The following is a 68852-nucleotide window of genomic DNA, read 5'->3' on the forward strand; positions in this document are numbered from 1 at the left end:
TTACAAGAAACAGTGTTAATAAGATATTTGATAGAACAGCAATATTTTATGTGGTGAAATGTAAAATTACTGAGCATGCAATTCTGTCATTATAACGTTACTAGGCTAAGCTGGATGTTGGAGTCGCCTTGTTGAGCACCCATCAGTTGATCTGGAGGGATGTAAAAAGTCATGTAAGAGAGCAGTTACTTATCATATACTTCTATTTACACCTGACCTGCCCCAATTGTTTTAAATGTTCTGTGCTAAGTGTCATGATGACTTCTTCTGTATTTTTCTTGTCATCTGTAGGAGTGCTGCATTGCCATGCCCCTGTCTCAGATCATCTTCTTTGAGGAGCAAGCTGCAGGAATAGGAAAGAGGTGGGGTTCTGTACATAGATCTTGTATTGTGGACAGGGAGTTTATCAATACCAGTGATTATTTATTTTCAGAGCTGGGAAGGTTACTTTGGAAATGTAATAGGTTACACATGACTAGTTACCCTATTTAAAATGTAATAAGTAATCTACCTATTTCAATTATTTAATCAAATTGACGTAGCTTATTGCATTTGATTACTTTTGATTACTTTTCCAATTTTCTAACAAATGTTTTCAACTGTAAGGATAAGTGTACCAATTAAGCCAACCAGAATATGTATTCAGTAACATGATAAATATTAACAAGTGAGGAAAAAACCCTTGTGAGCAAAATCTTAAGGTCTGACTTCAGATGTAACCCTGTTTTGTATCAACATTTTCATAAGTAATTGTAATTTAATTAAATATTTTTTCTCAGTAACTGTAACAGATTATAGTTACATTTATTTTGTAATTAAATTGCGTTGCACCATTACATGTAAGTAGTTGACCCCGACACTGTTTATGTTATATTTATTTATTTATTTTATTTAGACTATGGCATGTGGTTGAAAACTCCATGAACTGTCACTCCTCTCAACTGTAAACACCTATGACAGCAATCATTTTATTTTACAAGAAGAGTGGTAAATTCACTATATGTGTCTTATTCTGTAGTGCAAAAATAGTTATTCACCTGCACCCAGTACCTGCCAACAAGGAGCCAGGTCCCTACCAACACAGCAAATACTCGTACATCAAGCTCTCCTTCAAAGAACATGGGCAGATTGAGGTAATCCCACTCACACATGCATCTGAAAGAGTTTTTTGTTTTAACTTTTTGTACTCATTGCTCACCCTAGACTGAGATTTCTTTACACAGACTCTTGTTCGATGCTTTATTTCCTGGAAATTACATGGTGTTATTTGCTCGCAGTTTCACAGGAGGCTAACAGAGGAGATGACCAAGAAGAGATGGGAGAATACACCAGTTTCACAACCGATCCCCACAGGAACTGGCCCTCAGGTTAGAAGTTGAACAGACATTCCACCTCATTACATGTACATGGGAATGACACAACTATCAATTCAAAGTATCATCCACAGGGTGGCAGTGTTGTCACTATTTTCTTGGACCTAACAATTGAATCAGAACTTTTTTCAGTTTTTTAGGGCTTTTCAAAGAGATGCAGTATCAGTATGGATGTTGCTGATATATGGTCAATACATGTATCGCTCAATTGGTAGAAATTAGCATAAACATTAAATTAGGTATAGTACACATCAGTTGAACTCTACTTCACAGAGCTCAGTAAAACTAACCCTGAACACTAGTTACTACAATGTTTAATACTATTTTTTTTTTTTTTAAATAATACTGACTAAAATGTTCACAAACACAATTTGTTCTCTCCTCACTGTTTTTCTTCGCTTTTCCTTCGAGGCTTTGTGCCAACTTTTAAATTCCTTGTATCTTTCACGAGGTGTGTTTTTCTTTCCTTTGTGGTCATGTAGGCAGGAAGGACACGTGCAGTGGGGATTGTCGGCATTGAAAGGAAGATAGAGGAGAAGAGGAAAGAAACAGACAAAAACATTTCGGAGGTAGTGTAAAGCAAAAATACTGAAGTACTGAAAAATGTGTCAGAATGGGAATTGCAGGTGCTGTCACTGTAATTGTCATTGAGTTATTTTGACAAAAATGGTTGTGAACACATTGAAAATTCAGAGTGATTTGAGACATTTCTCGGGAAGGTTTGGTCTCTTTTTTTTCTGCCATAAAAATCTTGTCACAATCGGAATTTATAATAACTGATGTGAGTTCAAGCTGGCCACAGCCACTATGACACTGATTAGGTAACTATACACTGAACTATGATGTGTTTATACAACTGTGGTTGCATGTCTTGAATATAAGTTAAATTGACATCAGCCAGAGGGGTGGGGGTGTTGTGGAATGACATTTAAATAGTATCTGTAGCCATGAGGTTTTGTGGTTTATTGAATTGTGAACATGTTTTAGCTCTATTACCCATTTGGTCCCTTTTTGCCAGGCCTTTGAGGACCTCAGTAAGCTGATGGTGAAGGTAAAGAATGCTTCTCTTTGTCTTTTGACATTTTCCCTTTTGTTGATGATTCCTATAAGAATGATTTTCTTTCTTGAGGTCTGATTGTTTACACATCATAACTGACTTGTTTTAAGCCCATACACTGCTATGCTGTGGACTCTGTTGCTGTAAGTGATTATTCACTCTAACTTAACAGGCCAAAGAGATGGTGGAGGTGTCCAGATCTATAGCTAACAAGATCAAAGACAAGCAAGGGGACATAACAGAGGATGAGGTAAGGAGGACGATGAGCAAAGTTTAAATTAAATGGAATGTTTACTCTTAATGATAAAATCCTTCAACATCAGTGGACCATTATATACACAACTTGTCTAATCTGAGGCCTGATTCACATATGAAACATAACAATTATGTTCAGTTGCCATGATGCTGCTGCAGTACACCATGAAGTCTTTACTCATGAACATCTACAGTTTGGTTTTCCTTTGGTTTTGCTGTTTATTAACAGTTTTTTTTTCTGCTTTACAGACAATCCGCTTTAAGTCCTACCTTCTGAGCATGGGTATTGCTGACCCTGTCACCAGAGAAACACACGGCTCAGGTACACATTACCATTTGCAGCTGGCTAAACAACTGGGAGATATGCTACAGGCCCCTCTAGAGGTAAGTGTTTTGTCTGCGTTAATGTGTTTGACAGCAAAATTATGTGTACTATGACTGTTGTGTTGATCTATTCAGTCTATGATATATATACACTCATTTCAATAATCTCCATAACTTGCACTCCCTTTTTGCCACACGCTACTTTCTCAGGAGCGTGGGGGTATGATGGCTCTCACTGAGGTCTACTGTCTCGTCAACCGAGCTAGAGGGATGGAGGTAATGTTCGTATAAATGCACATACAAACACATACGTCAATGGAGAGAGTAGACAGGAGTCCAGGATGTCTTGCATTGAAAAGGTTTATTTACTTGGCCAAGGAAAAGTGAATGAATGATCAGTACACGTTATGTTCTGATGCTCCCTTCAATTCTGAAGTTTCTCTCCTCCGGGGACAGACTTTAAACCACACAGATAATGCCACAGGTTGAGCCATGCCCAAATATGGGCAGATCCAACACATCTACAATATACAGAATTTAGTCTACTGGTCTATAACCAAAACATTGCTTAGACGACACTCAGGACCTTTGTCCTCCATCCAACACTATCAAACCTCTGACTCCAGTTACCTTTACCCCGTTCGGGAAAACAGTCAAACACATATCTGACCTATATTGACCCAGTGCATATTAATGATGGAAAATTCCCTAACAATAACAACAGAAAATTGTAATAGCTCGTATTTGTGCAGGCATGTTCCTGCATGTTCATTCATGCTAAAGTGATATTATGTTGCAACTTTGCTATCTATGCATTCACATTCCACATGAATGTCTTTAGTGGCCTGTCAGATATCGTTATTTTTTTCTTTTTCTTCCTTAGCTTTTATCTCCAGAAGATTTGGTAAACGCATGCAGGATGTTTGAGTCATTGAAACTCCCACTGAGGTGAGTTTGAGTTGAGTTTGTCATTGTGTTGTTTAATTTATCTGTGCACGCTTGCATACATTCATTTGTGTACAGACCAGGCTATGTGTATATTAAAGGAATATAGGGCAGGGTTGGCGCCTGCTTCACAATCGGTCAGGCTTTTCCTGGCTGGCTTCCTGTTGTTGGAAGTGCTGACCAGCCCTGTGCGGTTGTCATTTCCTGCCACTTCCCAGGATTTAAAAAAAAACACCAGCCTGTTTCCCTGGTTAGCTTGCCATGCTGGTCCTTTTACCCCCATATCAGATACTGTCCTTTAGCTAGCACTCCACGACTAATAAGAGTCGAATTCAGTTTAACAATAAACTGAAGCGCGCGCACTCTTTCCCTCATTTGTCTTGTCCTCTGTGTAGGCTGCGAGTGTTTGACAGCGGTGTGATGGTGGTCCAGCTGCAGTCTCACAGTGAAGAGGAAATGATAGCCTCCGCACTGGACAATGTAAGCTTTACCGTTACAAACACTATACTGGCAATGACGTAATGGGCCTTACACTGATCAAACAGAATGTTCCACTATCCTGGATTTGTATCTCAAAAAAAAAAAATCTAGAGATCAAACTTCATAGGATGTATGTTTTTTATCATATTTCTTATCTTACCTTTGTAGCTTTCTTTCTGATTAATCTTCTCATCTACAGGTGTCAGATAAAGGCTCTTTAACAGCAGAGGAGTTTGCAAAGCTCTTGGGTCTCTCTGTTCTTCTGTCTAAAGAGCGGTAAGTTATCTCATAGAAAGAACAGTAAAACACCCCATACTGTAGATGAGAATTCACCAAGTAGTATATTTGTAGTTTCTGATTTTGTGTTCTGTACTTGTCTTCTCTCCTAAATCTAGGTTGTTGCTTGCTGAGAAGATGGGTCACCTGTGTAGAGATGACTCTGTTGAGGGTTTGAGATTCTACCCAAACCTCTTTTGACCTGTTGACATAATGTATTAAAACAATCTTCTGTCCTTACGTACAAGCAGAGTGCCTGCTGTACTTTTTTTGTAATGTATTTATCCACTATCATATCCAGTCCGGTTATGATTATTGAACAGTTGGTGATCTAGTGCTGGTAGACCTCTGCAGATAATTTCTTGGAAACTGCTCAACAACCTGCAAATACTGTACATAAAGCAAAGTGTTCCTAGATTTACTCTGCTTGGTAGAGTGATCATCATGTGTGTTTATTAATAAATGGGTTTGGGGAATGTACAGCTTATTTTTTTCTGCGCTGCTCTGATTTTTAATTTAATTGATAACACATTCCTATGTTACACAGGTTATATCTTTCTCACTATGTGTTCTGTTATGAAAAGGCACTGAGACACAGGCAGATCAGGTGGATATCAAATTAAATATACATTTATGTAGTAAATGAGTTTGGAATAAAACGTTCTTATCTTCTGAGGATGGAGATAAAATGCCCAGATGTCCACGTTTCAATGGATCTAAACACCTTACTTCACCAGTCATCTCAATTTGGTCTCTCAGTCTTGTCCAACTTTCCCTTTCCTTCCAATAAAACAGTCTAAACATATAAGACTTGTCTAGGATACATACAAGACAAGACTAAGATAGGAATAAAATACCTGATCTGCTGCCAATCCTTTTCAAAGTTTATAAAATATGGATGACATTGCCAAATGTTGTTCTTAAAGCAATCAATCCCATCAGTGCAGAGGTTGCATTTGACTGTTTTGAAGCCAAATTGAAAGATAAGTGCCTTTATCAATTGGCACAGTAAAGCTTTTAAAACAGACGCTTCAATCAGAAAAGTGCTATCAGATTGCCATATCTACTCTTTCTACAGTATAGAAAGTAACAGAAGTTGTAAGAAACTTCCACCCGGTCTATGTGGCTTGCTTTCTAAATGTTATACTTGCTGCTGGGAGTTTTGCCCTTGGACTTTTTAAATATCGGTGTGTCCCCATAGTGCTTTTCAAACACAGAATAGCAAATCCTTTGTTCCCATTGTGAAGTGAGCTGAGCAGTGAGTGGTGTTTCATCTCCAGAGAAGCTTCCTGTTTTCCGCTGGTTCTCTCTGGAGAAAAAAAATGAAGGTCTGCAGAACTGTACAGCTGATTAGATTACTCTACCATGTGGTTCACTTATTGATGGTAAATAAATTCAATTGGTTTAGGAAATCTTGAGAACTGAAATGAGGCAGATCAGATCTTAATAATTAGGTATCCATGCATGACCATGAACTTTTGGTGAACATTTTTCCATACAGAATGGGTCCTGTTCTTGCTTGCTGAGATGAATTGATTTATACAGTGGTTCATTTTAAGTTAATCCATATCCCGTTCAAATAACAGTAATGTTTGCTTTCATCAGTGGATTATAGAATAATGAATTGTCAGTCATTTAATGTGGAGGAAAGGTACTCTGTTAGTGTGGGATAAATAGCTCTGCAGTTTACTGGTGTGAAAGCATTGGAGGAAATTATTTATTTTGTTACCATGCCTCCTTGTGTGTGCCAGTTAGGATAAAAAGAAAAAAAGGAGGACTGGAAAAACAACACAAACAACCCACATTAGTTTCTGTTTAATTGTAATCTTTCAACAGCTGATGTATGTGCAACTGGCACTTGAAGTGTCATATTATAGGGCCATCTGCATCTCACATTTTTCTCCATGTAGTCACTTCCCTCAGGCACCTGTGCTGAAGTCCTGTGCTGAAGTCCTGTGATGAGTCAGGTGCTTGTTGCTTAATCTGATAACAATCTCCAAAATGATTCAATATATTCTGTATAATGCTATACTTCAAGTGACAGGAGGGGAGTAAGTCTGTAATTTGTACTATGACTTTCTATAATTCTCTGTAAAATTAGACTATATCTTGCAAAAATGAACTTGCCTGTAAAGGCATTCCTATATCAAATATTTTGGAAGTTAATTGGAATGGAAACTCGGTTCTATTAGCATCGTAATACAGTTATAGGCTATGGGTTACTTCCTATTAATCGTTTTGCTTTATTTACGGGCAGATAAACCCATCATACATAATGAAGTTTGACTTTTAAAACTCGAACTACATTTCTTTCTGAATAACTTATGTGTTCATGCATAACCAATAAGCCCACATAAACATGAAATATGCAGCTTGACATCTACTACATTACCACCATTTTTCTATACGGGAATTTTTCATAAAGGGTATATCTAAAGGAGATTTAAAATATATATATATATATATATATATATATATATATATATATATATATATATATATTATTATTATTATTATTATTATTATTATTAGTAGTAGTAGTAGTAGTAGTAGTATTACACAGAGCACACGTTTTAGGGACTTGTAATTGACCTTTCCCCCAAAAAGATATTCGATTTTTTTACTGAAAGAAATGGCCCGGTCCCCCATTAGTTTTTCTCAAAGCACCATACTGTGAGAAACACTAATGAATTACATAGAAATACAGCTGATTGGCTCAGTGCAGCTGCAGTGCTGCTGACCGCGGGGTGAGCGTCTCCCACGCGCTCTCACGGAACACAACACCGGCGCGCGCCTCCGGGAAACTTCACTAGCTCTGTCACGCTCGTGACAGTCACTGAAATGTATTAGTAGTTTATGGGTCAGAACATGGAGCGGCTGGTGCTGCAGTCTGCCGTGTTGGAACAGTGGAGAGGAAGAACGATGTGCTGAGATGTGAGTACAATAGCTTTATTTTACATGTAGTCTAGGAAAGACTATGAAGGTTATGAACATCACCACAAGTTATTTTTTAGTTTAGGTAGCCTACTACATTTGGGCGAAAAGTCCAGGTTTACAGTCAATATTCGTTTCATATTCGCGCACACTTAAGAGGTGAAGTTTATAATAATAACCGATTTTCAGTGATGTGCCAAATGAGTAAGCACAAATACACTTAAATTGACGAAAATAGGTTATTAAGACTACACTAACCATTTAGTTGGAGTTTTCTCAGTATTAATCTCAAATATAGGCTACATGATTCATTTCATATATGAGTAAGGAGAACTTTGTATAGATGTCCTGCCACTTTATTGGATTAATCCATTAAAAACTATCAGCAGTCTGGTGCTCCAAAATCTAATGTTTCTAATGCATGTGTGATTCTCTTTCATTTGTTTCTGGGACAGAAAGTCAGTAACATACAGCATTGTGTTTGTAAAGAAACAATATGAAACTGAGGAATTAGGAACGCTCAATAGAGAAAAACAGTGAAAACCAATATATGCAATCAAATAGCAAACATTTTGCTCTACCTCACTGGACAAAGCCCTCCTTTTGCTGCACATTGTGCAATGACGACAGCTCTACATACCCATTGTGAAGATGGAAGGAAGAGGAAGACGCCACTGTAAATCCAGAATGCTCATGGTCACAGCTTCTTGTGCTGGCTTTCCTGTTTTTCATACCTTTGACAAGTGCACTACTTCGTCCATGCCTCCTTCTGTCTGATGGCAATATACAAGCACTGTTTGTTGTTGTGTGCTGCCTTCTTTTGGATTAATGTTATTTATCTTGTAATTTGCCCCTGATTTGTATAGAGGCAGGGATGGTGGAAGGGGACGGTCATGTGGAGTAGGAGAAAACAGAGGCACAGACATCGGAATGCCAGAAGCTGTCTCACTGCTGACTTTTCTGCTGGCGCTCATGGGATACGGTGAGTGTCACCAAACCGTTCACCTAAACGACATAGCCTAACTGCGTTTAAAAATGCTGGCAGGACCATTGATTTTAATGCAACTAATGAAGCAAGCACATGTTCACTCATAGTGCAGTACTCTATCTGTATTCTACTGTGTGTACTTTCATTTAAACTGGTTTTTACACTTATACTGCACTAATGGTTTAACTTATCTTGTCTATAAAATATGTAACTTACTTACTGATGCACAGTCCATGTTTTTTTGTTTTTTGTGGATCCACAGTGTCTGGCTTGAAAACTGAGTTGTTTATTTAGTTGTACTGAGAGCAAATTCCACCATTTGTGGTTGTGTGGTCATTAAAATTGAACTTGGTGTCACTTTTTTGTATCATGAATTATGATATGTAATTATGCGGTCAAAAGTAACATAGCAAGTAAATCACATTTCTCAGAGTTATTTCACAAATTTATGAGAAAATGAGAATTCCCGTTTGACTTCGTCCTCCCACACAGTCCAAAGTGATGGATATCAACTAGATATGTTAACATATAATTTAGCACACCTACACAGTTTTAAGGATAGAATCGATTCTGGAAAGCTTCCCCTCTTTTAGTGTAATGCCATATTTAAAATACAATGCAATAGTGAAAGTGACCAACAATATATGTATTGTTTGTCTGTCTTATGGAATTGCTGCAGTAAATAGAGGCAGAAACCCTGCCAAAGAGATCCAAATGCTAGCTTGCCAAGTCACACAAGAAGAAAATTGAAAAATCACGGGTACCGGAAGCATTTTGAAAGAAAAAAAGGAATTAAAAATTAAGGACAAAATCTGTGAGATAACACTTCATGGATAGTGGACCTGTTCAGAATTTCTTGCACAAGGTGCATGACTTCTAACTTATGTGTATCCTTTTCTGCAGCTTTGGCAGGGCTCAATATCTGGCCCTCCTTCCACGTTGCCCTTAGCAACGCCAGCGTATTTGTGGACTTCAGCACAAAATCCAATCACAGTTCCAATTGCAACACGAGTCTGTCTCTGATCAACACAGAAACCAACACCACCCTCTTCACCAGGACTCTCCCTAACGACCACACTGCGGGTCGGGTGGAGTTCAACTGTTCATGCTTCCTGTATGCGGGAACTTTCCGGTTCCTGCTGAGGCAGACCAGCATCATTGCTGTTTCTCATAGAAATGGGACAAACGGCGGTAGCAGGGAGAGCACAACCTGGTTGTGGAGTTCAGAACTGCAGGTTCAGTGGCCCACCTTTCACATCGCTGTAGAGAGGGCTGGAAACAACTCGGGATCTTTTCAGGCAAGACAAACAAGATCTCAAACTTCACAATCTAAGTGTGCAGCACAGTGAATTATTTCCCAACATTTCCTCTTCTGTCTCTCTCCAGGTCAGGATATCCACCAATGAGTACTTTCAGGCTTGTTCCAGCGGCCTCGACTCTGCTCTCTTCCTAGAAGTCAATTACATGGAGTACAACCAGATTGGGCGAAACAACATCAACAAGGTCCGAGCCCGCACACGACATCCAATTAAACCTGTCCGTTCCCAGAGCATCGAGCTGCCATGTGCCTTCCCCTTCACAGAAAGGGACTTCATACAAGTGGCTCTACGGTCTCCTCATACAACACATGAAGTGAAGAGCTCTGGGCCTCTCTATCTGTCCCGTATCTTTTCCTATAAGCTACTGGTAGAAAATGCCAACAAATATAAGAGTGGTTGCGAAGGGACTATGACTGTGAAGCTTGTAACCCCACCTTGTGCACACATCGATGGGAAAGTTTTGCTGTATAAGGATGCAGGTGCTGGAAGAGCGGTTGCGATTTCAACTGGGATGGGAGCAGGAGGAACAGCACTGATGGGGTTCGGACCAGAGGAACCGTCTTCTCCTCAGTTGGCCTTTAACTGGCTGACTCGGGGGGAGAATGAGACAGAATTCAACTGCTCTGTGTTTTACCCAGGGAGGAATAAATACTGCTTCCGTTTTGTTTTCAACTACAGTAGCTCCCCTAGTCCAGCACAGACCTGTTTGGTGGTTCATAGGAGTGCAGGTAAGATTTGATATATAGACACATCCCCATTTGGAGGGAAGGAGAGCTGCTTAACTTAATTTTAATCAAATATTCTCAAATTGATTAAAATATGTGGTGTCATTACCATGTAGGCAGTGTTCAATATTCTAAAGAGTAAAGTTTAGTATGTGTTTTTACCTTTGCTAATGTGTTTGGCTGCAGTTATGATTTTATTGCTTTTGAAATTCAATTTAGTTATATTAGTGACATTATTTAAATGTGATGTTTCATGGTCGACACATTTAACATCGTTATAATTATTCACACATGGGAGTAAATCGGCCACAACTGTCCCATTCTCATTATAGAAAGATTCCTCCAGCTGTGTCCTTGCTTTGTCTATTTTGGGGATAAAGCATTAACTGGTTGATGTCATATGATGTGATGGTAGTGTATTTTTCAGCTGTATGTAGAAGAGTTTGATTAGTTATACTTCCGATGGCTTTTTATTGTCTTAAAATATTCTCAGCATTTGCATAAAATTCATAGTGGAAACCTTACAGTTTTGTGATAATATGGATGAGGACAGCGTATGGGGCTCTTTAGCGTGTGAACATGTGGATGAATTAGGAAAATATTATTGTTTACTAGCTTACTCACTTACCTGCTGTTTAACATGCTTTTGATCTGTTTCTTTGCAGACTCATGGGGCCCCTGGCAGCCATGGAGTGTATGTAGTGTGAGCTGTGGAGAGGGGATGAGGGAACGGGTGCGGGAGTGTTTGCTGCCATCAGGTGTGGGAGAGATGCACTGCACTGTCATGGAGAAGGAACAGTCCCTCTGCTCACTGGAGGAGTGTATCGGTCAGTCTCCCTTTTTTTCTCTTTCCCTTTCCTGGATTTTTTCCCCCACTTTTTCTTATTCCCTCACCTTAGACTATAAAATGAAACACATCTCCAAGAATCACTTTGCAGCACAATACTTATGAACATTATTGTCTTCCATTCTTCCCTAGTGTTGCCTGCTCCTTCTCCATCCCTCCCTCCTGTTCTTGTTGGAGTTGCACCCCTGGGTGGTAACATGGTTGTGGTGGTTGGTATATCACTTTGTCTGGCTGCGATTCTGGCCACTATTGTGGTAACTGTGTGGAGAAAGCTTTGCCAGACCCCTCAGTGCAGCTCTGTCCGCAGAGGGTCCATGCATTCCCCTGGTGGACGCAAACTTTCTGATGAGGCCTCCATTTGTGGGCACAGCCTCCAAAGACCTAGCCTGTCTGACAGCCATAGCCCACCAGGGGGCATGAGTGTGGGTGTGGCCCAGAATGACGGGCCTTCCCTAGGCAGTCAGCCTCCCCCACAGACCCTGGTGATACCTCTCTCACATGACCCAGAAAGGCTGTCTCCCACAGGTCTGAAGATGTTGCCACCCATATTTGGGTATGTATAGAATATTATTTTCTTTTATCAGACATAGACTGTAACTGTCAAACTTATTCTATCAGTTCACAGTCATGGAAAACAAAATCTGTCTCCCCAGGTACCGGTTAGCTCAGCAGCAGTTAAAAGAAATGAAGAAGAAGGGGTTAAAGGAGGCCACACAGATGTACCATGTCTCTTCAAGCCCAGTCCATGACACCTTGGTAGAGACATCCGCTTCACCCACCAGCTCCCCCGTTCCCACACCAACTGAATTTGCTCAATCAGCGCTACCCTTGGGCCTCCAAGGCGACACCGATCACAGCCATTTACACGTTGCAGTTTCCTTTTCAGAGTTGCCAACACAGACCTCTAGGATCACGCCAGATAGACTGAGTCCAAGAGTGGAGCTGGTCTTAGGTCCTCCCATTTCTGGACATGCAAGTCGGGGCAGCTCAAAATGGCTTGACCGCACTGCTGACTGGGTGGAGATGGTAGAGAGGAGTGGGTTAGCAGGAATGGGAAATTCAAATCATAAGAATCCAAATTTCCGCCGGACCTCCAGTTTTAATGACCCTAAACCCCATTTTCCATCTTCTGCACACTCCAGACACTTCAGAGAAAGGAGCATGACTCAGGTCTATAGATCTATACAGATATAATTATGCATTTCCTATCTAAGCTACAGTATATGTGTAGATCTGTTTAAGCATTTTGTCAAAATGAAGAATACTCATATCTTTTTCAGGTGGGATCTCGGACCCTTCCTGAAGGAAGCTGTTGGACCAAAGGAGTGAGGGAGAGGCAGCCGTACTGCTCTTACCCCATTCCAGAGCATGGGGCCTCAGAGTGGGCTAAATCCAGACCCCAGAGAAATGACCAGAGGAGGCCCTGGATAGAGACAGCTGTTCCTTCTCTCAACACTGGACTCAAACACACAGGAACCAACACAAACATCACCTTTGAAAAAGATGCTAAAGCCAACCTCAATGGCACTGGGGAAAGGCAAAGGGGTGGTGAGACAGGAGGTAGAGGTGGAGAGGGAATCTCAGGGATTGGGGGTCCAGCCACGGTGACTTCCAGTTCTCGTGGAATGAACAAGCTGAGTGTGGATCGGGCTGAGCAGAACTGGAACCGCCGCGGCCCATCACCTATACAGAGGAACATCCTGGCCCGGAAATTAAAGGAGGCTCAGTCCTTTTCCGCAGTCAAAGGGCGTCAGCGCAGCTCCACTTTCAGTACAACATCCTCGGAGCAGAGGAAAGATCGCTGTCACTCTCTGCCAATGTCTGGAGACTACAACAACAGTGACGGCTCTCCATACAGGCTGAGTGAGGCAGAACAGAGGATGTTGGACCTAGATCTGACCTCAGCATAGAAGAGGAGGATTAGATGAGACAGGTTTGTAATACCACACTATGGAGGAACTGTTATTGCCATATGCATACAGTATATTCCTAACTTAAACCCTCTCCACTACAGCTCTGACATTAAACAATACCCCAACCCAGACACAGGTATCAGGGAGGATGTTATGTATGTTAGAGATTTAGGGAGTTTGCGCATCCATGGGAAGTAGAGTAAAAAAAAAAAAGATTTTCAAGTTAATACAATTTATAAAAAAAAAATTTTCTATTGCATTTTTAATTGTAATTGTTTTAATATTCAATATAATATTTCAATATAGGCATTATAATTGAACATACTTTTGTCCAGTTTGTCAGAATTTCGCTTTTGGAATATGTTTCACTGTATACAACCTAGTATACAGTAACTAGTGTACAGTATTTGCTCTATTAACTCATATTTAACATGTCTGTAAGCACTGTAAAACACAGGATCTATCGAGGTCATTATTCAAAACACTACAAAAAGAGGTTAATCTTATTATTGTACACTGCTAAATGTGCTGTTTTTACCATGCTGTGAAATCATACTGTGCTGTAGTGAGACATGGTTTACTGTTAAGGGACAATTTGAATGTGTCATTCAGACAAAAATCCCTCCTTTGAGAACGAGTGTGATCAAAGCAATGTTGAGCATTTTCATGTGTTTCATGTTTTGCATTGTGTCTGGTTGCGATGCTTGAGGGCAGTAACATATGAACAACGAGACACTGTGGCTGATATGCAATTTGTTTTATTGTTTGAGTAATATCATACATTTTAATGATATCAAGTGCCTACTGGAAAACCGGAATCACTGTTTTGATAACTGTCCCAGATAATGAAGTAAAGGGAGACATTAAAATATAAAGAATTGAAACATGCCATCAGTCTAAGTTGCACTTATTCTTAATGTTCATTCAGGAATCTGAAGTGTCTAAAGTATTTTTAAATTTCCCCTGCTCCACTGCCCATGGTGTCCAAGAAAACCAGAGGCCGCACCTTCATGGTGGTGTGTCGAAGGGAATACCAGAGGCCCTTCCAGGTCCCCCACACCACACCATTGTCATATTGGCCCTTGTAGTTCCCTCTGTAGTAGAACTTTCCATTTAGGTTAGCTGCATGACACCTGTAGATAGAAAATGTACATTTCATAATATGAAATATGTAACATTTTGCAGAACAAGTATTTTTGTGTAATAAATTGGGGGGAAAAAGAGTTCATGGTTCAACAGGCAAAACAAATAAAAAAGTCCAGTACAGCAACTAAAACTTTTAAGAAAAGAAAGTCAAGTGGCAATGCTTGCACAGTAATCAAACAAAGGGAATATCACAGATAGAGAAATGGTAATACACATTTGGCTTTATTTGAAAAGTCTCACCTGTTGAACCACCAACCTGCCTGATTCTCCTGGGCACAGCTGCCCTGAAGGTAGCGGTCATTGTCCTGTCAGTGAGCATCAACATCATCAGTATACTAAGATCAGTAATACCATAGAAGCACCATCTTAGAATGGTAAAAAAAGGGACATATGACTAACCTGATCCCTGGTGCTGAACTGCATGCCACTGAGGCTGGCAGACCACTGCTCCACCATCCCTCCACCACCTGCCAGAGCATCTCCAGCTTGCCCACTGTAGAGCTCATAGTGAAGACGATACTTATCCTGGAGTGGGTATTAAAGTAAGTTAATGTTTGTTGAGAGGATTACAGTTTCTTCTATGACCAAGAAAGAATCTTGTAAAAATTATTTTTCTTACAGCTTCATCTGTGATCCTGAAGTTTTCATAAAATGCATAACTTCTGTGTCCATCCCAGTCCATTAGGTCTATCTTCACCAGGTTCTTTCCTTTAGGACAGACACATACATGCAATAAACAAGACAATCAACGAGGCAGACCTTTGAGATAAAACAAGACTGTTCCAAAATAAAATGCAGTATATAAAAGAAGTACAATTTATAGTTTAAGTAATTTGGGATTTTATTAATTGCTGACCTTCTGAGAGCAGAGAATAAATGTGCTCATTTCCCAGCCAAAACTCATCATTCCACAGTTTGAAGTCACCAAAACCGTCTCTGTAGTCCACCCAGTCTCTAAAAAGAGAATTAGGTAGACCTGTTACCTCACATGAAACAGTTGTGTAAACTCTATCAACACCTAAATTGTAATCTGATGCCGGGCTTTGCAAGGATTGTGGGGCTTGTAATTTTCCCAAATAATGTACTGTACATGGGGACATTCTATTGTTACAAACCTGTTGAAGTCAACTTTTCCATGCCTGCGTCTCTGAAATACTGTCCATCCTCCTCCGTCCTCCATATCACAATAGGTCAAAAATGGCTCCTGGTGTGACTTGGGTCTGATACGGTAGAAACCACTGGGTGCCTTCAGCCTGTCAAACAGCTCAGAGCAGTCTAGGAAGACGACATTGAAAAGACCCTAAAGATTTCTGCTTACCATCTTTACTGTTATACAGTGTACTTCGCAATGCATATTAAAGACCTATAAACTCACTGAACATGTAGGCTCTTTAGGTTACACATCCCAAACTTAAATTTTACAACCTGACACTGAGAGGACAAGAAAGGATGAGAGCTTTTCTTACCTTTGTCATAGACAATTAAATTGCCTGCAGATGGGAGTGGGTTCATCAGTGTCCCATTAGAGCTGTCTAATGTCCCACTGCTGTTGTTTTTTACATCAGCATCTGTTTCTGGAGCAAGGTCCGTATCAGACTCCGTAGATTGTAATGGACGGAAGTATTTGTGTGTCTGCAAGTGCTCAACTTGCCAAGCCACGATGAAGAGTTTGTTTTCCAGTTTCCTTATGCTGTGCTTGAGAGCTGCAACCTCTGGCCCGCATGAGTCCACTGCCTTAAATGAAGACAATCAAATTAATATACTAACATCCAGAGAGCCAGGGTTGCCTCCGCAGGCGTCTGTGAAATATGTTTTATTTATGATGACTGGCCAGTAAGTCATCATTACATGCCTTTTAGGAATGAAAGTTCAAAAATATCACCACCTTTCATTTATGTTTTTTGCTCAGGTATTTGCCTCTTTTCAATGTGAATATACACATAAAGTTCTTAGAGAGTGGGATCACCTACTGAGAACTGTGTAGACGAAGCCATGGTTGGGAACACCAGAGCCAACAGCATGAACACTAGCATGCCTTTCACGAAGAAGTCCCTTGTTGCAGTATCGGACTGAAATGATAAAACACATAACATATATATTTAGAATAATATAGAGGTAGATGGACAAGACAATGTACAATTCATCCTACTTTAAAAATCTCTACCTTCATTTCACGATCCCTCCACTTGTTTTGTCCAGGTTGAATGTTCTTTTCCTCTAAAAATTTGTCAGCATTATTTATAGGTGGGGCCGGTTCTGCATGGTCCACATTAGAGGATCCAGAGTGGACCAACCATGCCAGACACTGAACTCCAGCCAGTTTGTCTTTTTTTTCTTCCCTTTATCAAGAATGATATCATTTGAATGAGTAGTTGATCCCAGAACTGCAAATTTCCTCATGGACAGAAAGTGTTGACAGGACTCCATTCCTTACATACCACAGGTGCTGTTGATAAGATGCCTCCCCTCTTTTTTTTGTTTTTTTGTACATCATAATGCTTGGGTAAATCATTGTATGTTCATTTTTCATATCAATTATTGATTTGTGTTACATTATAATTTGTTAGTTGTGGCTTCATTAATATTAGATCAATTTGATCCTTAATAGAACAGCATTAACTAAGACTACACTGAACATTATACAAAACTACATGAGTATACAAAACTCAGAGTACCTCAAATAACAGTTAGTTCCAAAAACATGAAAGTAAAAAAACACAAGCTATTCAATCCAAGAACAGCAGACTCATAACAGATGCTTCTTTTGGATGTCAATATGCACTGTAGAAAGGCTCCCTCCAGTGGTGGCTGTGGGTTATTGCTCATTCAAAAAGTTCATAATAGAAGTTTATATTGTTTATTGATATGCTTTTACTGGCTATTTTATTATGCTATATGTTCAATATTTTTAAAAGTAAAAGTACCAATATTTACTAACGAATTGAAGTTATGCAAATAAACGTAATCTGACGTTTATAATGCTATATCGTAGTCACAGTTATTGTTTGTAATGTTATACCCCTTTAAACTTTAATTCACCCTTTCCCTACAGGAAAAAAAAAGGTAAAACGTAAAAAAATATAATTTCCAAATGTAGCTACCAAATTCACAATAACAACCAAAACTCAAACACGTCTGTTTATCGCTATCTTTGCAGATTATATTTTACAGACTATAGCACCATTTGTTTGAGAATGTGCTTTTAATTAGAACCAGATGTTTGAAAGAGGAGGGAGATGTGAGAGAGCAGCAGCAGCAGCAGCCTGTTGGCCTACTTTTTATCAACTAATACTGACGTTTGAACGTCTCTGCACAGGAGGGCTCGGTCAGTTATCGTGAGAGAGAGAGAGAGAGACAGAGAAAGAGACAGAGAGACAGAGAAAGAGAGAGAGGGTGGGCTGAAGAGGAAAGATGAGTGAAGACTAAACGACGAAAACCCAGAGCGCGTTTTTTTACGCCTGTCCAGGAAGTCCGAAACCGCTACGTTTGCAGAAACGATGAGTGGATGGATAGGGGAAAAAATCACCCGGTTAACCTTTGAACCGTCTTCCTTTGCCTTCACAAGAAGTCACAAGACAAACTCTCGTATAATTTCACGAGTGACAGTCGTAACAGTGAGCAGGCGGTGCGGATTAAACTAGTTTTTTGGGGGTCTACTGGGTAAACAAACCCCTCCAGGAGTGTAGAGGACTGCGGCTGGACTGTGTTGTTTTGGCCCAGAGGAGCTAGAGTTCGGATGGTTTGTGTTATTACATTTTTTTGGTCGCTTTTCATTCTTTTTTCCTGATAATGGATCCAGCTACCCTTCATTTGATCTATTAAGCTGCTCATTTCTTGCTTGTAGCTTAACATTTACTGCAGACGAGAGCACTGATTGCTGCGCTGGGGTAATTAGCACTAATGGGCTCATGTTGATTAGAAGTTTGTTTAGTTTAAAGAAAGAGGATGCACGTGACAAACTGATGACCAGCAAGACCCAAAGTTGTCCTCTTTGGGTTTTTTTCTTTTCTTTTCAACATTGTAACCATGGAACAGCATGCTGAACTTTAATCTTTTTACACTCTTTTGCTTTCAAATCTAGAGACTACACATTCAGAACAAAGCAAGAAGTGCAAAATACACACATCATGTCCTCTGTCTATTTCAGTCCAGGGTCGGATTCAGGTGTAAATGGGTGAGGAAACTTAGTGTCCATATGTTAACTGCAGCATTTAGTGTTTGACATGTAAATGCTTTATGTGTGCATGTGCTGTTTGTTTTGCCATCTGTTTTTTGTCAAGATGTGTTTCTATCTTGTTCATGTTATCTTTCTGTTAGAAACATTGCAAAGATGGAGGATGCAAAAGTGGAGATTGATGATGGAAAAGATGAGAGTGACGAACCAGACACGATGTACCAGTAAGTTCACACAGCTTGGACTTCAAATTTGTTTACAACATCCAATTCAGAAGCATTCATTTCTTTCTACATTTGCAGCAATATCCGGAAGAAGATAACACCGTATGTTATGTCCTTTGGATTTCGGTGAGTGTATTTTGAGAGATCTTTTGGAGTGTTTGATGTGTGATTGTTCTGTTCCTTCTTTGCCTGGTGTTTTGATTATGCTTAAGTGTATCTATCTGTTTCTTCAGTATTTTTGGAGTGATACTAATCCTAGTGGACTTCGTGCTGGTGATTGTGGACCTTTCCCTACCAGCCAGCAACAGGGATGTTGGAAATGCATTAGAGGCCGTGTCCCTCACCATCTCCTTCTTCTTTCTCATTGACGTTCTCCTGCGGGTCTATGTTGAAGGGTGAGTGCCATTCATGACACACAGGCAACACCCTGTAATTAAAAAATCATGCACTTAAGCTGTCTTTTATACACTTTTGTAAAAACAACAAACACTTTTTTTGTTTGCTGTTTTTGCAACAAACGGTTGTCTCAAGTTGTCATTGTGCAACCACTTGCATGTGAAAGTGAGTGACGCAAACATTCCCAGTGTCCTGTGTCAGCAGAAACAAAGTGTAAAGTTCTGATTAACTGTTAAACAGGAAGTAACGAAGAGGAAGCTCGGCAGGAAATTTATGGCATGTATCAGGCTGCTCCATGGCAAATATAATGATGTAATGTAATGAATACTGTAGTTTATGTTGAACTCTCTTGTGACAGTGGTAAGCTTCAGGCAGACTGCAATAAGTTGCATGATCTGGCCAGTTTTGTCTGCAGCATGTTGCTTGTTTCATGCAATAGTTAACTTCTCTTGGTCATTTTTTAGGTTCAAAGTGTACTTCAGATCCAGGCTGAACATTGTAGATGCCTGTGTTGTGGTAATCACACTCGTGGTCAACATGGTCTACACCTTCACTGAACTGTCAGGAACCAGCCTCATCCCCAGGTACCTGCTCTCCCTTGCATTCCCTGCTAAAGGTCGCTTAATGTTAGTCTGGAGATAGATTTTAATTGGGGAATAATATGATATGACTTTTTTTTTTTTTTATCTTTAAACTGATGTGCTGATTGAGGCTAAGCCTAAAGCGTGAGCCCTGCTGTAGGGGAACCTTTAAATACTGCAAGACACTACAATAACAGCTTTGTTTATCATAAAGCAATCAAACTTTATTTCCCTTTATATGGGTTTGTGCAATTCAAAGTGCTGCATCAATGATTGACAATCCAATATTAATACAGGAAAAATGTAAACAGTAAAAGTATTTGAGAAAAATAAAATTGATTTATAAATTAAAATACAGAGGGGATAATAATATTAATAATAATTAATGTATTGCAATGGTCTTGAAAATAATAATAATAATAATGCTACAGCTGCAGTGGATGTTTTAAATCTAGGTATGATGCAGAATATCAGACTGAACAATCAGTTCAGTGAACATCTTAAACAGACATGTTGAGAATTAAGTGATATTTACAGTACCGATCAGGGGTGTACAGTAATATTGATTTCAATGTCCTAGTGTCATCCTGCAGTACATAGAATGCCATTGACCATATTATATAATACAATAATGATATTGAGTACATTGTTCTGGACAACATTATTTATATTTGTTTACTTCACATACTGTACAATTTTTTTCACCAGGGTAGTGGCGTTCCTGCGTTTCTTGAGAATAATAATCCTGGTGAGGGTTTTCAGACTTGCGGCTCAGAGCAAGGAGCTAGAGAAAGTCACCAGGAGAATGGTAAGGTCAATACCGTGGAAGCATAGAAAACTGTGATCAGCTAATGTAGTTGTTTACTAATGTCTGCTGCTTCCCAATGTTATTTTTCTCAGGTTTCTGAGAACAAGCGGCGATATCAGAAGGATGGATTTGACCTTGATCTTACCTATGTTACAGGTAGCTGTAACATACTGTATCACACACTGCAAAAAAGAGAAAGAATAAAAAACACTATACATGCATGCTAGAAAGTAGATAGTGAGTCGATTGCTAAACCCTTAAAGTAGAAAACTATAGCTTGATTGCATCTTTACCTACTTCTCTAGACCGTGTCATCGCTATGTCTTTCCCCTCCTCTGGGAAGCAGTCCTTCTACAGGAATCCAATTAAGGTAACTATTCAGAGGAAATGGGCACACATGTATTAAAATCCATCTCAGCATGCACAAATCATCCCACATAACATATTTCTCTTCTCATGTACAGGAGGTGGCAAGGTTCTTAGACACTAAACATGAAGGCCACTATAAAGTTTACAACCTGTGCAGTAAGTTTGCACCTCTTCTCATCACATGTACTTAGTTTCCTTTCTGTGGAATTGCACAATTGGTCAAAATCATCTTACTGTTTCCAGGTGAGAAAGGCTATGACCCCCAGTTCTTCCACTACAAGGTTGAACGAGTGTTCATTGATGACCACAACGTTCCTTCCTTAGAGTGAGTGATATTTCCTGTTCTTTTTTCGCCTCTCACTTTTGCTTGTAATTATACTGAGGCATAGTTATAGTACTGATGCATTGGTTTGACATTATTGACCTGTAAACAGTATCCTTAAAAGTTGTGAGCATGTGTATTATAAACACCTTCAGAAGCATGATAAAGTAATAAGTATCACTAACTGGTATTACTGGTTGTAAAGCACCTTGTCAGCTTATCTCAACATCATTTTGATTGTGCATTGGACTGATTGTCTCAGGGACATGCTGAAATACACAGTAAATGTGAGGGACTGGATGTCTGCTGATCCCCAAAACATCATTGCTATTCACTGTAAAGGAGGGAAAGGTGATGCCAAACATCTCTACTTGTTTCATTATTATTATGTGAATAATTTGAGTTGAATAAAGACACTATTTTGGTGTACAGTTGTTGAAACTGTACAAAACAAGAGTCACATATAGTTTAATAATTCTGGTGCTCTGTTTCACAGGACGTACAGGTACTATGGTGTGCACCTGGCTTATTGACAGTGACCAGTTTGAGAGTGCGCAGGTAGGTCTCTGAAACCTTTTGAAGGTGCAGTGTGTAGAATTTAGTGGCATCTAGTGGACCAGACTTTGCAGCAATTAAAAAATAATATTCACTGGAATGTTTTAATTAGCATATAATCCCATGAAAATAAGAATTGTTGTGTTTCCGTTAGCTTAGAGTCCTCTACCACGAAGCCCACCATGTTACACCGCCTTGTTTCTACAGTAGCCAAGAATGGACAAACCAAACACTAGTTCTAGAGAGGGCCTTTCACATTTTTCGTAAGTTTCGCAAACACTGTGGGTTCTCCTACATGCTTGAAAGGCCAGAGTTGAGGGGAGGGGAATTCAGTTGATTGCAGCCTGCAACCTCACCACTAGATGCCACTAAATCCTACAGACTGGTCCTTTAAATACTGTTACTTTTCACAGTATCCCATTATGATTAGTCTCTATGCCAAATTTGTGAACTATTTAAAAAAAAAAAAAAACATATCCGTCATTAATAAATTATTGATAACTCCTTGATTAAACCATTAATAGTAGTTTTTACAGGTTGGTTGAGGGAAACAAATCACAATCACACTAATATTGTTCTATGTTACCTTAAACAGGAAAAAACAATTTCAATTTTTGTATATTCCATGTCAGTTAAAGAAAAATCATTACATTTCAGGCTATAAGAATCGTGTTGGGATGTTTTGCTGCTCTTAAATGTAAAAATTGTAAGTATTTAGATTGAAAAGTAAAACATTTTTGATAAGTAGACTTCCTTACATGCATTTGTTTTTCTTCACCAGGACAGTCTGGAGTATTTTGGTGAGAGGAGGACAGACAAGAGTCGCAGCTCCAAGTTTCAAGGAGTGGAGACTCCCTCACAGGTAAGAACAAGCCTTTTGGGCCACACGTACAAAGACCATGTTTTAACAGAAGTGTCTATTTAGAAATGTTGCCAATTTAGGACTTTATATTTTGAAACCACTTTGTATAGAATTTGAAATACTCTCTCTGGCGCCCCCTTGTGGTACAGTAGTATTAAAAGACCATTCCACCAGAATGGTTTCATTTTTCTATAAAGTAAAACAAATTTGAAAGATACTGCAATCACAGATTATACACTTAGTGATTTTAACATATGAATGACACAAGCTGGAGAATTTAATAAGTTACAGTTATTGTGTGTCAATCCATATATTTGTTTATCCGTTTCTTTAGCAGAACATTATTTCAAGTCAATAGTTAGTTACTATATTGTTAACACCTAGCAGTATGGTAATACCATAGTACCATATAAACTTATTATACTATGCTTATTAACTTATTTGTGTATACTGTATGCATAGAATATAGAAGATGTGTTCCCTTTGCATCCTTTGCATAATTAAGTTCAACTTTATTGTCATTCGTATTAATGAAATACTTGTGTTCTGGCTCCAATATTTAATTGTCTGTTATCTTCTTGACTGTTATCTTGACAGTGTAAGATTTGAATAAATTGTCAGTGGAGAAAAATGAATATATTTCCTCATAAAACCTGAAATGATGAGTGATGAGGCTTTAGCTCTGCTGTCTGTGTGAACTACAGAGCAGGTACGTGGGCTACTATGAGACCATGAAGACTAAGTTCAACAGACAGCTGCCTCCACCTAAAAGCCTCAGGGTCAAGAGCATCCGCATTCACTCCATAGCAGGTAAAACCCAACAAAATAATACATGTAACTTCATATTCTATATGTCTGTTTGTACGCATGGTAATGTTTGCTTTTTCTTCTTTGTTTTGCTTTCATGCAGGTGTGGGTAAAGGTGACGGCAGCGATCTCAAGGTGAAAATAATCGTGAGGAAAGAGCTCGTGTTTCAGTGTGTGTGCGCCAAGCAGGAGAACTGCACAGTAAGTCTTAAAGTCACACATACACTCATCAAGTCATACTGAGTCATTTGTTGGTTAACGCATTGCTGGTGGGATTTTTTTTTTTTTTAGGTATTTCCTGATGTGGGCAGTAATGCAGCAGTCATCAGCCTGCAGAATGGGCCTGTGGTTGATGGGGATGTGAAGGTCATGTTTGAATCGAGTGCTGTGAGTGCTTGCATTTACACTTTTAAACTACATATGTGAGAAAAGCTTGTGTTTAGACTGGTTGTAGCTCTCCTGTGATTCATTTTATCTTTTGTTTTTTACACATTCCCCGCAGGGTCTTCCAAAAGGATATGAGGATGTTCCATTCTACTTCTGGTTCAATACCTCTTTCATATTGGACAACAAGTATGTTTGTTGCTCCGATGCAATTATTTATTCAACTCTTTAAACTCAAAAGTGTTCATGTTCCGCTTTTCGATTAGTGCTAGTGATGAACTTATTGATGTTTCTGCCTTCCCACAGGCTGTTTCTACCCAGGGAGGAGCTGGACAACCCACACAAACCCAAAATGTGGGACCTGTACAAGGAGGACTTTGGTGTCACTATGTTTTTCTCAGAACCCTAATAAAAGCCCTTCAAAGATGAGGAGGTTCTTCTTAACAAATAAAAATGTCTGGTGACATGACACGAATGATGGATGGTGGGCAGAAATTGGTAGAGTGAACACTAACTCAAGAAAAGAATGGAAGCATAAGGTTAAAATTTCTAATAGAGGCATTCATTTACATTTGTTCAAATGTCTTTTTCTTTGGTGCAATGGGGACCTCCACTGAGTCAAATCATACAAACTGCAATGTGTTGTGTGAAAAAATGTATAGGCTTTTCTTTTTTTGAATGTTGTATGAATGCCAGAGATGACTTTTAATCTCTAGTTTATTTTGACTATGAATGATCAAGATTTTGTATTTTGAAAGAACTTCTGTTTATAAAAATGTAAAAAAATAAAAAAGGGAATTTTTGAAGCATACTCATCATTTTCATCAGCACTTAATATCAGTGTTAATTTAACCTTTCATATGTGAATAAATCCCAAATCAACCAAGAGGAAGAGTAGACATGTAATCTTCCTTGGATAATTGCTTTGTAAAGTTTTGAATTCAGAATTTGAGTTGCTAAAGAGGAAACGTGTTAAGAGTCAATATTTAATGACGAGTAGTCACTTGAATCAGTTGTGTCCTTTTGGTGTCCTAAAATAAAATAGTCTGAAAAACGAATGCACCTGCTGAAATTATAATGCTGGAAGATTGGGGGTCACACTAATGACCACATTTGACGTATTGGAACTTCTCCCCTGTGCTATTGTGAAGTCATCGCTTCTGAAGCAGTCAGTATGAAACTTTTAATATACTATTTCTACCTACCACACTGCATATACTGAACGGTTGATGAGTTAATGGAACTAAAATCAGACAATGGTGAGGCAAAGGTGTAAACCACATAACAGTTTACCAGAACATAGGATGCCATAGCAAACAAAAAACAAGTGGACATAAGTATCAGATTTAATCTTTTATACATAATTCATACAATCTCTTCAAATTATTGCTCATTTTACAAGCTGCATTACTTGTCACAAACACACTGAACAACACAGATGAAATAGACAAAGATATGAGTGTGCCTTCTCATGCTTCTCGCACTGCGTGTCTATCAATACTGTTCTGGATTCAACCCTCAAGTGAACTACCCAACCAAGAATTAAAGTGCAGACAGAAGTAAACCTCAAAAAGGGAAATGCTGTGCATTAAAGTTAGATACTTGAGAAACTGACCATAACTGTGCTACTTATGAATTGTCAGAATTGTCTTAAGTTAATACACTCACTGCATGCTGCATAACTCAGCTAAGCTCAAACCTGAGAAATGATAGACAAGGTCCATTACTCCCAAAGCAAAGTTTGAACACTGGAGTTTTTTTAAACCCATTGTCGGTAGTAACACAGTATGTAAGCAGCTTTTATAGTTGCAGGATTGTTGTGAAGGATGGATATACATTTTTCAATACAAGGCACCCATTACAGTAGAACTGCACAATCTACTGCTAAAATTACTGACTCTGAACAAACTACCTACTAGCCCTGTCGTTCTTTGCATTTCCAGTAAACAGAACACATTTCAAGCAGTTGCGAAACAGCAGTGGACAAACCCAAGGCCTGTTGCCAAATACAATCAGTTAACACAAGGCATATCTGAGAACCATTGAAACTCTTGTCAGGTTTATGAAATCCAAATAAACTGTCTGTAATGGCTCCCAAATTACATTGTAATCTAACAAATATAACAATCCTATCTGACTAAATAGCCACAGGAAACAAAATGGAACTTTTAGGCTCAATTTCATATTTGGTCATATTTCTTTCCTCGCCCCAGTACCCATCCAGTCCAAACTTCCTCAAATCAACAAAGGGTTGTTCTAGCAGCTCGGGCTAAGTTTCCCCCAAATCCATTGAGGAGGTCGCACTGTTCCAACTCATCATATCTCCCACTTCGCAGAAAGCAGAGCACTGTGGTTTTGCAGGTCTCTTTGCAGGGCTCTGAGACATGTCCTTTATGTCTGAAGTACCAGAACTTCTGGAAGACCTTGTCATCACTGAAAAAGGTCTTTATCAGCCCATTCCAGTCAGAGGGGAACAGACTGGAAAGACCATAAGCTTCAGTTGCACGGTACAGCAAAGTCCATTTTGGGTTCGGTTGAGGTTTACCTGGCCCTCCTGGACTGTGGTTTACCTCTGTGAGGTTGAGGATATAGGTTTCATGTTCAAGCACCAGCCGAGAGCTGCCTTGGTAATTCCCATCAACATAGTAGACACGGTAACCTGGAAAAAGGATAAATGTTAGTTTTCATGCCCAAGCATTACTGCCCTTCACCGTTAGGATTAGGACAGAGGGCTAAATCAACTCATGTCCTCACCTGGGTTAAGATTAACAAAGGTAGTGACACTGGGAGCGATGAATGCCACTCCTAATGGGCGGGTCATGGTCTCCTCATCATAGAACATTTGGAACTCATCCAGATGTGTATGGCCAAAAAACTGCCCACTAATTGTACTTTCATATCTGGGACAAAAAAACAAACAAACAAAAAAAAAAAAACTTTACAACTTTTCTCATCTCTCTTCTAATTGGTAGGTTGCAAACAGTTTGGCTGTTACATGATGCAAATTTATGACCAGTGGGACACTGACCTTTTGGGACAAAAAAATTTGGATAATTATTAACTAAAGCAGGTCCATAAAAGCAAACACGAGACATCAGCCATGCAAAAAAATAAAAATGGGAAGAGACACAAGTGCTGCTGCTAATGAGACAACCACAGGTCATCTGCAAGATAACCGCAGTCCCTGACTACCCGTAATCTGGACTGATGCCAGTTACTAAAATTAAATTTACAGTAGATGTCAGCTACAATAGACATGTGGCATTTATACATTCACTATGGGGGAATGCATGTTACACATGACCTCCAATGATCTGCAGCTACCACTAACAATCACACTGCATATTAACATTTAACCACTGTGAGTGTACAGTGCGTTATGTCCTTCCAAAAACATGACACAAAATGATGAACTGCTACTGAAACTGCAACAGCTGCTCATTTTCTACATCTTACTATAAATGATCAGTGTACCTGTTGATAATGTGATAGTAGTTCCAGCTCCAGCTGCCAAGACACAGGCCAGGTGGAATGTGACCAATAATATGCACCTAAATGAGGAAATCACACCATGTAGAGGACTATTTTTACAGATTATACACAAGAGCAATCTAATTCTCAGTACAAGTGACTAGAGGAAGGTAAAATAGGAAGTTATTATCCACCTGTAACATGAAGCACATGATTAAGGTAGGACAATGTGAATCTTAGACGCATTAAAACCACACTGAGCATTGAATGATCTTTTCAATTTAAGAAGTGACACTACTGTGCCGTCTTCTTTTCAGTTATTGGTGCTGAACGTTCTCACATGCCGCTTTGTTCATGTTGTTTTTTGTCTTTGCTGCTCTACTCACCTTCTCTCCCTGGTCCTCACTGGCCTGGAGAATATGGACTAGCCACTGCAGCTGGTTAGCAGGATCGGTAGAATTCACCATCAACCAGAAGTTTTCTCGAGCACAAAAGTTCATATTGAGTGAGACCACCCTCAGACCTGGCTGAATCTCCATGGTATAAAATCCTCCGTATCTAAAATTATCCGCAAACAGACAGAATTGGAAGACTTAATGATTGGAAAGGATTTTCCTGATCACCAAGTCAGAAGCTCCAGGGATACCCGCCAAAATTCCAAACCGTCAATCTAGGGAACAATATTCTGAGAAATGTGACCACTTCTGTTTGCAAATAGTAGAATGTGAAACTGCATGAACAAGTATCAGATACATTTTCTACTTTCATGATATTCATTTTTATGTTTAGCTTGTTATGTCTATATGCACCACCTGCCTGCACAAAAAGGTCACACAATTCAATTCAAATACATTTTGAAATGTAGATATAATGAAGATAAAAAAAAAAAAAGAAAAAAAGTAAATTTGATCCAACCTCAGAGTCTTTAAAGCCTGCTCTGGCAACCATGGTGCCCACTCTTTTGCCATGGTCTCATAGAGCCAGGCAGAGGATCTGTTGCCATGAACAAAAGGTGGTGGGAAGCTGTTCACTGGTGTACTCTCATGGTTTCCTACTGCTGGGTAAACTGTTACATGAGGTCCCAAGTGTCTGGACAGAAGATCAGAGAACAGAGACAAGAGTCAATAGCTGTTTGAATTGATTCCAAGTTACACATGACAAACATTTGACTAAAGTTACAGCAAAAAATGTCCCATGCGTTTTCAGTCATAGTACAAAAGCCTTTTGAGGTTAAAATGGAGCAACTGCATTATCCAGAAATTCCAGCATTGAAACATTAAAAATATTAGCTGTACGATGTGGGCCTGTCATTTTGGCACTGAAATATTAGTAATAATTAGAAAACACCCCCACAGCATTGTGAATGAAATTATGTTTATCTAATCCTTGAGAAAGATTACTTGTGGATGAGCCTGGAGGTGATGGTTAGCTCAGACAGCTGTTGTTTCCTGGTCTGAGACCAAACATTGTGTGCTGGTATGTCTCCAGTCCAGTAGACCCAGTCCCAGGGGCCGGCTCTGGCAACGTTTTCCAGGAGGTTCTCCACTGTCCGTAGTGGCAGGTCACACTTACTATAGGTTCCCCAGTACCCAGCCTCCCTCCGCCGCCAGCTGGGAGAGCCAGAGTCTTTACGGCAACACAGAGGGTCTTTACAGTCTGCTGAGCTGCCGTTTTCATATTCCTGTCAGTGAGGAGAATATTATTTAATGTCTGGCTGATCTAAATTGCCCTGATCATTTTCTGGGTAGTTATTTCCTTATTTCCTAGGAAAACTACAGTATTATCTTAAAAGGACAAAAACAAAATCAATAATTTCATGCTGTTTTGGTAGATGTGAATTCACTGAAAGCATTACAATACACTTTCTTTTTCTGAAGACTGCTGAAACTTGGAAGCCCTATAAAAAAAAATCTAAAATAAATAATAAAACCTGGCATGCTAACCCATACATTAAGAAGAGGGATAATATCAAACTGTACCAGCACCGGCTTCGGAGCTTCTTTAGATCATTTCTCCAAATGACACCCACTCACCTGGTCCAAGTGGATATCAGTTAGAAATAGGACCCTGTTCTTTGGAGAACCAGGTTTGGGAGGAGATGGTGGTGTAACAGGGGGTTTAGGAACTTTAGGCAAGGTGATGTTCCAGGATGCGTAGATGTCAAATTTCCCACAGGAAGGCCCCACCAGCAGGGCACACGCTTCAGTAGGCCAGAGCAAAGACTGCTGGAGGGCCCGGATGAAGTCATCCCTGAACAACTCTGTGATTTCACGACACACCAGCTCATCAGCCAGATGGAGATGGATACATGCTTTGCCTACTGCTTCTGCCACTCGCTCTTCATTTGCGTCGCTCTAGCAGAAGTAGCAAAAAGTCAGAACAGAATCAGAGAAGTGGCTTGAAAGTTATGCTTCAGTGACTGATGTAAAAACCTCAAACTTCCTGAATGGCAGTCAAGCTGAAAATGGACTGATTCATCTGAAATATTCAATTTACTGGACCACAATATATATATAGCTTGACATCATATAAGTCACACTTTTAATGGGTGCAGCATGTAAGTGTAATATTTACACTCTGAATTTTAACAATAAAAATGAATGAGATGAATCAGCATGCTTTTGCACTCCACATCTATAATTATTGGTTAACAGGAACACTTGAGGTCAACAAAGAGATCTGATGTGTTAAGCATGTTTTTGTGCCATGTCAGCATTAAACACAAGGAGATATAAAAAGGTTTTTTTCCAGGTGGCACCAAGTTCCCCATTGGCTGGCAAAGTTGAATAACCCTGTATAACAGTTATATTTCCTGCAGTATAATTGGTATAAAGTGCCTACAATATATATATTTTTTAAATGGATAAAAAAAAAAAAAAAAAAAAAAAAAATTCTGACCAGAAGTTAAGTCAACCATTTAGCCCTGAATTCAGTTTAGGAAGTCAGAAATCTCTAACTGCTTAATTTAAACCTTTAATTAACCAGTTAAATCCCATTGAGATTACAAGATCTTTTTCAAGGGAGCACTAGCCAAGATGGGAGCAATGCAGTGTTTCACACAGACAATTACAACTCATAAAAAACAAACAGTAGCAACACACAGGATCATATGCCTAAAAAGAGAGACAGGACAGAACATACCAAGCTAAGACAGAAATTGCCTAAGCTACTCATCAAGCTGCAATAAAAATAAATAAATTGCTGAATAAAAAGGAGTGGGAAAACACAAAAAGAACTATGCAACAATGCAATTAAAACCACTACATTTATCACTATCAAGGTAACTTGAACATATTTTCTTTAGGCTCCTACTTTTATGAAGGTCACAGTGTTGTTTGAAATGTTTTAGAGAGGTGCTTAATCAACTATATTTTGGAGGCTGCAGAAACACATCTCAATACAGTGTAATACAATCCAAGAGCACTAAAAATACAGCCTCCAGTTCATAGCCTACTGACCATACAATTTGAATCAACAACTCTCTGAACAGCTGCAGTGACAATTGAGCAACATAACCTTTCGTGAACGCAGAATATATTGCAGGACTGTTGTACTAACTTGCACTCATGGTCATGGTAACTATGTTTTGAGTTTTATTCTACTTGTGACCAGTTAAAGATTAATGACGTCTCGGACTGAATGGTTGGTCAAACTTCTACTTAGATATAATTATTGGATGTTATGCTGTTTTCTATAATAATACGGAATTATACAATTTAGATTTGTAGATAATGTAGGTGATCCTCTTTGGATTAAAGAAACATTATAAAAACATACCAGAAGGGCGATATCAAGGATGGTGAAGACAGCTTTGCACAGGGGGCAGGTGACATTTTTCCAGTTAAATCTGGCTCCCATGCTGCTGAACTGCTCCATGAACAACAGCTTGGATTTCTCTGAGGTCTGTGCTGGGTGACAGGACCCCAACAGTGGCAACAATAACAGGAAGGCACAGGCTGTCAGCCCGAAAGAGGGCAGCAGCGTGGGGGGCTTCATTGCTCCGACCGCTGGTGTTTGTTTGTAACCTCTGCGCCTGCCGACATGAACAAAACCAGAAAAGCGAGAAGTGTAGATGAAGTGCGGTTACACTCACCGGTTAAACTTGTAGAATAAATGACTCATTCGCACACAGGCAAGCAGAAAACATACATGCGAACGTCTGCTAACAAAATAGCTAACTTGCAACTCCTTTGCAACCCTTACCTCTACAAAAATGTTTAAAATGTCTGGAGCGGAGGTCCGTCGTCGTCTCGCCGGGTGAAGACAGGCAGGTCAGACAGGAAGCTTCAAACCCGGTTCCACTTTCACAAAATTGTAGCGAAGTAGCGAAACAACAAGCCCTTCCTCTGAAGTGCTCCCCAGTCAGCTGAGTCCTGCTTGTTATGATGAGTCTCGCTGCTCCTCCTAGTGAGAGGCACAGAAAGTCACCTGACTTATCACGTGCAACCCCCCCCCCCCCCCCCCCCCCAAGTAGCACAACCTGCTACTAATTGATCGCCCATTTAATGGTAATTGCACCAGCTGTGTTGTCGTTTTAACTGTTCAACCACATTTTGACCTGTATAAGTTTTTTATTTTTTTTATTTGATCCCTTCTGTATTATTTTTTTCATTCAATACTTTCAGTGGGTACCGTTGCCCCAGAAAGTCAACTAGTCCAAAAAACTTATCAACACATAAATTCAATTTCCAGCATGACTCTAAATTGCCCCACCCATATAAGATATCCTATAGGTTGTCTTAGATGCATATTTATTTATTTATAAGTTATAGAAATTTAATTAAATAAGTAATTTGCTGTCATACAGAACTAGATCTTACCCTGCACCAAAAGATCAATTAATCCAAAGAAAAATCTGCAACATAATTTCTGAAATGAGCATTAAAGATAATTATTGATTGTGGAACAGCCCCACCTTGTGGCCATCATCAGCAGATGATAGGTTGCCAAATTGACAAATGAATTTTCCAGCTGAATCATCTCCATAACAAACTCCTGCTGATGAAGGCCATGAGATGTGGCTGAAACCTTTGAAAAAAATTGCAGCAAGCAAACTTTGTGCAAAAACTTATGAACATCGGGTGTTTCATAAAAGGAAGACAATGTGTTCAAATAGAAGAATGACAGATTTGTCATAAATATAAAACATTTATTGCATTATTTGTTCACGTGTATAAAAGCATTTTCTCTATACACATTTCTTTGGTTCTGAGCAGTTGTGTTTGACTTATTACTGAATATAATCCACACTGGATTAAAACATTTGCCAATATTTCAGTCAACACATCTTAGCCATAATGAAAGAGCAAAATACTGTAATCAGGCTAAAGAACATTTATACCTCAAATTTAAATTATACAAGAAAAGCAATATAATACTCGTTTGTTGTTTGAACTGCGTGGCTAAAGTGGTCTCTGACATTATTTACAGTGGCTTAGCAGATACATGTCTGAAGTGAAATAAAGAGTGGTTTGAGGATAAAAACATGGTAACAGGTGGACAGTGGACAAATGTTGCAGTGGAGGCGTTCACTTGTCTTGCATCTTCTCCAGAATGGGAACGATCATGTCAAACTTGGGTCTCTTGGCCGGATCTTCATTCATACAGAGCCTCATCAGCTTACAGATATGAGGTGAAATTCCCGGGGGAATGGTCGGCCGGAGACCCTCGAGAGACACCTGAGGAATGGGAGTGGGTGGGAAAGGGGATACAAAGTTAAAGTAAAATCCTAAAGACAAAAACAGCATTTGTATTGTGTTTGTATGTTTGGCGTAGCATTTCCAATGGACAATTAGATGTAGACGTGGATGTGAACATGCAGTACAAGCCTGTGGGCAGATTACCTTCATGCCTATCTCCATATGTGAGAGGTCAGCAAAGGGGACCTCTCTGGTAACCAGCTCCCACAGCAACACTGCAAAGCTCCACATATCAGCGGATCTCCTGTTGATGTCCTCAGGCCTCTTCTGCAGGGCTGAAAACAAGAGGGACAAGTAAAGGCAAAGTAATTCGATTATTCAAGGACTTTATTTTTATTCTGTTGACAAAACACACTAGATGAACAGCATAATTACCTCTGAAAATTGGAACTAAATTATACAGTACAGTGTGTTCCATACTGAATGAGTCATGAAATTTAAGGAGCCATTATGGGAGGAGGAAGTAGGCGGGCGGGGAAAAAAAGAAAGAAGAATACCTTCAGGGGCCATCCATGCTGGAGAGTACATACGACCAGGACACTGGAAGGAGAACTTTGCATCTGCCATGCTTATTCTGGCTGTCATGTCCTCATCAATCTGCCAATTAATCACATCAGCTTGTTAGTCATTCAATATCAGGTGGGTCAATGAGTCACATGAGCTCAATCTGCAATTCCTGGACTGTGCGTGAGCGTAGGAGAAACAATAGTCTAGAACCTAGTTTATTATTGCTTACAGGCCAGTGGTCTTGTTATGCTTTTCCTTACATAGACAGCAGGACAGTGTCTTACCATAATATGCTTGCTGTTGAGATAAAGCCGTGAAACCATTGGCTCCAATGTGTGCAGGAATGCCATGCCACTGGCAATGTCCAGTGCAAACTTCACTGCTTGGCTTTGGTCAACCACCAGAGCTGAGGAAAGGAGAGAAAAATAATAAGTAAGGAGGGGTAAATATGAGTGTGAGACAAGATGTCTTCCACCTACAGTAACAATCAACAGTCATAGGGCTTTGGGGCTGGAATTTATTTCAATACACATTTTAGCCTTTTTATATTGTTCACACGTACTAATTACTTACTAGTGCCCTGGTGGAGTATGTTGAATAGGGATCCGTATGGCATGTAGTGGGTAATGATGATAGGGTGAGGTGATGGAGGTGACTGACAGGCCCCAAGAACAGGCAAGATGTTCGGATGAGAAAAAATCCTACAAAGACATGGCAGAAAGAGATGTGTGAGTGTAATTTTACAAATGTTAGGGATAAGTGAGCTCTATTCTAACAACAAAGGGGGTCTTTATCAGATGATAAGGAAATAAAAAATCCATTGTTGGGAGCAAAAGCTATAAAGAATATGAAAAAGCACAAATTAAGACAAGAAATGTCCAACAAGCTTGCTCTCTGTCTGCAAAACTCCTTTGAGAATCCATGTTATTTCATGCCGCATTTGTATCATCTGTGGCCCCTTTTAAGTTAAAGCTGAGTGGGAGTTTTACTCTTTCATGATCTGAAAAGCGAAACGTCAGATTTTACATTGAATCCGAGTTTTTCATCATACTCACCTGAAGCGCATTCATGTTGCCTTCAATTCTTAAAAGGGTGGGAGAGCCAAGGCCAACATGAAAGGGCAGCACCAAGTTCTTCCTACTGCACGCACTCAGTCTTCCTGGTGGGGGTTCATTTTTTAACTTGGCCTGCTCAAAAGCTTTCTCTTAATACTTTCCTATTAAGGTTTTGTTTTTGTCGATTTTTTCCTGTCACTTCATAAGGGTTTGATGTTACATTAAGGCAAGATACAAAAGCGTGTTACACTTACATCTGTCTAATACTCTTTCCTTTATGTTGTTGCTTTTGCTTGTTTGTGTTATACACCGTTAATTTTATTCATTCATTTGGATTTGATGTAATGTACTGTGATGGAAAGACGTTTGTGAAGTATGTTTTTCACATTGTAGAACACAACACATCAATCAATTCACCACAACACCAACCAAAAACCATTTCATCAACCAGTAACAATAGAAAACGCCCCTCCTTCTTGCACAAGAATTCTGCACCAGATCGTGAAGTCCTCTTTGACCACTGATCTCAATCAATCAAAGCCGTCCTTATATTAGAACTGTGATGTGATAGTCAAAACTAAATGCTCAGATCATAGACTATCTTTATGATATAAGATTCAGATAAACAGGATCCACTGGTTGAAGAGTCTCAAATCGCAAGAACCAAATGCATTAGTCTCTGTTTATTTAAACAAACGATGATGTTCACAAATGAACCCTGATAAACTGTATATAACTGTTCTGTGCAGATGGCATGGGAAGTACTATTTTTTCAATTTTAGGGGGGTGATATGTACATTACCGTAGTTTAGGATGCTCCTCATTGAAGTCTCTGCTCTTCCTGGTGGTCCAGTCTCTCACCTGTAACACCTTAACTACAATCTCATCCCCCTGCCACCGACCCTGCCATAACTGCACACAGAGCACATAGTCAAATTATTAACTGGGGAGCTGAACTTTTTTTCAAAAGACAGACACACAGATCTCTTAGCCGGGAAACTGACCTCTCCTGACTGGTTTTCGTTGATCTTTGCCAGGAGCGAAAGCTGCTTATAATCAATACCAGCCTGCTTGTTGAGCGTACCATTACCTGAAAGAGCCAAAGCAGGAATAATCAAGCACACAACCTGATTTGATGTGATGATTTGCTCCTTTTTATGAAGTGAATGTTACTCACGAGGTCGTGTTCTCATTGTGCCCTTCCAGAACGTTTCCTTGTAGGGCACTTTGGTCAAACTCTGCCCCAATTTCTCTGCCTTTTCTATAAAAAAAAACAGAAAGTAAATATACATAAATAACATTTTCTTTTATACAAAATAACTTCTTAGTGTGTTAAAATATCCATAAATGACCTCTGACCTTGAAGCAACTGTCTTAGGTGAGGCTTGGCCTTGTCAAGAGGTGTCTGTCCATACCTATTACATATGCACACCTGGGCACCACTGGCCACCAAGTCCTAAAGAAGAGGGGACACACGATGATATCCACGGATTAGATTTTAAGCCTAAATTGTGAATTAAAATCTAAGTTACTAGGGGCAAAAAAAGCAGTGTAGTAGCCATTTCTCCCCAGAAGAGGGACCTTTTCAGGTAACAGAATGTGTTAAGGGAGGTGGATTTTCTGTGGTTGTATGGTACTGTACCTCTGCCACTTCGTCTTGGCCCCAGAAGCAGGCGTAGTGGAGTGGTGTGTTTCCATGTTCGTTGACGGTATTGGGGTCTGCTTTGCACTGAATCAGCTGGCATTCACAGGACATACAGTTAAGATGATGTAAAAACAAAGTAGACTGTTTTGAATTTTATTATGACCACACTATGAGTGTGCGTACTGTACCTTAGCCACAATATCTCTGTGGCCGTGACTGGCAGCGAGATGTAATGGAGTATCATCTCCACGGTTCATCACATTAATGCGAGCGCCTCTCATAATGAGCATGTCAACAACACCGCTCCTCCCTTCCCTGCATGCCCAGTGGAGGGGGCTGAAGCCATGGTCATCACTGAAACATAAGATGAACCTTTATTAACAAGCTCATCAATCTTAAGTCATTCATAAACATACTTTATAAACACACAGAAGTCCCAAAGGAGTGTTTTTTGGATGAAAACATTTAGAGATGCACTAGATATTGATACTGGATAATGGTCAGATAATGACTCATATAGCTTTTCAGGTATCGGTCACAATAGGCCAATCTGGTATCGGATATCATTATTTTAATAAATAACAATTCAGTAAATTTGTAGGAAAGCACTGTTTAAGTCAAACCTGATTTGCCTTACACATAAAAGAATGACCCCAGTCTCTACCACACAGGGAGACAGACAGCTTATCAATTAGACACTGATATTAGATCGGTACTCACTATTGACCAATATCCAAAGCTCAGATATCTTTATCGATATCAGGACTGAAAAAGTCAGATCAGTGCATCCCTAGTGAAGACATATATGGTGCTGGTGGGCTCACCTAACAACTCGGAGCATGTATCAGCTGACAAAATACTATCTGTGCGGTTCTCTCTTTCTGACACACGGACGCACAGGTTCTCACAACTACTGTCTACCAATCTTTATTTAGACTTAAGCACATGCTTCCTTGCTTGCAGCCTATAACCTTCTGACAACTGTCCTAGTGATAAATATGTCTCTGCAAGGTAGAATGCCTGCTAAAATCTAAACACGCAAACACAAACAGCGCACATAGCACTGTTGCGTTGTACAAGTAGCCAAACTATCACCTGCATGCTACTGGCCCCTTCGCCCGAGTGACTCCTTTCATTAGCTGACCCCCAGACAGCTGCTGGGGCTTCTCTCAACTCCCTGCAAAGCCACAAGCTCTACACACCATTTAACAATAAACCTCGAGAGGGCTTGTATACCCCGTAGGAAATAGCTGCGATACTAGCTAACACTTAAGTGAAGTAGCAGTTAGTCACATTCTCTGTCAATTCTGATCCAGTACTGTGGACAGACAGTTCATAGTCTGACCGAGCCTGTGTGCTATAAAAAGTAACTGGGGGAAAAAAAGCAACTCAGGAATGACAGAGCGGAAAATACACAGTGGAATCCTCAGCCACACATTCTCTTTCTGTCTGTCTCTCTTTTTTTTTTCTTCTTCCCTGCGTCTTCCTGTGTCGCTCACGCAAATATGCTAGCAGCTCCTGGAGGAGATCTGAAATGGCATTTAATGTCTGTGTAAGCATCAAACCAAAACAGAAAGCATTTCAGTTCCAACTACAACTAACTTCCACAAACAGATTACATTTATTACACATAAGTGGACATTTTGGGCGAGGAAAAAAAGGGCAGGTCCACACGTATGAGCCTATAAAGAGTAATAGCCAATACCGGCCACCAGCATAATGACTGGTCTCTCAGATGTTTATGTGGGACTGCAGTGAGCTGCCGGAGAAGCTCTGTCAGCGAGGGCCTGGCCCTGTATGGAGTTGAACAGAGGAAATGGCCTTGGCTGTTGCGTGGTTGGCCAGCAGCTCTGCAGCCCTCAAAGTCAGCGTCAACAAACTGCACATATATGGCCTGGCCCAAGAATGAGATAACCAAGGTCTTTAGCAGTGAGGTCTTCGAGCTCCTCTGTAGCAAGGAAATTATGTAAACAGGCAGAAGTTCAGGGTATAAATTAATCTAATAGGATTGCAGCTCATGATCATATCAGTTCATCTGCTGGTTCAATTTCATATTAATTGTTGTTTTTTTCTAATATATAAAATAGCACACATTTTGAAAAAAAACACATCACTTGTTTCCAGAGAACATGATGACAACTTCAAAGTAATTGTATTGTCTGGCCAACAGTCTATAATCCCATAATATTCCACTTAAATTGATGATCTGACTATCCAAACTTAAACTGACTCATTTTTCTGTCAATCCACTAAATTTAAGAGTAGCATTGAAGGTGTTTTAAGTCTGTCTAAGTCATTGACGTCATTGCAAAACTTCCATAAATCCCTCACTGCTTTTACGCACACACACAGTTTTGGGGGATGACATCATAAGCAGAGAAGCCCAAGAAGAAAAGTGTGTGTGTGTGGGGGGGGGGGGGGGGGGGGGGGGGGGGGGGGGGAGAGAAAAGTATAAGCTAGACTGGAATAACCAAAACTGGGTGACATTCAGCAGTACGTGGAGTTGCAGGGAGTGCACAGTATGGAAACTATTTGATCAACTCTGATTTGCCGAGGATCAGTTTGAATGCGCGCGCGCACGCACACACACACAAACACCTACACACACCCCAAATGTGGTTCTTTTACTTTAACTCCAATCATTTTACACCCTACTCTTACATCTGATTGTTGCACAGACTCTACACACTACAGCTGGGCTTTCAGTGCCACTGCTGTCATCTTCAAAGGTTTGAGTCACGTATGATGCGCAGATGTATCTGCTTACCCCAAGTTGAGGTCATTCTCTGTGTTGTCCAACCACAGACGAACCGCCACAGAGTTTCCTTCTCGACACTGCGTGAAGATGTCATCCATGGTTATGCTGTAGGTTGCCTCCCTTGAGTGTTTGCTTTTTCAGTCTTTTTTGAAATCAGGAACATGTAACCTGCAAAACACAACAGCAAAGAGTTTTTTCTTTCAAACAAAGGACATAAATATAAAGTTTGGACAAACTATTTAAACATTGTAGCTATATCTTCCAGTGGACTGGTTGGTAAACAGATTGTCCTGAGCATAGGTTCAGATGTATTAAGTTTACGTCCATCGTGAGAAATTAATGTGATTTTTATTTTGTGTTGTATCATTATACTCCTATATGAGAAGCGGACACATCTAAATGTAAAATGCAACATTTACACTTTATGCTACACAAAGAAACAAACATTGTAGCAGATCGAGGCCAGACAAATGCAATTGTGGAGTCAATTTCAACGGACTAGTTCCCACATTCCCTCCTGGCTGTATCCTCCTCCGTGGACTCAGACGGGCTGGCCTGTATTGGACCACTTTGAAGTCTATTGTTAAAAAAGTCCATGTGAAGAAGGACCTTCACAACAAAACTTCTCAATCGAGTTAGGAACGAACTGTTTAACATGCTAGAAAAGGTTTTCAAAAGTCTTACCAGCTGCTAAACGGTCGATTTCTTGTCGGTTTCTTTTTTTTCCTGAAAGTCGGCCGTCTCCTCAAAATGTTAAGAGCAGAGAATGGTCGGGCTGTGTCTGTCCACGCCCCGCTCCTCAAGCTTGATGAAGGCTACTGCTGGTGGGAAGTTGGGAGCTCCGCTACTGGCAGCTCTGTCCCCGGACACCCGTCCAGTAGCGCCCCCTGCTGGATGTAATGCAACGATGCTGCATCCAGCGGCACAATAACACAGGCGCCTAAAATACCACGGGTCAGGTGAATGGGCACAGGCATATTCAGGATGACACAGAAACAAATGTTCTTAAAAGAGAGGGGGTTATGATTTTAGAGTTAAGTGTAAGTAAAAAACAAACAAACAAACAAACAAAAAAACCCTATTGTTCTCTGTACCACTCTGAAGTAAATGTGTAGAATGGGTGAAGACAAGTCCAAATATAAACATGATAAATATTGAGTTAATTGTTTGAGTTATGGAGAAGGGGTAGAACCATATAAGTGATTAAATGACATTTACAGTGATCCAAATGCATGCACATAAAAACGAATGAGGGCAATGTAGTGGAGTAAACATCCAAAGGTATTCATTTTATTCAGTGCATTTGTTTGCTTGATATTTATCGACATTTTTAATTATTTATGTTTTTATAAAAACACAAACATCTTTGATAAAAACATCTTTTTCTCAGTAGACATTTTGACATTTGGTTTAGTAGGAACAACCCAGAAACGTCTAATTGGATGCCCCCATTCTGTTCAAGTGTTCAGCAATCATTATGTATTTATTTCTTTTTTATTATTCACAGCGGTGCATTTCCTACTGTGTCATGTCAAAATATTTTCAATGAACAAGTGTGAACACATAAGAGCATTGAAAAATAAACTTGTCATTACTCTTTGATGGACAAATTAATGGTGACATTGTGTATAAATTATTACAAACATATTTGGCATTTCTTGCTAGGTACTTTTTGGCTGACACATATACTGATATGTAGTAAGTTAACAGGGGCCAGCTTAATTTAATGGTTGGCCTCTATGTTTTATGACTTATAAATGTTAAAACAGGGTAGGCTACACCTTTTTTACAGAAGACATTTGACATGAAGAAAAAGCAGAGATGTAAATAAAAGTAGTGCTAACTGCTTTTTTCATTTAGCTGCTACAGTTTCAGGCTCCTGGTATTGTACATGTTGGCTCACTTCAGTGGAACACAGCCATCATTAATATTATTAGTTACACGTGTGGTTTTCCTGTTAGGACGAGACAAAATGTCTGCGGTTAAAAAGGTCTGCTGGATTTATATTTGTGTCGCAGTTGGTTGTCTTTACAGTGAACTAAGAGGTGATAATTTAAACAGTTGGTTTATTTGTAGCCAACTCCTAACCTTAAACTACCACACAGCAAGAGAGATAATGTTAGATGTAATTTTGGAGACATTACTAATCCCATGTGGATATACGTCTTATATACACCCTGATAATGAATTCATGTGTGTTATAGCTGGTACCTGCAGGGACTGTAAATGGCTCGGCTCTGACTTTACAGCAACACGATCTTAACATGCCTCACTATTGCACAACCATATTAACCAGTAGCGTCAATGGTTTAACCTAATCATTTTCACATTTAGCCTAAATAATACCAATTTCTGCAATAAAAGTTGCTGTTATGACAAACTATGCTGAGGAACATCACTAACATTGTGGTTGAGAAATACAGCCTCTGAATTTCAATTATGTCATCAATGTGACTTTGCTGCTGAATTAGGGAGTGCACAGGGTGTATAACACCAAGACAGGAAATTATTGGAGAAGTGATATGTAACAAAGGTCATGAACCGGCTTCACACCCGGTACAGTAGCGAGCATGTAGCATACGCCCCGGACCACTTACGCATCAGCACATCCTGCAGCAGGATGGCCTTTCATTTTTTCCATCAACAAATACAATGTGTTGTCAATGGAGTGTTACAAATGAAGAAAACACAGGAGGGGGGTGGGGACAATTCATAATTTTTAAACAGTTTTTTTTATTACTGAAGTTTATCTTATTTTTTCATGTACTGTGACACCTTTCTAAACAGTTATCAGGACTGGGTGAATTACAGTGTTAAGGGGATCATCAGACAGTGCAAATCAGATCAGGTGGACACAATCCAGGCTGCAGGCTAGAGACTGATTCCCGCAGAGCTTTAACTGGCGACAACACTGCCACCATCACTATAATAGCTATTCAACAGCCACTGCACAGACATACTTTCAACACCTTCATTCTTGTTTTTGCCTTTTATCACAGAACATTACATTTTGGACTTAATATTACCATATTTGTTTTTGTCATTAACATTTCTTTATAATAAGGTCTCTGCAGTTCATTGTATTTTCCTGCTATATCACAGTGCACTAAAGTTGCAATTTGAGATTATTATCGTATTGTTTACTATTTAGTCAAAAATAATAATAATTTAAAACAAAGATACCTGTTTCATGTTACCAGCACTTAAAAAGAAAAAAACAAATAGTGAAAAATCTAAAAGGTGTTCAATTTACAATATTACTCACAGAAAAACAGAAAATGCTTCCATTTGGGAAACTGTAGCCAGCAAAAAATGGTATAATATAGTGATATTACACAAGTCATAATTTATTTTGATCTATTAATTAAGTCATTTTTTTCTCCAGAAATACAGAAATTAAAAAGGTATATTATGCAGGATTTGTCAGTTGGTGTTTGTCTGTTTCACAGAGTTTACATTCCCAAGCACAAATAAATTTCACTCACACCTCTGCACAACCCTGCAAGAAGGTGTTGAGGTAGAGAGCAGAGCAGAGAGAGACGGAGACAGTGATGTAGCCTGGTCGCTAAGCTACAAGTCCCGACCTCACACGCTGCACGATTTGATTGGCTAGGGACTAAACCCACCCAAAGTTTGACACCCAAAAGCAACCTGAACAAAGCAAAATAAGAAAATACAGGCAGAGTCTCTGCAGATAAATACACCGCCACACATTTCTAGTGGCTCATAAATGATGATTAAGGGAGATTACTTTGTTTGTTTTTTTAAAAGGAGATTCCTGCATAGTATACCTTTAAAATCAAATTTAGGATTAGACTGAGCATCATTACTGGCCTGACTGCGGTGGAACCTCTGGGGCTTTCTCTTGGCCTGCAAGGCTCACTGTAGATTTAGACACTGTAGGAGCAGCAAGTGTTAACACAGGCACTTCGTCTGTTAAGGAAGCTGGTTTCGCTGGCATAAACACTGGCACTGAACTGCCAGACTCTATTTGGGCACCTGCTATGGGCAGCTGAGGGGGGCCTGCTGTATGAGACGGTCCGCTGCCAACTTTTCCAAGTGCTAAGAGATCTAGTGTTTCAATCGCAGGTGTGAGCGGTGTAGCAGCTGATGATTTGACTTCTGCAGCTACTGTGGATTTAGGTACAGCAGCATCCAGCTCAAGTGGAATATCTAATCCTGCTGGCTTTAAGACTGAGCCATGAACATCTGGTCCATCATCAGTCCCTGATGGAAGCATCAGTGGAGGTGTGGTGATGGGGGTTTCAGGTGTTGGTGAAGTTTCTGTGGTAACAGGCAACGCAGCACCTGATTTGGCTAATTCTGCTGCCTTGCTCTCCATCTCCTCCATCCGGCGCTGCACCATCCGAGGCATCAGTTGCACGTAGGTGCCCATCAATCGATGGTTAGAGCGAATCAGCTTCCCTGCACAGCTGTCCACGCAGCGCTCCTGGACAGAAAACAGCCATCAGAGGTGATGAGTGGGCATACAGTGTGTGTTCATTATTCACTATATGGCCAAAAGAATATGGACTGCACAGAACAAAAAATCAGAGCGGTGGAGGCGTTTAGAGAAGCATACATACAGTGCTGGAATGTAACAAAGTACATTTACTCAAGTACTATACTTAAGTACAATTTTAAGGTACCTGTACTTTACCAGAGTGTTTCTATTTTACGCTATTTCATACTCCACTCAACATTTCAGAGGGAAATAATCCACCTTTTATTCCCCTACATTTCTTTGATAGCTTTAGTTACACTTTTACATAAAATAACATAATGATGAGCTTGTAAATTACACTGCATTATCAGAAATTAAACGTTAGGACGTTATGGCTTGTGGCCCACAACAAAAAATGTGTCTCCTTGACACATTTTAGATGTCTATGAGTTGTTAGCAGTTCAACAAAAGAGACATTTGCTCTTTAAATCTCATATATAAATACATAACAGCTTGAAGCTCAAAACTATAAAATAGAATATTTCACAAAAATGCAAAGACTAAAGAAGGGTTCTGAAAAATGTATCCAAGTTTGTGTAGCAGAGCTATGTTTTTTATATTTCTTACCCAAACTATCATCTCAAGACCCCTCAGATTTTTTCTGTGAGACCTCACAAAGCAGCTCAAAATACCTTTACCTCAAGCAGCTACAACAGTGCCATGCTACTAATGCACTGACTCATCAGTCTGAATAATGTGTTTGTAACATGGTGATACTTCAATACTTGAACTCAAATAGGATTTTAAATGCAGGACTTTGACTTTTTACATTGTGGTACTGATACATATTTAATTAAAGGTTCTTACTACTTCTTCCACCACTACATACATATGACCATAGGTTTGGAATGAAATGGCTAACAATCACATATACTGTTATGGTATACTGCACAGGACCACATGCTTTTGGCAATGTCCTCTAACACTCCATGCACAGGAATAGCAGGTAGAGAAAAGATGAACCATTAAGCAGGACAAAACAATTATATTCATGTTCCAACCGCAGTAGCGGAAGAAGTATTAAGATCCTCTACTTCAGTAAAAGTACCAATATAGAATATATTCAATTATTTTATATAGTTTATATTCCAGTGGTTCAGAACATGGCCGGGCCCTTCCACAGGATCACCAGATAAATCTGAGGGATTGTGAAATGATTAATGGAGAGGAAAGGAGAAAAAACAAAGTTCTGATGAACAAATCTGTCTTTTCTCTAAATTCTGATATTTGGTGAAATTTTGGATCATTTGAACATTTACTGAAATTAAACCATGTGAGAAGTTTAAATGTAAAAATCACTATTTGGTGGATCTGTTAACTCAGACTGCTTTTTGCAAGACGTCTAAAAAGGTGAGACACCACAGGTTTCAACTTTAACAAGGTGTTTGTTTCTTGTTATATAATGCATTGTGTCAAATCTGCATCTGAAAAGTAACTAAAGATGTCAAATAAATGTAGTGAAGCAGAAAGTACAATGTTTCCCTCTGAAATGTAGTGGAGTGAAAGTATAAAGTAGCCTCAAATGGAAATAGTCAAGCAGTACAAGTACCTCAAACATGCACTGAAGTAACGTTACAGCACTTGAGTAAATGCACTTGTCCCCACTGTGTAACTGTATGTAGATGTGTGTTCATATAGTTGTCAGGTTATTTATGAGCTGCAGTCTCCTGGTTTACCTCGTCCATGGTGAGGTTTCTGTAGTTGAAGTTGCTGCTGCATCGCTGGAAGCAGGCTTCAGTCATACGGTTGTAAACCAGCAGAAAATCCCGCAGCTGCAACACACAGAAACATCCCGATAAACTCACCATAACTGTGCATCTATCTTCAGCATACCGATACTGTCAGTGAACACATTTACGACTTACATTTCTCAGCTGTTGGTCAGCATCCATCGTGATCGCGTCTTAAGGTACCGACAAGGTTAGCTAAGATGCTAACACCGAGAGCTGCACCGCTAATGAATGAAGTAAGTTGTAGATCTTACCAAGTCGTCTGAAGCTGTCTGACATGAACTAAAAGCACAGTCCCACTAGGTGTCATGTAGATGCCAGCTTTAGCGTGTCACTAATTCCACCAAAACACGAATTGGTCTAGGTAATGTGTGTATTAGTGTGGCATGACATTCACACGCGTGCTGCCATGTTTTAAACGAAGATCGTCTATGACCTGCGAAGATCCTTCACTCGGTTCCCAATCCTTTTCCGGTTTACAAAACTGGGCGTTTAGTGTGATTCTGAGTGCTGTCTATCATACATTTTGACTATATTTTTTCCCTGAAAAAATATTAAGCAACAATAACATTAACCACAATGATAATACTACCACTACTAGTACTACTACTACTACTAATAATAATAATTAATATATATACACTAACATTATGCAAGTGCCATACTAAATTGCTGGGAAACACATTTAAGCAAACTCTCCCATGCGGAGTAAAAGAAATGCAGCTAAAATATGATTTTGTTTAGAAATTCCATTCATTTCATATAGACATTTAATTTAAAAAAAGTATGGGTTACACAATCATTTTGAAGAGATCATGTTCAGAAAAGTCTAAAGGATAGTATTCATTAATCAAAACTGTTTTTCTGTCAGCAAACATTTTATTGCACAATATAAAAGACATAATGTTGTGGCCTGAGCACTTGATGGTCTTAAAATATTCTTTCTTAGCCATACTTTATTTCTATGCATAAGGACATCACAGTCAATTTAAAGATGATACTGGGGATACATTTAGCATGCCTTAGATTGCACTGTTTTTCTTTTACTGTACCAAAGACCATAAATATGTCACACATAAAAAAATATCCTTTGTCTTTCCTCATTCCACCATACGCCTATGTAAGAACACCTGAAATCTCTTTTTGAGCAGGATGAAAAGTGTTCTTTTTATTATATCATCCAAGGTAACCAAGGACATTTTCTGAGCAGTCCAACAGAGTGCATATAGTGTGACGTAGATGTAACATGGAGACTGATACTGACTGTAAAGGATTATTGGCGATCGTTCATGGCATTTACATATTTAAGTTCATGGTTGATATTGATTTTATCATCTTAAAATGCTTATAGTTCCAGCTTAAATGTGACAACACTGAGGTGCAGGTCTCTAGCACTATTGAAAGAAACACATTTCCAGGATTTCTCGTACCAGTATTTGACATATTTGATTAATAGTAACCGTTTTGCTCTGCTTTGTAATTTCTATTCATTCACATGCAAGTTATTACAACATCAAATTCAGTGCCTGTTTATTTGGGTGTATATTTTTGTTTGGCTTCCCTGTATGTCTGCAACTGTTAAATCCAAAAGGCCTGGAGCCAAACATATATCTATAGAGGGGAAGTAGGCCATGGTCAAGTATTGATAAGCTGTCAACATACACTAAGCGTGCTGCAGGCCTCTGACTGCTGTGCTCACTTCAGAGCTCAGTTTCTTCAGCCGTTAGCAGGGCAGGAAATGATCCTTTCCAAGTGGGGATTACAGAAAGGGAAATAATCATTTAAGCAGATGGCACATTAGCTCATAAGTGCAATAGATCATAAAGGTAATGACCATTATCACAATGTTGACGTGGAAAATCCTTTGTGGGTTACATTTACATAACAATATACCCACAGGGAAAATAAAATAGCATTAGTCACAGTATATCGTACTGATAGCTTTCCCCTTTGTACAGCCTTGCCTTTAATATTATCTTTATATCCATTTTATCTCCAGTCATAACATGTTTAAAAAGCAGACTCACTTCTCGAAAGTATTTCCTCTCAGGCCCGGCCAGCATCTACAGCACTGAAAACAAATGTAAAACATTTTTCCCCCTCATGCTTTTCTGTGAGACAAGACATCAGAACAATGAACAATCTTCTGATGATCTGATGTTTTCCTTGTCTTTCACAACAAAGTCACAACAAAATTTCCATGTGGCCCTTGACCTCTAAATGTCACACGCAGACTTTCCTTTTTTATTGCTCCCTCAGCACAGAAAGGTAGCATATTTTCCCCTCAGTTGCTCAATGTGGAGAGTTCAAGAGATAGGTTGTTTGCACCAAAGAGGAAATTGCTCAACTGTTCAAAGCTAACCGAATATTGAAGATGACGTAGTTTTCATTCTTGCAGACACAGTAATAGACGGTATCTTTTATTGTTTTTTCAGGTTGCCTAGTTTGAAACAAGAAAACAGCCGTGACATCATGTCTGCCTAATCTTGTTGGTCATTATCAATGCTAAAGTTGGCAATTAAGTGATCTGTGTCACTCTGAATAGCCTCCACCTGTGGAAGCTGTGTGCATACACTCCCATTATTTTGTCTATCTGTTCTTTCCTCACTCTCTTGCTCTTCTTCCCATTCTCTACTTTCCCCATCTTCTCGCCTTCCTATTCCATCCCAGCCCATACTCTCCTTTTCTATACTCCTTTCTCTTTCCATATCTTCTGTCTCTTGGGCTATCTGTTGACTGTTCAGGTAGATGCTACTGTGTGAAACCATTGTGCTGGTGTCTCTGGGGGGAAGGTGAGCATCCATGTCTGCTTCCACTTCCATGAAAGCATTCACGGGGTGTGTGAGGTGGACCGACAGTCGATCTTGTTTGTTCCGTCCCTGGTTCTGGCCTTGCTGTTGGCGATACTTCTTCTTGTGTTTCTTTGCCATTTTCAGATCCAGCGAGGCATAATTCAGGTCAGACTCTGGTGACTGGTTTTGGACAATGTAGAAAATGTAGGTTGTTACAGTTGCATTTGCATGACAAAACGCTGTGGGTTAAAAGACACATTCTCCGTCTGATACGATGTTGATGGTTCTCATGTATTTCACGAGTCTATTCTTAGAACATTTGGTGCTTAATTGTTTTGTCACAGTTTCATTGACCACAATGTGTCTATGGTATCAGATGTCTTCCGTTTTGAAAGCAAATCAGCACGGGTTCAACTTCATGCATATTTTTACATCAAATGTATTTATCACATATTTATTTTTCACGTGTGAATATCACAGCAAATACACCAGAATACCAACACGTACAAAATATATTCAGTTAACCAGTTTAGAATATGATTCCACTGTGTAAACATCTCACAAACTCAGTTGCTTGTTACCTATTGCATCTTATAGTCACTACATTTTATCTTACATACTAGAGAGGTTTAACAATTTATTTCATTCTAGCATGCACTCAAGAAAAAAAACATGTGCAAATCAGGTGTAATCAGTGAAAATTAATAAGCAGCTCCAAGCAGGCACAAAATTAACCTCACGCCTCAGTGAACTGAAAAATGTCAATGAAGTTTATTTTTTTCCCATGTGCAATAATACTTCTTTTTCCCGCGCAACAAACTACATGAAAAGAAACCTATAGAGATATTGTGCCGGTGATACCTGCTAGTCTGAACATGCGGTGACAGCATTTACCTTCATACGATCTCGTGTGGGTTTCATGGTCATCATCTCATAGCAAACCTCTGAAGAACCTGAACAAGTAAAGGACAATATGTTCATTTGTTTAACATTCAATTAACTAAGTACACATACTCTACACATAACAAGAAAAATGCATGTTTTTAAAGTATTATCTAGAGACAGAATTACTACAGACAGCGCAGCAACTGCAGATACTGAAAATCTAAAGGAATTCATAGCACAGTGGGTGAAAATGAAATGTTCTGAATGAATGTTCTACGTAATTTAAAGTGGGAACTGCTTCAAATATATGTTTAGCCTTTGTTAAAACACACTTTGAATGTTTCTAAAACTTGGCTACATGATATTTTCAATAATATTCATAATACAGAAAAATAAATTAATCATATCATACTTACAAAGAAAATCAAATTAGATATACAAACTAAGGCTTATAAAAAAACTATACTTTTGTTGTTCACTGCATTAAAAAAATCAATGATTTCTCCTCATTTTTCTAAAAAGGTGACAGAAAGCAGGCCTGCACTCACCAGTTCTATCTGTGCTGATGTTGCCATAGATTGGATTTTCCTGTTCCTCACAATGATTGTTAGCATCTTCCTGCTGCTCATGGTGATTGAGGTTATGGATATAACGTCCTTCATTCTGCGACGGGCTTCAACAAGATATCAAGGTTTATTTGCACAAGAATATGTCATTTGTAGATAATAAAGAAATTGGAATATTGGAATACATTTATACATTTACATATTTACAAGTGCTGGACTATATAATGTGTTGACATGCAGAGAGCCTTATTAGAAATACGTTTAGCTATAAAAAGCGTACCTTTCTCCTTCAGAAGTGTGTCGGTGCCAACAGCCACCTGTGTTTGTATAAACAAAATATTTATCATTTATAAAATGCCCTGTACTGGTAGTATCTGAGAAAGTTTTAGAATAAACGTAACCACATTTAGAAAATTAAAACAATGAGACAAGACCAAAAACTCCATACCTCTGCAGAAAGAGGCTGTCCGTCTGACACAGAAGATGACATTGAGGCACAAAGAGATCAGCAAGGCCAGAGATAATACCACCAGACCAACCAATTCAGTGAAACAATCTACAAGACAAACACAGACCGACTATTAACACCTTCAACTGTTTAATTTCTGTCTGTGGGGATGAAAAACTGTAACGTTTCCTGAGCCAGTGTGGAAGCCATCACTAATATTACATGGAATTTCCCTGCGTACTTCTCAATAGCACACAAAAAAAGATGAAACATTTTTTAAAATGCGTCATAACGCACTGGTGAAAAACACGTAGCGAAGTGCTACAAAAATATTGGACTTCCAATTGGAAGAAAACAGAGAAAGTTGCAGACATTAAAGAATATTATAGCCATTATGAAGTTATTAGTGTTAGCATACTGTAAATACTACTGTATCTACCATGTGCTACTGCATGTGGAACATGTAAAGATGTTTTTTCTAATAGTGGTCTTTAAGTCACTGTGTTGCCTTCAAAGAATTATTTTCTGAAACGGAAATACCAATTTTTAACTGCACCGTACTGACAAGTTTCACAGGATATTCATTCATGCTACTAGTTTACTGTAACCACAATTTTGTATACTGGAGCGAGACAAATGATTAGATTAAAAGGTGTAACATGTGTTTCTGAAGTTAAGTAGTGCACATGGTACAATAAACGTCAACGTGACACTTGTGACACTACGCGCATGTGTGGATATTAAACAAACAAAATGCTATCACATAAGTTATAATTATCAACTCAATGCTTTGTATGTTGTAATCCTTCGGTCTTTACATTCACCTTTTGTTCTGCCATTCTGTGACATGTGCTTTAGATTTCTGATGATTTCCTTTGGGAAACATACAATACTTACAACGACATGTACTACGTATCAATATTAGATTAAAATTTGTAAATCAAAATATAATTTCATAAGTTCCAAAAGTTATTTTGATCTTACCAGTCATATTCCAGCCGACTTGAACAAAATGGGTTGTCTGTCTGACACAGTTGCTGTCAGGCTACAGGGCATCACCGCGTTTAGTCAGAGAGGTGTGCTACACTGTAGTCTATTTTTACCTCTCCTTAGTTACCTCTCTCTTATCACAACGCTTTGAAAACTGGCTGCTCTACAGTTACAAACAGGAAACAATGTAACCTCATTTTTAGGCATGCAGTCTGATTGCGTTGGGAGATACCATACAATTTCAAATAGGTCGCAAAATCACTAAGTTGACAACAAACATCTGGTAGCAATTTTTAATTAATTCAATTTTATGTTAATCCAAAAATCAGTAAGTTTAAAAATGTGTGCAGAGAAAAAAACCCAGATAGGCCAGAAAAGTTTCATTCAATTTATTTGCCAGCAAAAATATATTTGGTAAATTCAATTCATTTCAATTCAGTTAACCCCTAATCTTAGTTTTAGTAATAAAAGACTTAACCCTAAAATAAATAGTTCAGCTTGTAGGACCCACCTTTTCAGTCCCAAGATGGCAGAAGTCAGTTCCTACAGTGTCGTGAATAACGTGCACACAAAAATTTGTTTGGTTTGTGTATAGTACAATAGGCCTGTACAGTACATACTATTTGTATTGTATTTGTATGTGTATGTGTATAATTTCAAATGATAGTTCAAAAATAGACAATATCGTGCATACTCACAGTACATTGTGGTTTTGCTACTGTGGTCGGAAAATCAGAAGAAATAAAAAAACAGCCACTTCTCAAAATGGCTAAATGCACAAGTGAGTGTGTGTGTGTGTGTGTGTGTGTGTGTGTGTGTGTGTGTGTGTGTGTGTGTGTGTGTGTGTGTGTGTGTGTGTGTGTGATACTGAGAACGCACATCAAAGTAAATTATCAACACAGAGGATTAGAAAAATAGAACCAGTGAATACTCAAAAATATGAATAGCTGTATTGACAAACATTTCAACAACAGTCATTTCCTTAATGATGGCATCCAGTGGTTGTTATTTCTTTTTAGCCATTAAGCCCATGTGGTTTGTGGTTTAAGCCCCCACTTTGTAGACTTAAGTGTCACTCTGTGGTACCTGTGGACACCAGTGGTCTTTGAGAGTCGTCACTTGCAACATCAGCATTTTATCTACATTGGGGGAAGTCATTGGGCTTTTGAACAGGAAGTCCTAAATCACATACTTCACAGATGAAAGCCAGAATATAGCCTCATGGCCGATGCAGCAGATTAACATAGACAGTAAATCAGCCGTTAAGTTTTGTTCAGTGCAAAACAAAACAAAAGTGCTTGTTGAAGGCTGCATGAGATAGAATAGCTGGGACTTAAACGACTGCATTAAAAAGCAATGTGTATATATCATATTGTGAGAGTAAAGATAAAAATGACCTGCAATATAATAGTAAAGAGAAAAAAAAAAAACTAAGGCAAATTATACCAGAATTTATTTTCAAATATTTGAAACGTTGTGGTGAATTATCATAACATCAAAACATCACAAAATATGTATTTCTGTAAGAGTAAAACCAAAACATTTTATACACAATAGTAAAAAAAAACCCACCCAAACCCAAGCCAAATATACACGTAGCCTGTTTTTGCACAATTGCATCAGACTGCCATCAATGCAGTTTGAAACTGACCACAAGTGAAAGTAGATTCTGCATGTAACAAAGACAGTACACACAGCTTACATTATATGTTAGACACTTGCTTCATGTTAAGTTCTGTTACTGAATTACACCTCGAGATGGGGAATGACGGTTTGTTCCGATGTCTGGTAGCTGCGGACTTGACTGGAGGAGGAGGGGGTTTAAATGGAGGCGGTTCACTCATCCTGTAGGAAGAAAGAAAGACAGTAAGAGCACATTTCTAGAATGTTAGCTGTATCCAGGAAATATGCAGATATTGTACTAAAATAAGAGAAATGTTCCTGTTTTCCCTGTCACACTGGGATAAACATGCACTGAGTGATCTGAACAACTGCAAGCATGTGTAGATGGATGTAGAGTATAGCGAGAGTTTCACCTCTTCTTTATGATTTGTCTCCTGTACAGAATGCCAGCGATCAATACCAGAATCGGAACGATGATGCACACCAACAACAGATGACTTCGTCCAGTATCTAAGTAGAAAATTCAGAGAAGGGAAAAAGTGTCATTTTGGAAGACAGCAGACAGAGATCTGTGTCTAGGACATTGATGAGTTTGCTCTGGTGGAACTCACCAGTTTGCAACAAATATTGATAATAAATGTTACAATGTGAAACATTTTGCCTTGAGGCAGCAAAGTGTCTATTGCAATACTCCCCCACATCTGGTCATGCCCCAACTCCACGAGTTTACACTTATTTAACACGCTTTCTACCTTTAAAAGGTATTCAGCCTGAGGCTGAGATAACCAGAATCTGTAAGGCCAACACACTTGAGGAAGATGCAGATGGTGAAGAATCTGTGGCTTATGTTCACCTGTGTTTTTTATGGAGTCTTGTCCACTAAAAAAATAGCAATGCTGTTGCTTAGTTATTTGCTGCTTTCAAACTAGTTTTACTTTCAAGCACAGTGGCTCCCCTCACCATCACAAAGCAACCCACACTGTTGGCACTCCCCAGAGCAAATTATATGCCCCAAACAATATGAGAGCATTAATGAAAAGCTAATTTCAGGCAAACATAGAGATGTAGATTCAGACAGACAGAATGGTAATGGATAATTTTTCCTATTGTTGATTACATAAAAGTTTCACTTTTCTTTTTGAGTTGCAGGGCAGAATTTGGTCACAGATCTTATCCTTGATATGTTGCTTTAATTAGAGGGAAAGGAAGAAAATCGAGATTTTTCCATCATAGATCAATTAACTGTGAAATAAGTAATTATTACCGTTATCCCCAATTGTATTTCCAGTGATCAAAGTTGGGGTTGCACCAGGTTTTGAAGAGTTTGTTGTACTGCTTCCCAAGGTGCTGGACTCCTCTGAACTCATGTCATTCCTTGTCACATCACTGGCCAACATGGTTTTACCATAACTTAATGTAGTCAAGTTGTGGAAGTTGTTGAAGGATGTGTTAGTAACATTTCTGAGGTTATTGTTGGGATTATTATCTGTTACACCAGTAGCCACACCTATGGTCGAAGTTACACTAGTGTCAGTGGGTGAAAGCTCAGTGGTCTGCGATGTGGTAAGGCTGCTGTCTGCTGATTTGGTCAGACCTTCAGTTATATTAAACCATGGTGACACTGTCACAAGATCTGAAAGAAGCAAAACATGGAAGTTTACACTAAACAATCTGTCAGCAACAAAATGTACTTTTTTGATGTTGTCAGTGCATTATCAGAAATTCTTGCCATCTCCCAGCTATTGGTTAGAAAATAAATACATGACATGAAAAACACACTGGAGCCAGTATGTAACAGAAATCAGTTTGTCTGTGTTTGTGACATCCCAGTTAAAGGCATAGTCCAACATTTTGGGTAATACACTTAATTTCTTTCTTGCCAGACCATATGGTAGAAGAGTAGTTGGAGTCTGCAGCCAGTTAGCTTAGCATGAAGACTGGAAACAGGCTTTTGGCTCGAGCAAAGTATTTTACCTTACAGATGTGTGAATGGTATCTATCTTCTCGTCTAACTCTTGACAAGGAAGCCAATAAGCATTAATCAACAAATGTCAAACTATTCCTTTAATGAGCTTCACATTGAAAAGCTGAATTTAGAGTAGAAACTATAAGTAATGCACAAAACTTTAAAATACCCAGGACACTGTGATACATCATTAAAACATGGAACAAGCTGGCATTTATGAGCACGCTGTGAATAATCAATAGGTAACATCAGGCAAAGAGCTCATTCAAGGACCTGGGCAGTGATGGGCACAGATTGCTGATCCAAGGCAAATCCGTCGGCATGAATTTCAAATTCAACACAACGGTGAATATGTATTCCTAATTAATGAGTATAGTTAAATGCAAACTAATTCTGCTATAGGATGTGGTCTATTACAGCACTGTTTCCGTTTCAAGTAGCTCATCTCATATACTTTTTCAAACCGTCACTTAGGCTGTACTACTCTTATCTGTCCAACAGATTGTGCTCTCACCCCATGACATGATTCAGAAATGTTGTTACTCTCTCTCTGTGTGCGTGTATGTATGTATGTGTGTGTGTGTGTGTGTGTGTGTGTGTGTGTGTGTGTGTGTGTGTGTGTGTGTGTGTGTGTGTGTGTGTGTGTGTGTGTGTGTGTGTTCCTGTGGTTTTACAGTACAAGATGAAGATGCAAAGCAGGAAGTGACTACTGACATGTGCGTGGCTCCTGCATTTTTTTTCTTTGCTTTCTTTTTCGTCTTAGTAAATATTAATATTCACATGAAAAAACATGTAGGGCATACAGGATGGGGAAGTAGACAGCCTGGTATTATTTTCCTACTTACGCATAGCCCACTCTCAGTACTATAAGCTACTATATAACCAGTGGGGGCAGATGACAAGTAGTGTGGTTGTTTTACAATTTAAGAACCTATGAATACTGCTTTAGTTCAACTTGGTTCAGCATTCACTCTTTACCCAAGGGGCAAATGATCTCAATTAATTCACATTGTGGTATGTTCTCATAACATGGCTGGCAGCTTCAAAATCCTTTGAATCTGTCTCTTTCCTTCCAGCTAATTAAATTTTTAAATGGAGTGAGCTACAGTATAATAACAAAAGTCAAGTATCAGCTCTCTGGTCCAGTGCAGCTTATTAAGTCCTGAGGAAATTCTGAAATTAAGCCTGATATAAAGAGAAATAGCTGCAAAGGAATGGAGAGGCTCACCTCTCCTTGAGCTCGTAGTGGTTGCCAGGATTTTGATGTTGAACATCTCATGCAGAGTTTCGTTTCCTGTGTTGACAGACAGTGTATAAACCCCTGCCTGAGCATAAGTCACCAACCAGAGCTCCAGAGATTCATTCTGCGACACCAGCTCCTCGTTCTAGGGCAAAACAAGACAATGTGGAACATACATACCTTTCATATTGAAAATATAATGTAGGTTTTGAAGTAACCAAATCATCCTGAAACCCAATAAATGAACTAAAATTCACAGGAATGAAGAAAATGGCTGTACCTTGGTCCATCTGTACTGTGCAATTGGGGATACCTTGCAGTGAATGGTAACATTTTCTCCAGATTGGACTTCAACAGTGCTATTTGCATCACACATTATTTTGACAACATCTATTAGAGAGAAAAAATAGATTAATTTGAGCTGACTACACAAGAATGCTAAAATATAAAAATGTGTTGTAAAATGAAAAGAATCAGTGACTACAGAGGATGAGTGTGAATATTAGCTACTGACAACTTTACTTTAAGATGGGTTGAATAAAGGGATGAAAATATACATCTCATGTCAACACAGCTCTTGGATGTGTACTTGCAATTATTACATACATTTGCTCATAAGTAAATAACTGCTGAGAGTGGCGGAGTAACAGCGCTGTGATGCAATCAGGGGTAACATTAAAAACAAACATTGGACAATAACATAGAAGTTGTCGTCATTCTGTATGTTCTGATCAGAAAGCTACACCTCTAATCACATATTAAATCATATGAGAACTGCAGTGTCTTGGCTGAGGCATGTACAGTCGTGTGTGCGTGTCTGTCTTACCTTTGATCTTTAGCTGTGTTTCAGCTCTGATTGAGCCGAAAGGAAAAGTTGTAACATCACAAACATAGATGCCACTGTTCTCTTTCTCCACCTCAAAAAGCTGTAGATAGGTGCCCGTCAAGGTCTTTGCATCATTGTACACAGGCTGGATGCTTACATTAGACCTAAACCGATAGACTCCAAAACCTGGTGTGTACAGAGCCAGCTTTTTGATTTCATTTTCTCTCTTACTCCATTCAGTATTGACAACCTTTACTTTGGCGATGTTTTTCACAATACATGGTAGGCTAATGTTCTGGCCCACTACTGCTTCCACCGTTTCATTATGGAACAGATCAACATCCCGGAGCCCTGTCAAGCACATCAGATAGTGTTGGAGGCGAGGAAAGTGAAGAGACAAAATCACTTGCACTTTGAAGTTGCTATTACAGACTGCAGTCTACTGGGATGCAGGCAAATACAATCATAGTATTATACTGAGGCAGCTTGTCACACCAGAAGCCAATACAGATTTAAAATCCACGCAAATCTTTACTTGTATATTATATGAACAATAGCACATGTTGTCCAAGATTACCTTGTATAATAGAGGCAAGCAGCAGGAGAGAGAAGGCCGTCTCCAGTGCAACTCCAGCCATGTTTGAGCTCCCCAAATTCATTACAATCAATCAAGCTGAACCCAACAAGGGATTTGGCAAAGACAGAAACAGTAGACTGTAGACTGAGGTTAAAGAGTGGAGAGAGCAGAGACAGCGAGACAGACAACAGGAAGCCACACGCAGAGAGAGAAGTGAGTCATAGGTATAACGCTGTAACTTTGTGGTAAAATCTCCCGTGCAAAGTTGGTATTTACAAGAAACATACAGTTTTAACCGCTTATCATTATTTATCCTTTTGACTAACAAATAACATGCAGAAATAAGACACATTTAAGCTCAAACAATAACAATGGAAGAGAGATTCAAATGGAGCACACAAACACTGAAATGATTGAAAAATTAATTAGTTCTTTTTAATTAAACTACTAGTTATTTATATTAATAACGGATATGCACAGTTTTAATGATTACAAGTCACTGGAGGTTAGATTACGTTATTTATGTAATTATGTGAACCGTGATTTCATATTAAACTCATTAAACTTCATATGTATTATTAAGCACAGTTTCTGCATGATAAAACCAGGAAATACACTTAGCCCCTCGTTCTGTGTATCTTCATTTCAAGGTGATCAACTACAAAAACAAAACAAAAAACAAACAAAGACTTGTGCAACTCATATATACAGTATGTTACACAGATTATATGACCAAAAATGAGATAAATGATTGCTTAACATTATTTAGATAAATCCCTTTTTTTGTCCTCTGTATTTGTTAGTGGTTAAAGACCCAGAGATGAACTTAACTATAAAAGCGTTTCAAACTTGCACTGGGATAAAAAGATAAAAGCAAATATCGCAGAAATAATGAGTATTTTTCCCCCTTTGGCAAGCATTTATATATCATTATTCGAATAATTAAATCATTTGTTTAGCCCATTCATCATAGGCAATATTATTCCTGTAACACATTATGTCACAACACTGGATTTCCAATGCATCAAATGAACTCTTCAAAGAATTGATTCATTTGTCTGCAACTCTGCAGGAGATGGCTTCATATAACTATATCCAATTAGTATAGATCATAAGAATACACTCAGAAATGTGTTTGAGTCTTCTAACCAAAGGCTACATCTTTCTGCATATCTAATAACGAGCTCAGCCTGAGAAAATGCAGATAATAAGATGTTTTGGATTTAAGAATAAACCTGTTAATAATGGTGTTTGATGAATAGGTGAGACTTTTTTCAAAGGTAAGGGCAGCAAATTTCTATATCTAATTTCACCAGCTAATCAGAGAGAGAGCTATATTAACTGTTATTAGTCACTAAATGCTGTTATCCAAACAGCCTGTCCACCTTTCATGCTTTTCATCTCTCCTTGCCATATTATGAGCTCTCACCTTCATTTATTACATATACTTCCCGTATACTCCACAACACATTTAGATGACATTCATATTCTGTGTGTAACCTTTATAACACAAATTAGGGTTTAGCGGAGTGACTGCTATCCAGTGGGATATTTCTATCTGTATTCTGACAGTGTTTTATCAAAGTTTAAGGGGACCTTGCTGCATTGCTCTGTTTGATAAGGGCTCACTTCCCAGGAGAGACATGGAAATCTCAAGGATTTCTGACCATACATATCATCACTCTGATTGCTTCATTCAGTGGTCCAAGAAGCACTCTAAAGCACTTCACTTCGATATTTTTAAAAATGTAATCACTTCCCAATGTCCCTGACAGATGAGTTAAATAGGGACTGTTTATCCAATTAAATAAAAATTAAAACTGTGAATTACTAGTCTTAGTGGCTCTTTTTGCTTTATTCAGTGTGATGAGAGGGAAAGAAAGTGCTGTGACCTGCTGCTGCACCCTGTCCCTCGCACCCGCTAATGGTTCCACACTGAGGTCATGCCTGCTCTGAAAGTCTCTTTGGCTCCGGGATACCCCTGTGACCTCCAGCAAATTGCACATTTTGCAGCATGTTGCACCAGGACATTAATTGTCAAGCCTGTGTGTAGACATGTGTATCTATGTGTGCTTGAGTGTGAATGTATGAAGTGTATGTTTTTGTGTTTGCTGACCTCAAGGGGGCGGGGAATTAGTGTTAACACACATTCACACATTCGTCACTGCTCATTTAACCACATTGCACAGATTTGCTGTGGGCACAGTGTTATCTCATGTGAACGAGTTTTAGAGGCAATGTATTATCAAAAAGATGGGCATATTGTACAGATTGTCTGACTACAAACCAGTGAGAGACTATTTTATTGTACTGCTGTTGAATACAATAAAGACTGTAACTTACACTACTTTAACATTCTGTCCCTCTGACAAAAGATAGTGAACCCACTTTCCTTCTGTTTTTAAACATCATATTAAGAGTATTACAGTAGTCATAGGGGATTTATGCATCTGCAATTGTAAGAATAATCTAATGACACTTTAAAGGATTTCTATTTGGTCACCTTACATTCATATTCAAACATCTCTGCAAGGAGGAAGTGTGACATTTATAGTTGAGAGAGAAGGTTCATGTCTAAACCTGATAAGTGTCCTCACTGTAGTATCTTAGGAACCCATGTTCACTTTGCATGCCATAGCTGAGCAGTGTCAGATCTGTGTAAAAGTCAGGTTAGAAGAGTGTCTCAGGGTGGATAAACCTTTTGGACTTATTCACGACAGTAAACAGGCCTAAAGTCTCACTTCTGAAAACCCAAGCTGGGTGAAATCCAATCCAAGACAAATAATGCAACAACAAAATAAAACCCTGAAGGCTGCAATATGGGACATGACATCTCAAATTGTGACACTGCAAATTTTAGGTTTGTATGAATGATGGTATGGTGGACTTTGTAATCATTTGTAATCATTTTAAAGGGTTTTAATAAACAAAGCTGTGCTTTGGTGCAGTGGTGTTTTGAGCTCAGATCTAACATGCTCAGCATGCTAACATGCTTACAACAGCAATGATAAAGGTTAGGGTAGATTGGCCATTTTAATTATCTCAGTTTAGCATGTTAGCATAGTAACATTTGATAATTAGCACTTAACACAAAGTGTGACTGAGGCTGTTGGAATGTCTTTAATTTTGTGAGTATTCAGTCATAAACCAAAGTATCGAACAAATTGAAAGTCAGACCTGCAGGTGACACCACATGAAAAGTCAGTCATCAAGCTTTATCCTTTGGAGACCATAAATGTCTCAAAATTTCATGGCAATCTATAATGTATGAGATATTTCAGTCTGGACCAAAGTGGCAGACTGAACAACATTGCCATCCAGCCAGCGAGTGTTACCTTTTGACCGGTAATGCAACACAAAATTTGATGATGTAATAAAAAAATCATGTCCTGGGAACCGTGAATAACCACAGTCAGTACATGTTGAGCCAGTATCCTGGACCAATGTGAAGGAGAGACTGAAAAAAAGCCAGATGACAGGCAGACGAACATCATTGTCCTCAGGCTGCCCTGCAAGTGATGTAAAAAAAAAAAAAAAAGATGGCATGGATGGTGCATGTGCAACTGAAGGCAAACTACTTTCTTAAAACACAACATTTGGGGGTCTCTCATCACTGCCTTATGAGGAAAGGCATCAACCGAACCAGAAAATTACACATTTACAATGATTGTTTTCACCTCTTTCACCTTTTTCTCAAATGTTTCTTTTGAAGAATAAATGGACGGGTACAAATAACAAGTGCAGCAATGACTGGGCAACTTCAAACTCGGAACAACAGTAAACTCTCTGAAAGTATGACAGTGAGAGTGAGAGAGAAACAAAGTGAGAGAGCCATTGTGGTGGATAAAAATGGGTTTTATAACCTGTCAGGATTGTACACAATGGGCCACAGAAAGAAAGGTTTAAGATGGTGAATAGTGCATGGGGGTGTAAGGTGGGTAGTAAAAACAGAATTTATTCATTACTCATTCACTCACCCACCTTTAAAAAAAACACAATCAGAAGCAAGACCGTAAACTTTAATGAACTGAACTGTAAAATACCACTTTAGCAACTAATTGCAACTAAAGAGAGATTTCTTCTTAAAAAAAAAAAAAAAAAAAAAAACTCATGGCTGCACTTTCTTGAATATCTAGACTTGAAACACACAGAATTTAGTCAGCCTTTAGTTGTGGGTTGGCGCCTAAATTATTTTGTTATTTTTTGGTTAATGTTTTCTACTGCTGTTAATCAAGAAACAGAGTGCAAATAGTAAGCATGTGTGCAGTATGAAGTGACCACAAGATGTGTCAGTGAACATTTGAAGCTCACCTGCAGCCCACTTGAAAACAAGGTGGAATTAGTGAGAATACATTATTACTGTATTATTATACAGTGGGTTTGTTAGACAATGATATCAGTTATGGCTGATCATATTGACTCCTCTGTCATCTTTAAAATGCTAATAAGCATTACATTACAAACTGTAATACAAATTACAGGTGTTGCAGAAACAGCGTAGACAAAAGAAACAACACTAAAATGACAATATACAGACACCAAATAACAGTATTCTGTACAATCAAAAACTACAAAGTAGCAGAACTACAACATACCGGGAAAAACAACTTAATTCAATATACAACCAAAAACTTCATCATATTGTTCAACCCAAGACTGTAACAACATGTTACAATGACCACCTAAAAAGTTTACACAACAAACTATTTCCCTCCCATTTCTCACTGCATACTCTCATGTACCCACAAAAGGAAACCTCATATAATGAAACTAAATTTAGAACTGCACTATTGGTTGTCTCAGAGAAAATCAGTGTTCTTTAAAAGCCTTCAAAATGCCAGTTTAGAGCCTATAATCCCCAATTATCCCCCGAATGAGAATAAAATATGTCTATCAAACAATGCATAGAGGGTGAATAAAACTGAATGTGATGCTAGTGTAGCAGTTTGTACGCAGACTTTTTTTCTTTTTTTCTCCTTGCACTATAATAGCAATGGCACCCGGCCACTTTCCTCCAGTGGTGAAGTGTTTTGTATTTGTGTTATGTTGAATTTTTTTTTAGCTTAAGAAGCCTCTAAAATAACAGCTTCAAGTCAAATTTCCTCTATTTGAAAGGCGTTTAGTTCTCTTGTTTATCTTAATTCTCTTTATTTAGTACGCTTTCTGTCATTTACTCCATCTGGTGGGCGAGACATGCTTCTCTTTTTAGTGTCTCATACATTTATACTGATGTCCTTGACAGTATTTGTTGGGTTGTGTATCTGCTCAATTAGTACAAAGTGTCTTCACAGAACTCTGGCACGTGATGAACCAGACTCTTGGTGTAATGTGAAAATGCCTTGAAGAAACCTGAGTGCTAGAGTTTTTAATTTTTGCTGTCGTATAGAATCTTTACTCTGATGTCTTGGGGCATCTTACTTGAATGCAAGTCCCCTGAGAATTTAGTTCACTGAAGAAGAACTAAACCAACAGATGAGAACCTCAGGCTCCAACTGTTAGTTTATTCCTATAGCCTACTGCTCCATCCTGTGTTTGACCCCTTACTCCAACTTGTACTTTCCCTCCCCCAGCTATTTCAATCTTTAATGTCATCCATTGATTAAGGTTGAATGTGCCTCAACTCTCTGGAGACAGTCTTACCACATGCGGAATTGCTCAGTAACCATAATTAATTATCATTAAACCTGTGCCTGTGTTGTGATAAATTGAGCTGCTCTTTCAGGAGGAGCTGCCAGTGAAATATAACTGCTTTTCATTAAGGTAGCTCATGCTGTCGGGGAGGAAATATGTACTAAATGGCTTTAAAAGACATAGGTTCACAGTTTTTCAAGCCTGTCTTAAACAGTCAGGAGCCCATATGAACACTGAAAGAGGTTATCCTTGCTGTAATCATTCCTCCTGTCCACTCCATACTGGCTATTAAAGATCCTGTTCAAATGTGCTTTCATTGTACTTGATGGGGGCCAAAATCTGCAGGGTGTCAACACAGATATTTTTTGTAAATGTAAAAAACGCAAATAAAAATTTATTCTGAAGCTTATATGAGGCTTCAGAATAAATATGAATTAGTCATATCAAGTGGGTATCTGCCACATTTACAGTTTTTTTTAACATCAAATGCCCTCTTTGTGTTTCCCTGTTGAGCTGCAGTGGAAATATAGTAACAAAAAAAGGGACTTTGGCACTAAAAAGACTAACTTTGAAAGATACTTACTTGATTTGACCAATTCGGATGGCTGAAGCTTCATATTAGCTTCAAATATATTTTAAATATATTTTTGCACAGAAAAATTGCTTACATTGCTTTCATTGTAAATGCGTTATGAAGGGATCTTCTAATGGCAAGTATGAACAGGAAGAATGGTTGTCACTGTTAATTTAGCACAAACTGTTGTTTGAAGAAAATGGTGAATCTGCCCTTTAAAGCTCTGCTAATATATATTTTTCTTAAAATTAGCATTGAAAAAAATGTGTCATTGTCACTACTGAGCTCTACCAAGTTGTGTAGCCTCTTTTAGCTCATTGTTACAGCCAGCACATTTACTCTGGCTCAATTGCATCAATCTCGTAAACCTTGTTTTCAGGGACACAGGGCAGCTTTTCAGCAACGACAACAACAAAAAATCTCACTAAAAAGCACTTTTAGCTGACTGTGAAATTCTTTGTGTGGCCAAAAAATAAATATATAAATACATGTTGCTTTAAAGTGAGGCATTTTACTCTGTTTGGTGGGGTTACTCATCCAGTCGAGTGTAAAAATGCTATTTAAAAGAACTATAAGTAATTTGCTCAAATCTCATAGTGGACACCTATTTGAAATAAAAGCTTCAAACAACAGTAGCTCTTTCTGTCAGGTTTTTTTTTCCTGATTTTTTATTGTTAACATTAGCTACAACTTCAGCTGCAATTTTTCACTTGAATTTCATGTGACATTAGCCACTGTGTGTGTGTGTGTGGCATGCCGTAGAAGACAGTTTGTTTCCTGTATGTACTCATATAATGTACTCATTTAAAAACCTACTTTTCCAATAAGTTGCACTACAAATGTTTTGAAAATGCCCTTATACTGTGTAAGCTTATATTCCATAATATATGCTTCTGCCCATGCACATGCACATTCCCTTTTTGCTTCTGTGAGGAAACATGTCAGTTAAACTTGACCTCTGTAGATCTGGAACATGTGAACTGGTGTAAAACTTCTCCTCAGCAAACTTAAAGATAATTTAAAAAGCTTACTGCTCAGTCTCTCAAGCTAATAACACTTTCTAATGCAAAAGCACACACACACACACTGCTCATGTCTGCCAGTTTGACTGGGGCACTTAGTCTGTTATTATCTATACAGAAATTTGAGAGGGTTTAAGATTTTGACAACTTGTCGAGGGACCCCGAAAAAGTGCACTGTGGGTTGAGATTAGTGGAGGAGTATTAATTTATGCTTAACATTTGGCTGCAGCAGCAACAAAAGAAGATATCTCATCAGGTTTGTAAATGTGTGTGTGTGTTACTATGTGCTTTTGTGTGTGCTTCCATGGGTTTTTTGGGGCAGGGGACAAGTAAACAACTCTCATCCAGCTATTTTCTCCCAATCCAGTCCAATCCAGTCTAATCATAGGGGCAGTATTTGTGTAACCACATTGGTTCTCACTGTGCGCTAGTTATATTTGATTGTCTCTTGATGTGCTCCAGTTGGTATTCAGTGTGTAGTGGAGGAACAAAACAGCAAAATAACAGCCACAAATTGATGGTATATTCTTCTCTTAAGCAAATGCTGTGCTGTTTCATATGTAAATCAGCACATATACAAGGACACAGTGCTGCTTGCCATCATTTTCATACATTGAATCCACGTAAGGCCCACGTCCAAACGACTTAACCATACCATGCAACATTTTTTACAAAGTGAGACATTTTGTATACCAGTTTACATTACAGCAAATGGCTTTAAAATGCTGCTTAACTAAACCTATAATACTTACCACAACCCTCACAGACATCTGTGCCCATTGATAGTGATTCTTCTCCTACGGTTAAAAAAACCCCAAAAAAACAAACAAACATTAAAAGATTAAGAACGTTACATTACATTATTTGGAGATTTTGCATAAAAAATTGTGCACTTAACATTTAACTCAAACCAAACTGTTTAAATAAACGAACCAATAATGTCAACAATCTGTCAAGCTCATATGACAGTCGGTCATTTTACACTCTACCACTCAAATTTATACTGCTGTTTTTTATACTTACCAAAGATACACAACAGATTGCAGGGTTTGTAGTGTACTCAGAGTGAAAAAACGCTTAGCAGAATTAGTATTTCACTCATTGACGTAATGAAGGTCACTTATTATGAGCACAAAGACAAATCCTATCTTCTTATATGTAAAACTGCAGACTAAGCACTCTGATGTTTCTGTGGTTCACTCAGATTTATGGCTGTGAGCAGAGAGTTGCCAGCTAGGCAGCAGTGTTTGGAGTGACATAAGGTGCTGTTGTGCTGGCATGAAATAACAGTCACATTGAGACATGACTCATTATCCTTGTGGCTAATTTCACTTTCACTTCTTCAGCCATCCCCTCCTATTAGTCGTCGTGATTATCTCCACTTCAGCTCTCCCCGACCGACAGATATGCACTTGTAACATCATTCCTCACAACCACTCTTAATATGAGCGGTTTTAAGTGGAGGCATTATCATTTCATCCTGCTCACAGATTCCATTACGTTTGATATTTAATAACAAGATGTCTCTTTTAATGTTGAGAGGTTGCAGAAAATATAAGAATTTGAAAAATAGCAAACACTGAAGATGATTTTAATGGTAGGTTACAGTATTATGCTTACTCTTTCAAATGTCCTTGTCATGCCAAAACTAGAAAACATTGTATTTCCTTGAGCTGTGCCACTTGCATGTCTAAAAATGCAGGGATGCTTAAATGGTGAATAATATGCACCTCCTAAAGATATATTTTAAGATTGTCAAATGGCAAATGTCTAGCTCTAAATTCCTCCTTCCTCAGTGTCCTCTCTGCAAAACTCTGCAGCATTCAGTTCTTGATCTTCATTGTTATCCAACTCTGTTGAGGATGGCTTTTATGTTGTGATCCAAGAGTTTGTGGTCAGAGTGTCCTGGATTACTACCAATATTTCTGTCTGCCTGCTTCCACCTTTGTGTAAATGTTCTCTGAGAGCAGTCATTTTCGCTCATAGGTGGTTGATAAAAAGGCCATAGAATCACAAAGGTCCTTCCATTAGTGGCTGAACAGACATAAAGTTTCTTGGCATTGCTGCTGTATTTCATCTCCATCCCCATGTCCTTGCTAGGCAGTGCACCAAGAGCCCTATCATGTTATTCTCTTTACCAAAGAGGATATTCCTCTCACTGTACACTGCCACATCATTGATGAGCTCCAGGCAGAAGTCTTCAAATCTGCCTATGCATTACACAATTACACTTCACAGTGCTTGGACCAGAAAGAATGCAGGCAAGAAGGCAATGTGGATTTAAGCCTTTATGCTAGCAGATACTTGACAGCATCATCTCCCCCAACTTTGTTAATAGCTACTTTTTCATGGTTTGTGTACTCTGAGCAGAGCTGTTCACAAGTCATTTTTTACAAGTCCAAGTCAAGTCTCAAGTCTTTGAGCTAGAGTCCAAGTCAAGTCTCAAGTCTTTGAGGGTCAAGTCCAAGTCAAGTCTCAAGTCTCTGGTCAAGAGTCCGAGTCAAGTCTCAAGTCTCTCGCCAACACTAAATCAAATTCAAATTCTGACCTTAGAGCTGTACAATCCTTCATCCTGATCAGTTAGCCTTGCGAGCACCTGCCCATGTCTGTTTTTGTGGTGTTTTAACTGTTTGCTGTCACTGAAGTTTGTATGTATGTATCTGTTTGTATGTTGAGATGCCTGTCTTGTTCATCTTTTAAAATGAATAGTCTTTTGTCTTTCATGTGAGCTAACTAGCTCACCACGTTTATTTACTTCTTCATACCAGTACCGAATAACCTCTACCTCTCATTCACAATCAACAGCCCCCTCTATTGGTCACCACTGGTAATGACACATTAATATCAACACATCCCCCTTTCTTTGAAGTTATTAACTTTGAGCATAAGAAAACACATGCCTTAACACACTTATGTAATACCATTACGATAAGTCAGAATTAGTGTAACCACAATTACAACATTTTCGTTTCTATATCAACTTCTTGTAAACTGTTATCTCTAGCTTGTTCTTTTGTTGAACTGTTCACCATATTTTCAATAAACACCAAGCTCTTATAGACAAGCAAACACATTTCAAAACCATACAAACCTTCTTACATTCCTTTTTTTTTTTTTTTTTTAACATTAGAACAGTATCAGCATCCAATACACTGATTCAAAGGTCAAGTTTAACTGGTCTTTTGATCTGACGTTCAGATCGCCTCAGTACAGGTAACTCTGTGGAAGCATCACTTGAGTTCACCTGCACATGTCCATCTGATTTCAACTCAGGCACTGTGTCAGCCCGTGACACAGCATTCTTCTCATCTGCATCACCACACAGTGTCCCTTGAAAAGTCTCTTTGGTTTTTAGAAGGTTACGACGGTTCCTTCTAAACACATGTCCATCCTCAGTTCTCACTTCATAGGAACGTGGTCCTATTTCTTGAAGAACTGTCGCTTTTCTGTTCCATGCATCCTGGTCTTGGATTCTCACCACATCATCTTTTGCAAGTGGTTTGAGAGCTTTTGTTGATTTGTCATAACGCTGTTTTTGTTTCCATTTCAAGTTCTCCATTTTTGACTGAATCTCAGGTTTCTGTTTGCTCTCTGTGTAGCGAGGCAGTGTAGTGCGCAGCTTGCGATTCATCAAAAGTTCTGCTGGGGAGAGACCACAGTCAAGGGGAGCCGACCTGTAGCTCAGCAGAGCTAGATATGGATCTGACTTACTGTCTGTAGCCTTCTTTAAAAGCTGCTTAATGATATGCACTCCCTTTTCTGCTTTGCCATTTGCCTGTGCATGCTGAGGACTGGATGTGACATGATCGAAACCATATTGTCCTGCAAACTGCCGCCATTCATTGCAGTTATAACACGGACCATTGTCACTTACTACAGTCTCTGGTATTCCATGCCTAGCGAATATTGACTTTACATGAGTAATAACACTGTTAGCAGTTGCACTTGTGAGCAGAGCAATTTCTGGGAAATTTGAATAGTAGTCAATAACTAACACATAATCTTTCCCATTACAATGAAACAAATCTGTTCCTACTTTCTTCCAGGGTTCAGTAGGAAGATCAGGAATCATCATGGGTTCCTTTGCCTGCTTGCTCTGGTGCCCTTTGCATGTTTCACATTTTCCTATCATGTTTTCAATGTCCTTGTTTATACCATGCCAGTATACAGAGTCTCTGGATCTCCTTTTACATTTTTCAATTCCCAAGTGACCCTCATGCAGTTTCTGTAGTACTTCAGGTCTCAGGCTGTGTGGAATGACAATCCGATTGTCTCTTAA

General features: G+C 39.0%; 9 protein-coding genes across 10 annotated transcripts in view; 3 read left to right on the forward strand and 6 right to left on the reverse strand.

Annotated features, from left to right (window-relative positions):
- Positions 1-5177, forward strand: part of vps36 (vacuolar protein sorting 36 homolog) — a 5395-nt gene extending 218 nt beyond the window's left edge. The window contains exons 2-14 of the mRNA XM_062432980.1: positions 105-173; positions 292-362; positions 1019-1133; positions 1278-1367; positions 1856-1942; positions 2392-2424; positions 2603-2680; positions 2935-3069; positions 3220-3285; positions 3893-3957; positions 4350-4434; positions 4634-4710; positions 4830-5177. Coding sequence (XP_062288964.1) covers positions 105-173; positions 292-362; positions 1019-1133; positions 1278-1367; positions 1856-1942; positions 2392-2424; positions 2603-2680; positions 2935-3069; positions 3220-3285; positions 3893-3957; positions 4350-4434; positions 4634-4710; positions 4830-4911 — 1053 coding nt within the window. The 3' untranslated portion in view covers positions 4912-5177. The remainder of the gene's footprint in view (positions 1-104; positions 174-291; positions 363-1018; positions 1134-1277; positions 1368-1855; positions 1943-2391; positions 2425-2602; positions 2681-2934; positions 3070-3219; positions 3286-3892; positions 3958-4349; positions 4435-4633; positions 4711-4829) is intronic.
- A 2285-nt stretch (positions 5178-7462) lies between these two features.
- LOC133994477 (thrombospondin type-1 domain-containing protein 1) lies at positions 7463-14325 on the forward strand. Of its 2 annotated transcripts, XM_062433736.1 has the most exons (8): positions 7463-7644; positions 8511-8626; positions 9536-9930; positions 10019-10679; positions 11342-11503; positions 11656-12076; positions 12177-12693; positions 12804-14325. In XM_062433736.1, exons 2-8 carry the CDS (start codon positions 8575-8577, stop codon positions 13431-13433), a joined length of 2838 nt encoding a protein of 945 aa, XP_062289720.1. In that variant the 5' UTR covers positions 7463-7644; positions 8511-8574; the 3' UTR covers positions 13434-14325. The 2 variants fall into 2 exon arrangements, with proteins under 2 accessions (XP_062289720.1, XP_062289721.1); XM_062433737.1 differs by lacking the exon at positions 7463-7644 and having other exon boundaries at positions 8431-8626.
- Positions 14326-14328: 3 nt separating this feature from the next.
- fgl1b (fibrinogen like 1B) lies at positions 14329-16752 on the reverse strand. The gene is made up of 9 exons (XM_062433680.1): positions 16747-16752; positions 16553-16651; positions 16049-16316; positions 15698-15857; positions 15439-15536; positions 15202-15290; positions 14982-15107; positions 14823-14887; positions 14329-14569 (listed from the first exon to the last, which is right to left on the reverse strand). The coding sequence occupies exons 1-9, from the start codon at positions 16750-16752 to the stop codon at positions 14389-14391; spliced, it is 1092 nt and encodes a 363-aa protein (XP_062289664.1). The 3' UTR covers positions 14329-14388.
- A 1113-nt stretch (positions 16753-17865) lies between these two features.
- tpte (transmembrane phosphatase with tensin homology) lies at positions 17866-24852 on the forward strand. Its single transcript, XM_062433044.1, has 19 exons — positions 17866-18321; positions 18664-18756; positions 18900-18980; positions 19059-19106; positions 19214-19375; positions 19841-19960; positions 20666-20765; positions 20858-20921; positions 21071-21135; positions 21230-21290; positions 21378-21459; positions 21719-21807; positions 21953-22014; positions 22793-22873; positions 23578-23683; positions 23784-23881; positions 23972-24067; positions 24183-24253; positions 24371-24852. Exons 2-19 carry the CDS (start codon positions 18710-18712, stop codon positions 24471-24473), a joined length of 1536 nt encoding a protein of 511 aa, XP_062289028.1. The 5' UTR covers positions 17866-18321; positions 18664-18709; the 3' UTR covers positions 24474-24852.
- Positions 24853-25404: 552 nt separating this feature from the next.
- smpd1 (sphingomyelin phosphodiesterase 1) lies at positions 25405-31905 on the reverse strand. The gene is made up of 9 exons (XM_062433119.1): positions 31739-31905; positions 31313-31568; positions 29569-29889; positions 28936-29216; positions 28451-28624; positions 27922-28093; positions 27539-27615; positions 26819-26964; positions 25405-26723 (listed from the first exon to the last, which is right to left on the reverse strand). The coding sequence occupies exons 2-9, from the start codon at positions 31529-31531 to the stop codon at positions 26305-26307; spliced, it is 1809 nt and encodes a 602-aa protein (XP_062289103.1). The 5' UTR covers positions 31532-31568; positions 31739-31905; the 3' UTR covers positions 25405-26304.
- Positions 31906-32598: 693 nt separating this feature from the next.
- ilk (integrin-linked kinase) lies at positions 32599-39994 on the reverse strand. The gene is made up of 13 exons (XM_062432854.1): positions 39884-39994; positions 39209-39367; positions 36630-36795; positions 36439-36534; positions 36156-36252; positions 35974-36057; positions 35801-35886; positions 35599-35708; positions 34315-34442; positions 34026-34147; positions 33732-33831; positions 33379-33509; positions 32599-33213 (listed from the first exon to the last, which is right to left on the reverse strand). The coding sequence occupies exons 2-13, from the start codon at positions 39295-39297 to the stop codon at positions 33064-33066; spliced, it is 1359 nt and encodes a 452-aa protein (XP_062288838.1). The 5' UTR covers positions 39298-39367; positions 39884-39994; the 3' UTR covers positions 32599-33063.
- Positions 39995-41945: 1951 nt separating this feature from the next.
- timm10b (translocase of inner mitochondrial membrane 10 homolog B (yeast)) lies at positions 41946-45827 on the reverse strand. Its single transcript, XM_062433420.1, has 3 exons — positions 45569-45827; positions 45380-45475; positions 41946-43649 (listed from the first exon to the last, which is right to left on the reverse strand). Exons 1-3 carry the CDS (start codon positions 45593-45595, stop codon positions 43026-43028), a joined length of 747 nt encoding a protein of 248 aa, XP_062289404.1. The 5' UTR covers positions 45596-45827; the 3' UTR covers positions 41946-43025.
- A 2086-nt stretch (positions 45828-47913) lies between these two features.
- LOC133994428 (uncharacterized) lies at positions 47914-52272 on the reverse strand. Its single transcript, XM_062433681.1, has 7 exons — positions 52201-52272; positions 51109-51169; positions 50125-50232; positions 49957-49993; positions 49659-49783; positions 49120-49178; positions 47914-48405 (listed from the first exon to the last, which is right to left on the reverse strand). Exons 1-7 carry the CDS (start codon positions 52270-52272, stop codon positions 47914-47916), a joined length of 954 nt encoding a protein of 317 aa, XP_062289665.1.
- Positions 52273-52691: 419 nt separating this feature from the next.
- Positions 52692-57508, reverse strand: si:ch1073-15f19.2 (T-cell surface protein tactile). The gene is made up of 7 exons (XM_062433575.1): positions 57347-57508; positions 56770-57120; positions 56224-56333; positions 55932-56088; positions 54002-54370; positions 53151-53247; positions 52692-52959 (listed from the first exon to the last, which is right to left on the reverse strand). The coding sequence occupies exons 1-7, from the start codon at positions 57426-57428 to the stop codon at positions 52818-52820; spliced, it is 1308 nt and encodes a 435-aa protein (XP_062289559.1). The 5' UTR covers positions 57429-57508; the 3' UTR covers positions 52692-52817.
- Positions 57509-68852: the final 11344 nt, after the last annotated feature.

The sequence above is a fragment of the Scomber scombrus genome, chromosome 14 (assembly GCF_963691925.1).
Source record: "Scomber scombrus chromosome 14, fScoSco1.1, whole genome shotgun sequence".
NCBI classification, from domain to species: Eukaryota; Metazoa; Chordata; class Actinopteri; order Scombriformes; family Scombridae; genus Scomber; species Scomber scombrus.

Coding starts and splice junctions, on each gene's coding strand:
- tpte (XM_062433044.1), top strand. CDS start 18,710: ATGTCCTCTGTCTATTTCAGTCCAGGGTCGGATTCAGGTGTAAATGG. Junction 20,766..20,857: donor AGAAAGTCACCAGGAGAATG/GTAAGGTCAATA, acceptor TATTTTTCTCAG/GTTTCTGAGAACAAGCGGCG. Junction 23,684..23,783: donor CCGCATTCACTCCATAGCAG/GTAAAACCCAAC, acceptor GCTTTCATGCAG/GTGTGGGTAAAGGTGACGGC.
- LOC133994428 (XM_062433681.1), bottom strand. CDS start 52,272: ATGACTTCCCCCAATGTAGATAAAATGCTGATGTTGCAAGTGACGACT. Junction 50,233..51,108: donor AGTCGGCTGGAATATGACTG/GTAAGATCAAAA, acceptor TTTGTCTTGTAG/ATTGTTTCACTGAATTGGTT. Junction 49,784..49,956: donor CACACTTCTGAAGGAGAAAG/GTACGCTTTTTA, acceptor ATCTTGTTGAAG/CCCGTCGCAGAATGAAGGAC.
- si:ch1073-15f19.2 (XM_062433575.1), bottom strand. CDS start 57,428: ATGAATTTGGGGAGCTCAAACATGGCTGGAGTTGCACTGGAGACGGCC. Junction 57,121..57,346: donor GCTTGCCTCTATTATACAAG/GTAATCTTGGAC, acceptor TGTGCTTGACAG/GGCTCCGGGATGTTGATCTG. Junction 56,089..56,223: donor CACAGTACAGATGGACCAAG/GTACAGCCATTT, acceptor GTTTTGCCCTAG/AACGAGGAGCTGGTGTCGCA.
- LOC133994477 (XM_062433736.1), top strand. CDS start 8,575: ATGCCAGAAGCTGTCTCACTGCTGACTTTTCTGCTGGCGCTCATGGGA. Junction 11,504..11,655: donor CTCACTGGAGGAGTGTATCG/GTCAGTCTCCCT, acceptor ATTCTTCCCTAG/TGTTGCCTGCTCCTTCTCCA. Junction 12,694..12,803: donor GAGAAAGGAGCATGACTCAG/GTCTATAGATCT, acceptor TATCTTTTTCAG/GTGGGATCTCGGACCCTTCC.
- smpd1 (XM_062433119.1), bottom strand. CDS start 31,531: ATGAAGCCCCCCACGCTGCTGCCCTCTTTCGGGCTGACAGCCTGTGCC. Junction 29,217..29,568: donor CTGATATCCACTTGGACCAG/GTGAGTGGGTGT, acceptor CCTCACTGACAG/GAATATGAAAACGGCAGCTC. Junction 26,724..26,818: donor CTTTGTTAATCTTAACCCAG/GTGAGGACATGA, acceptor TCCTTTTTCCAG/GTTACCGTGTCTACTATGTT.
- ilk (XM_062432854.1), bottom strand. CDS start 39,297: ATGGATGACATCTTCACGCAGTGTCGAGAAGGAAACTCTGTGGCGGTT. Junction 35,887..35,973: donor CACAATGAGAACACGACCTC/GTGAGTAACATT, acceptor TGGCTCTTTCAG/GTAATGGTACGCTCAACAAG. Junction 33,832..34,025: donor TCAACAGCAAGCATATTATG/GTAAGACACTGT, acceptor ATTAATTGGCAG/ATTGATGAGGACATGACAGC.
- fgl1b (XM_062433680.1), bottom strand. Junction 15,537..15,697: donor GGAAAAGTTGACTTCAACAG/GTTTGTAACAAT, acceptor TTCTCTTTTTAG/AGACTGGGTGGACTACAGAG. Junction 15,291..15,438: donor TTATTCTCTGCTCTCAGAAG/GTCAGCAATTAA, acceptor TCTGTCCTAAAG/GAAAGAACCTGGTGAAGATA.
- timm10b (XM_062433420.1), bottom strand. CDS start 45,595: ATGGATGCTGACCAACAGCTGAGAAAT. Junction 45,476..45,568: donor CTGACCAACAGCTGAGAAAT/GTAAGTCGTAAA, acceptor TGTGTGTTGCAG/CTGCGGGATTTTCTGCTGGT. Junction 43,650..45,379: donor GAAACCTCACCATGGACGAG/GTAAACCAGGAG, acceptor TTTTCTGTCCAG/GAGCGCTGCGTGGACAGCTG.